At 44.2% G+C, this 71343-nt stretch overlaps 5 protein-coding genes, 2 long non-coding RNA genes and 1 pseudogene across 14 annotated transcripts; 4 read left to right on the top strand and 4 right to left on the bottom strand.

Moving 5' to 3' along the window:
* Positions 1-25954: 25954 nt before the first annotated feature.
* Positions 25955-26500, top strand: LOC147971078 (protein FAR-RED IMPAIRED RESPONSE 1-like). The gene has a single exon (XM_087523811.1). It carries the CDS (start codon positions 25955-25957, stop codon positions 26498-26500), a length of 546 nt encoding a protein of 181 aa, XP_087379937.1.
* A 36-nt stretch (positions 26501-26536) lies between these two features.
* LOC147971077 (protein FAR1-RELATED SEQUENCE 5-like) lies at positions 26537-28614 on the top strand. Its single transcript, XM_087523810.1, has 2 exons — positions 26537-27237; positions 27885-28614. The coding sequence occupies exons 1-2, from the start codon at positions 26537-26539 to the stop codon at positions 28612-28614; spliced, it is 1431 nt and encodes a 476-aa protein (XP_087379936.1).
* Positions 28615-29379: 765 nt separating this feature from the next.
* Positions 29380-30188, bottom strand: LOC147971076 (uncharacterized). The gene is made up of 2 exons (XM_087522733.1): positions 29917-30188; positions 29380-29779 (listed from the first exon to the last, which is right to left on the bottom strand). The coding sequence occupies exons 1-2, from the start codon at positions 30186-30188 to the stop codon at positions 29578-29580; spliced, it is 474 nt and encodes a 157-aa protein (XP_087378859.1). The 3' UTR covers positions 29380-29577.
* Positions 30189-34193: 4005 nt separating this feature from the next.
* LOC125506927 (uncharacterized) lies at positions 34194-35634 on the bottom strand (the record flags this gene model as incomplete). The annotated part of the gene is made up of 5 exons (XM_048671634.2): positions 35403-35634; positions 35143-35253; positions 34638-34799; positions 34444-34542; positions 34194-34337 (listed from the first exon to the last, which is right to left on the bottom strand). Coding segments are annotated over exons 1-5 (666 nt in total), but the record flags the coding sequence as incomplete, so codon positions are not given.
* A 2215-nt stretch (positions 35635-37849) lies between these two features.
* Positions 37850-41682, top strand: LOC125508444 (uncharacterized). Of its 6 annotated transcripts, none has more exons than XR_007283479.2 (6): positions 37856-38222; positions 38818-39331; positions 39504-39598; positions 39677-39760; positions 39870-41282; positions 41372-41682. It is a non-coding gene; the product is annotated as an uncharacterized LOC125508444 (long non-coding RNA). The 6 variants fall into 6 exon arrangements; XR_007283477.2 differs by having other exon boundaries at positions 37866-38222; positions 41110-41282; XR_007283480.2 differs by having other exon boundaries at positions 37866-38222; positions 41060-41282.
* Positions 41683-55386: 13704 nt separating this feature from the next.
* On the top strand, positions 55387-62753 carry LOC125508443 (uncharacterized). 3 transcript variants are annotated; one of them, XR_007283473.2, is made up of 3 exons: positions 55387-55643; positions 61527-61605; positions 61991-62753. It is a non-coding gene; the product is annotated as an uncharacterized LOC125508443 (long non-coding RNA). The 3 variants fall into 3 exon arrangements; XR_015604509.1 differs by adding an exon at positions 58803-58888 and having other exon boundaries at positions 61527-62753; XR_015604508.1 differs by having other exon boundaries at positions 61527-62753.
* On the bottom strand, positions 57780-58677 carry LOC147971075 (uncharacterized; annotated as a pseudogene).
* On the bottom strand, positions 59579-60530 carry LOC125508442 (CEN-like protein 2). Its single transcript, XM_048673156.2, has 4 exons — positions 60286-60530; positions 60124-60185; positions 59917-59957; positions 59579-59834 (listed from the first exon to the last, which is right to left on the bottom strand). The coding sequence occupies exons 1-4, from the start codon at positions 60484-60486 to the stop codon at positions 59617-59619; spliced, it is 522 nt and encodes a 173-aa protein (XP_048529113.1). The 5' UTR covers positions 60487-60530; the 3' UTR covers positions 59579-59616.
* Positions 62754-71343: the final 8590 nt, after the last annotated feature.

Raw genomic sequence — 71343 nt, 5'->3', positions numbered from 1 at the left:
TCCAATTGGTGTGCGGCAAAACGCACCTTCTCAACATCTGTGCAACCTGCGGTGGTCAACTCCCTTCCAATCCTGTGCAGCCAATCATCAGCAACTATTGGCTCAGTGCTACTAGAAAACACCGGCCGCTGCAGCCTCAGAAAACGAGCTAAGCTGTCAAGTGGTGGTGGTGGTGGTGGTGGGTTGTTCTTGTTGTTGTTATTGTTGCCTTGGTTCTGAACTAACAACTGCATCAAGGCATTCTGCTACTGGATCAACTGAGTGAGCTCCGGTGGTAAAGCAAATCCGGGGTCACGTCTCGGAGGCATCTGATGGGTTTTAGAGGGAAGAGTTTAGAATAGCATGAGGTCTAATGAGAAAGCATTACCCATATGCACATGAGACAAATGCAATCATATCATATCACTCAATCAATCAAGCAAGGGCATACAATCGGTCTAACTATCATTACAGTGCTCAGACTACTAATATTTACATAGGGGTACTACTAATAGTATTGGTGGTCTACTAGAAATTTTGATCGGTGGAAGACTCCATGATATCCGCTCCAGCTTTGTCTTCATAGTCATCATCACTACTATCCGGGTCGGAGTCGGTGTCGTCGATGATGATGTAGTCTTCGGAACGAATCTCCTTAGGTTCGTCGTCTTCTCCTCCTGGCACGGGGTCTCCCATAAAAACTCCTATCTTCCTTGTTAGGTCGTCATTCTTCTCCACTAGTAGGATGATTTCCTCCTTGTAATCGTCGCGGGTAGCCATGAGTTCCTCTTCTAGCTCCGTGATCCTGGTCATTTCCTTCTTCAGATCCATCATGCTTGCGCACATCTGGTTCTCTTGGCGTCGAATGTGCTCGTTTAGCTCCTGGATAAATGCTATAATGGATCTATCCCTCCTGGTGCTGATCATCTCCCATTGCTCGTCTCGGCGCCCCCATATCTGGTATATAGTGTCCTTCAGCTCCTGTTTGTAGACTTCTCCAATACGTCCCATAGTAATGTGGGCTGCCATGCTCTTGCCTACACTCCAGGTGGGTGCATCAAAGGAAAACTCTATGGGTTTAGTGACTGGTGTGAACGTCCTTCCTGGAACTTGGACTCGAATCAACCAGTGCACCTCTTCTGGTAAAGTGAAGTTGTAGGTCCCGGTGAAGCTTGGTATTCCAATGTTCACGTACCTAGTGACTTCCTTCAAGTGTTGTCCAAAACATGTGTCTTCATCCGGCTGTGCAAACTTGTTCCTCGAGTCCGCCATCCTAAAGAGTAGAAAATGGAGAGGAGTCAGAAATGAGTAGAGAAGAGTGACATATGGCTTTTCTTAGTGGTTGTGTCCTACATTCAGCGTGTGCTCTGATACCATCTTGTAGCGACCCGACCTCAGACGGTCAAGTCTCTGTGCTTCAGTGTCATCCCTGGATCGGTAATGCTGACACACACATTACTCGAAGGATTTATAGCAGAGTAGAAATCACACACTTATTACATCGAATGTCTCAAAAGATAACTTATTACAATAAATACGGCTTAAGGCCATCTAAAAAAAGATAACAGTGGAAGACTTGGAAAATAAAGTGAGTCCATCAACTCCAACGGCATAGCTGAGTGCATGACAATGGCCTAGCGAACCTTACTCCTCGTCTGAAAAGTTTGCAACATAATACATTGCAGCCCAAAAAACAGGTCAGCACATGGAATATGCTGGCAATGTAACACAGGAGAGTAATGAACAAATAAATGCTATCACTACATGCATATATGGCTGGTGGAGGCTGTATGGTTAATATGTTTTGCGAAAAGCCAATTTTTTCCTACAACAAAGGAATAATTTTTTATTTAATTATCATGGTAGTTGAAACATCATTGAGAAGGTACCTCCAACTCAATCCCAATTAAAAGTAATTATCAACCCAACAAATTAAATTAGAGTGATGAGATACAGTAGGATAATCCAAGTACTAGATGCTCAAGATGTCCATAACCGGGGACACGGCTAACCATGATTAGTTTGTACACTCTCCAGAGGTTTGCGCACTTTTCCCCACAAGACTCGATCTCCTCCGTTGGATTTCTCGCACCACATGGTGTTTGAGAAACGAATGACCGAGACATAGTCTTTTAGAAGCATTAACTCTTTACTCTGGGTGGACAGTTACACCTACTTTCCCTCTACATCTGCTAGCCCACCACTGAAAGAGGTCACACAACATACTCAACTATGCCAGAGCCCATAATGGCTTGTGGCTGCACACGGAAATTTCTAGTATGAATAATCTTATGATCCCTTTGAGCCTAGGTGGCAGACTGTAGGAGGATCACACGGTATATCCCCGAGATCTCCTAGGACAACACTGGTATATCCCCAGGTGCCCAAAACAAGCAATCCACCCAGATGTGTATTAAAGTTGCTACCTTAAGTTAAACCATTAATTAACAATTTCACATCTGTCATGGATACACTCAAACCCAATCCATGTCTACGAGCATAGCATGGCATATAAGCATAACGTAGAAGTAACTCCCAGGGGTTTGATAATAAAACAGGTAATAGGTTCTACCTCATCATCTACTTCCCAAACCCACATGTTAATAGATCCTACTCATACAATGTGTGAAGGTTGAAAGTAATGCATAAAAACTGGGTGACAAAGGGGTATGATCAAAGTGTTACTTGCCTTGCTGATGATCCGCAAAACCTAGAGACTCGTAGTAGCACGCTTCGCACTTCAGGTGTTCTAACGCAAACAAACAATAACATACATAAGAAATCAAGAAAATATGCACGGGTAAATCTCAAATAATAAGATCTAACCAGAAAGTTCAACTTAAGGACTCTGGTTTGCACAAAGAATCAAATCAAACGGAGCAACGAAACTCAAACTGGGAAAGAAACAAGATCCAATTACTAATCTGGACTAAAGTCAAATTTACAGTACCAAAATCTTGTTCAAGTTGGTTAAACAGAAAGAGGGCTTCAACACAAAGATCTAGGCATTTGAATCGCCTGATTCCGATAAACGAGCGAAAAGATAAACTAAAACGAAAATTGGGTCAGAAATCACTATCGAAAATAATCGTGAAAAACCCTGGAAAAAGAAAAACTGACGAACAGACTAACGAACGAATGTTCGCTGTCTGTGACTAACGGGTGAACGGCGTTCGTTAAAACGAACGTACGAACGGGCGTTCGCTAAATAACCAAACCAAAAAAACCGAACGAACCGATCTAAAAAAATAGATCTAGGGTTCGAAATAAACCGAACGGTTTTTAAAGAAAACCGGCGGCTACCTCGGCAAACACGTCGTCGGCGGCGGGAACTCCGGCGTGGCGGCTCGGCGGCGTGGCGGCAAGGCGGCGGGCTCCGGCGGCGGTGCTCGCGGGCGGCGGCAGCGGCGCAAGGCGCGGCGGCGGCGCGAGGCTAGCGGCGGTGGCGCGAGGGTGGGGCTAGGGTTGGCGCGGCTCAGGCTGGCGGGCTGGGGGGCGTGGGGGCGTGGCTTATAAGGGTCGGCCGGGAAGGAGTCCAGGCCGTTTACGGCCCGGAGTCGGTTGACCTTTTAAAAAAATCCGCACAGAAAAACAAAGAAAAGAAATACTAAATGGACTCCAAAAATCCTGAAATAAATTTTCCCCATAATCTAAAAATATGTCGGACAAGGTGAACATTTATTTGGGCCTGTGATGCAATTTTGAAAAAACGCGCATTTTTCCTAATTCGAATAAAATTGCAATAAAAATCCAAATAAATTTTTTATTTGATTTTAACATTTTTCCTCCAATATTTCATTTATTTTGGAGAAGTCATATTATCTCCTCTCATATATTTTGATTCGAAATATTTTCAGAGAGAAAAATCATTAAAACCAAAATGATCCTTGTTTCAATATTTGATAAAAATTCAAATATGAAAAACGTGAAATCCCCAACTGTCTCCGAGAGTCCTTGAGTTGCTTAGAATTTCGAGGATCGCAAAACGGAAATGCAATAAAATATGATATGCACGGATGACCTATGTATAACATTCCAAATTGAAAATTTGGGATGTTACAGGGACGTCCCGGAAGTAGCAGCTCTAGGATTCAGAATTTCATTCAGTCAAATAAACATGAAGGTCCGCAATAGCAATGAAGAAAGAAAAGAAGAAACACTCACGTTGAAGCAATAGGCACGGTGACCTTTATCCTGGGCAGGGCCTTCCGAGGCTTGGGTGGAACAATCTTGGCTTGCTTGGCAGTCTTTTTGGTCGGGTAAGGAGTTGGTGTCCGAGTGCGCTTCTGGATCTTGGCACTCGACATCGCAACCTTTCTCTAGCTAGCTACCGAATCTTGGATCTGCTTGGAATGGTGCTCAGAACATGGAGGTGACTTGACTTCTTCGCTATCTTCAGAGTCGTCACTATCGTCTTCACTGTTGTCAGTGTAGTCGAGGTCAGCACTCCCGCCCTCGCTTTCCGCTCCTCCAACGAATTGTTCCCCGTTCGGCATGGGCGAGTACATCTTTGTGAACACCTGCAAGATACAGATTTCAGGATCAGTCGGGCTCTAGTCCAGTTGCATATTGAAAACAGAAATGATTCACTAGACAATTTATGACTCACCTCTCCTAGGGGGTGTTCAGCATCGAAAGGTAGGATTCGCTTGGCCCCGCGTGGGTTGTCACGGGCTCCGGTGATGCTCCTGAGCCACTGGGCCACGGTATCCTCGACGACCTCTTATAAATGTGCTCTGGCGGTGTCGCCTAGACCCGAATACAACCACATGGGGTGGTCACGCGCTTGCAAAGGCTGGATGCGTCGACTGAGGAACACCTCCAGCAGATCCAGGCCCGTCACTCCACCCCGGATCAGCTCGACGACTGCTTCGACCAAGATCGCCACCTCACCCTTCTCCTCCTCTTCAACAGTCAACGAACGAGGAGCGCGGAGTCTCTCCAGAGAGAAAGGGGGAAGACCAGTCAACGCACCAGGAGTCAGAATGTCCTAACAGTAAAACCAGGTCGACTGCCACCCTCTAACTGACTGGGGAAAAGTCGTGGACGGGAAAGCATTCCTACCCCTCATTTGGATGCCTAAACCCCCACACATCTGGATAACGTGGGTTTTCTCATCGGTCGGATTGGCTTTCTTGACCGACTGGGATCGACAAGTGAAGATATGCTTGAACAGGCCCCAATGAGGATGGCACCCGAGGAAGTTTTCACACATCGAAACAAATGCAGCAAGGTCTGATATGGTGTTTGGAGGAAAGTGGTGGATTTGTGCGCCAAAAAATTTTAGGAAACCGCGGAAGAATGGATCCGAAGGTAGAGAGAAACATCTTTCCACGTGAGTCAGGAGGAGAACCCGCTCACCATCACGCGGCACGGGCTTGAACTCCCCATCCGGCAGCCACCAAGATCTAGGCGCTATCAGGCCGTCAGCGACGAGCCCCTCCAGATCCTCCTCCGAGACCGACGAGGGGATCCAATCCCCTTGGATCCAGCCCGGCGGCAGAGCGGATCGCGAGGTCGACCCCTTCTTTCCCTTGGCCATCTTCTTGGCTTGCTCCAGTGCCTTCATCTTGTCCTTCGCCATCTCTGTGATGGTCGACAGGAACGACGGAGCAGCGCTGCACTGGGGTGGGCAAGGTAGTGATAGGAAGGAGAAAGGGGAAAAATGGTGGACACGGTTGCACGCATCGGCCGCATCGACCTTTATACCCGCGTGTCCGAGTGGCTGACCCGTGGGCCCGTGCAATCTCAGCGCATCCCACGTCCGACGCCAGCCTGATACGTGGTGCAAAAGGTGGAGCGAAGATCGAGGAGTCCCTCCCCATTTGCCCCGCTTATCGCGCTGCGACCGGCCCGTGGGCTTCTCCAAATTTTGAATCTCGCAGAATCTGGGCCCAACGAATCAGTCAATCGCATCAGAGATATCCAAATCCAATCTGCTCAGTGCTATGCTACTTATTTCACTCGGATATTCAAGAAGATGGAGTCTATCAAGGCAACTGATGAAGGATTAAACTGCTAGCATACTTTCAGACCCCCAAGAAAGCGTCTACGAGACATTGAGTTGGGTCGAAATTAACTTCAATCCTTCTTCACCGGGTCCTCGATCCATTTGGGGGCTAATGACGATGACATGTACCTAGTGTAGGGTCTTGGGCCTGACCTAGGTGCCCAACCCAAGGACACTACACTAGAGGCCAAGGCCTACAAAGATCGAAAGAGTATACCGACTGAAATCATCAAATAGTGCAATTCACTCGACAGAAGATCCACTCGAATACCCCAATTCCACTCGACCGTCGTCATTCACTCGGAGTATAAGAATCCACTCGGAGGACAGAAGGCCTAGGCTCGCCTCAGGATGGCAACGGTCGGTCGTTCACTCCGTCACCTTAAAGATCATTAAACATAGGCGTTACTAGTAACGTTTGTGACATTATTCCCTCATTGAACCCTTGCGTAACTAAGGACTGCGAGGGGCCGACGCACTCTATATAAGCCACCCTCCCCTCTGGCACAAGGGTTCACACCCCCTATAACTCAACACTCCAATCAACAAAGCCTCTGCGGCACCGAGATGTAGGGTTGTTACCTCCTCCGAGAGGGGCCTGAACTCGTAAAACCGAGTGTACAACCTCACTATAGCTAGGCTATGCCCTCTCCTACGTACCCCCCATCTCTACTGTCAGATCCGTTCCCACGACAATCAACGGTTCGAGGGACTCCAAGTACGATCTACACCAACCCGTTCTCCTTCCGTTGTAACTCGGTGACGCTAATGATCATGATCCCAACCCGTAATGCATCTTCATATTGATCTTGGGTGATCGTAGGTGCGATTATTTTTGTTTTCTACTACGTTTACCAGAACTCACTCCTTTCGGTAAGTAACAGTGTCAAACCCAATGAGGAGCAGAACAAATCAATAAGCGTTTTTTATAAGGTATTCCCTGCAAGTGTTGTTGAAAGTGCAACTATCCCTGGGTGGTTTTGGTAATTCCTAACAACATATAACTCATTGAGCTAATGCTACTTAAAGATAAACATTTCAGGAAAGCTCAATGATTGGCATGGGATGGATGAGAAAAGTGGATCCCTCAAAATTCTAAGGACAAAGAATTGGCTCAAGCTCAAAGCTCAGGACTCTACATCTTTTCATTTTAAGTGATCCAAGATCACATTGAGTACATAGGAAAAGCCAATACTATTAAGAGGGGATGAGGTGTTGCCTAATGGCTTTCTTGCTCAAAGTGCTTAGTGATATGCTCCAAAGTCCTCAACTACTTTCTCACATCCACATATGTCCCAAACCAAAAGTCAAACTCGGACCCACCGAATCCTTCTATCCGGCGCCACCGAGTTCAGTTGACATAACCACTGCCAAAAACCCTAGTCTTTTTGGTCTCATCGATAGGGATCTCGGTCTCACCGAGATGGGATTGTAATCTCTCGGTTTCCCTTCGTAACGTTTCGATCAAACCGAGATGAGCGATCGGTCCCACCGAGATTGCAATGCAAGCTCTCTTTTTCCCTTTCGTAACGTTTCGGTCCAACCGAGATGAGCGAATCGGTCCCACCGAGTTTGCCTGACCAACTCTTTGTTAGTCCATTACCAAAATCGGTTTCATCAAGTTTGTGTAATTAGTCAAACCGAGATGAGGCTTTACCCTAACCCTAGCACATTGGTCCCACCGAGTCGATTATATCGGTCCCACCGAAAATCCTAACATTCACATTTTGAACTAAATCGGTCTGACTGAGTTTCATGATTCGGTCCCACCGAGTTTGGTGATTTGTGTGTAACGGTTAGATTTTGTGTGGAGGCTATTTATACCCCTCCACCCACTCTTCATTCGTGAAGAGATCCATCAGAACATGCCTACACTTCCAACATACATTTTCTGAGAGAGAACCACCTACACTTGTGTTGAGGTCAAGATATTCCATTCCAACCACATAAATCTTGATCTCTAGCCTTCCCCAAGTTGCTTTCCACTCAAATCATCTTTCCGCCAAATCCAAATCCTGTGAGAGAGAGAGTTGAGTGTTGGGGAGACTATCATTTGAAGCACAAGAGCAAGGAGTTCATCATCAACACACCATCTATTACCTCTTGGAGAGTGGTGTCTCCTAGATTGGCTAGGTGTCACTTGGGAGCCTCCGTGAAGATTTTGGAGTTGAAGCAAGGAGTTTGTAAGGGCAAGGAGATCGCCTACTTCATGAAGATCTACCTGCGTGAGGCAAGTCCTTCGTGGGCGACGTCCATGGTGGGATAGACAAGGTTGCTTCTTCGTGGACCCTTCGTGGGTGGAGCCCTACGTGGACTCGTGCAACCGTTACCCTTCGTGGGTTGAAGTCTCCATCAATGTGGATGTACGATAGCACCACCTATCGGAACCACGCCAAAAATCTCCGTGTCTCCAATTGCGTTTGCACACTCCAAACTCCTCCCTTTACCTTTACCTTCATATGAAATTGTTTTACTTTCCACTGCTATCCTCCTAGAATTGCATGTGTAGGTTGATTGCTTGACTTGTGCTAAGTTGCTAAAATCTGCCTAGAACTAAAATTGGGAAAAGGCTAGATTTTATTTGGTCAAGTAGTCTAATCACCCCCCCTCTAGACATACTTTCGATCCTAAAAGTGGTATCAGAGCTTTGGTCTCCATTTGCTTTGATTTCCATAGCTTTTGGTGGTCATAGCCTTGGTTTCACAACCTAGGAGAGTATGGCGTCTAGCAAGGGAAATTACCACCGTAGAGGTCCTTACTTTGATGGTACAAATTTTGCTAGTTGGAAGCATAAGATGAAAATGCATATTCTTAGACATAACCCCGCCGTTTGGGCTATTGTGTGTATTGGATTGCAAGGTGAACTCTTTGATGGGAGAGAACCAAACCATGAAGCTACCGCGGAAGAGTTGAAGATGCTACAATACAATGCTCAAGCTTGTGATATTCTCTTCAATAGATTATGCCCCGAAGAATTCAACAAAATCAGCCGTCTTGAGAATGCAAAGGAAATTTGGGATACTTTGATTGATATGCATGAAGGTATCGAATCTGTCAAGGAATCCAAATTGGATGTGCTTCAAAGTCAGCTTGACAAGTTCAAAATGAAGGATGGTGAAGGCGTCGCTGAAATGTACTCTAGGCTTGCTCTCGTCACAAATGAGATTGCCGGCTTAGGAAGTGAAGAGATGACGAATAGATTCATCATCAAGAAGATCCTATGAGCCTTGGATGCAAAATATGATACCGTGTGCACATTGATCCAAGTGAAGCCCAATTACAAAGATCTCAAGCCAACGGAAGTTATTGGAAGAATTGTTGCTCATGAGATGTCACTCAAGGATAAGGAAGAGCTTCACAACAAGTCAAGTGGTGCTTACAAAGCCTCGTCTGATGCTCCCACATCACCAAGTGAGAAGCAAACCTTCAATGAAGAATTGAGTCTAATGGTGAAGAACTTCAACAAGTTCTACAAGAGTAGAAGCAAGGAAAGAAGTTCCAAGTCAAGGTCCTACAATGACAAAAGATCTTCTAGTCATGAGCGTAATTTCTACAATTGTGGAAGACCCGGACACTACTCGAATGAATGTATGACCCCCTACAAAAGAAGAGAAGATTCTCCCAAAAGGAGTAGAAGAGAAGAATCACCATCAAGAGGAAGAAGGAGTAGAGATGATCGTTATGAACGAAGACCCTCTCAGAGAAGCAAGGACTCGGAAAGGAAGGACAAGTCATCAAGGAGCTACACAAAAAGAAGACATCAAGCTCATGTTGGTGAATGGGTATCCGGTTGCGACTCCGACAATCACTCTGAAAGAAGTTATCACTCCGATTCCGAATATACTCAAGAAGAAGGTGTTGCCGGACTAGCACTTGTGACATCCAACTCCTACGACATATTCGACTCACCAAATGAAGGAATTGGGAGATGCTTCATGGCTAAAGGTCCAAAGGTAACACATCCCGAGTATGTTGATTTCAATAGTGATGAAGATGATTTGCTAGGAGATGATGATTTACTTGTTGACAACTCTAGTTATGAAAACTATGATGAGCTTGCTATTAATCATGATAATCAAGATAAAACGAATGACAATGATAAGAAGGAGATTGAGCGTCTAACTAAAGAACTAAACACTCTTAAGTTAGCTCATGAAACTACCTTGGAATATCATCGAGAACTTTTAAGGACTCGTGATAAGCTACGCTTTGAAAAACTCAACCTTGAGCAATATCATGAGTTTTTAAAGGCAATCAATGATGATCTTCCCAAGAAAAGTTCCTCTTATATTGCCAAGCATTTACTCTTGTCTACTAACATGCCACAAGTTAAATCTAGTAACAAGAACAAGAAAGAGTCTTCATCTAGTAGTAACAACAATCATGCTAAATCCAATGTTGTTGCTTCTAGTATCTCTCTTGATTCCACTAATGATTCTCTTAGCCAAGTTACACTTGAGCAAGAAAATAGCTTATTGAAGGGAATTGTAGAGAAAGGTGTTTACAAGAGCCTTGCCGAAAGTAAGCAATTTGAGGAAATTGTACGCAAGAAAGGAAGACACCGGAAGAATCAAGGTGTTGGTTTTGAACGAAAGTTCAATGCCAATGGAGTTGAGTGGGAAGAAGATCAATACCCCAAGACGTAGTTTGTTCCTCAACAAGAGAAGTATGATCCTACTTATTTCAAAGGAACACAAGCTCAAGATGATATTCCACCACAAGACCACAAGCAAAAAGGCAAGGACAAGCTTCAAGAGGAGATTGATGCATTCGAGGAAGCACCCAAGGCCTTGGTCAAATGGATTCCCAAGACTACATCAAGTTCTACTTCAAGTACGACTACAACCCCAAGGATTCCCATCAGAATGGTGTGGATCCCAAAGAACAAGAACTAGAGAGTTCTTGAGGGTGACTCCGCCAACCTACTTCACTCTTATCATTTTGGCAAGGACAAGTGCAAACAACTTTCATATCTTGCACTAGTTCAAGGAGTCACAAACCCTCTTGTTGGTAAGACAAGGGACAAGGTAACCTAATGCTTCCATGGACATCATCTTGTGTACACATCACTCTATGTCTATGGATATCCTTGTTTGTTCCCTGTGGGACTAACCCATGTAGGTATTGAAAGTGCAACTCACTCCAAAGGATTGCTCCGAATGATCTACATCAACATTGAGCATCCACATCTTCAACACCTACATGAAGTCATCATCGACAAAACGCAAGGTTAGTTGATCCCTCTTAGGGGGGATATCACATCTAGGGGGAGCTTTACTCTAATCAATTGAGTTAAAGCAACTCTAATGGTGTGAGTACAACAATGCTTTATGTAAAAGTGGTAACCTCACTTGTGCTTAAACGATGAGTATGACCTATGATCAAATGTTCTCATTTGACTCCTAAGTCAATATACTCATATATAGATGACCTAGTCATCGCCAATTGCTTGATAAATGTTAGAGTGTCTGTGCATGCTTCGTCACATATTTCATTTGCCATTTTAATTGTGTGAGCATGTTGAATGCATATTTTTCTCATTCGAGGACATCCATTTGTTGCTTTGATTATTTGATTTTTTTTCTTTTGCCAAATGGATGGACAAGAATGCCTAAGAACTCCCTCTAGCTATCTATGTTTTTCTCGTGTCAAACTCTATTCATGCTACATCACAAAGTTTGACCAAGTCAGATTCGAACCACTCTGTGTGAGGAGCACTCGGAGTTCCTGATTCATCATAGACTTAAACTTCCAAAACGTCTTTGTAAATTTCGGTCCTACCGAGATCACTTAGTTGATCTAGGTTTTCAATCTTAGTGCAACCGATTAGAACCTTTCTGTCACACCCAGTTGCAGTAACTGCCTGCAGTTTTGCATCTCGGTGCCACCGAGTTGTTCCACTCGATCACACCAACAGGGTCAGGTTATATATACCGACGGGCCAAATTTTGGAAATTTTTCCGCAACCCTTCGCCCGCGCATAACCTACTCTGCCTCTTCGGGTCTCCAGATTGTCTTCTCGCCGCCGGCGACCTCCCGCCGCTGGTCTCCACCACCGCCAACGGCAATCTGCTCCGCCGTTGCCGCCGTAGCGAACACTCGTCGCATTAGGGTAAGTGTTCGATCCCTTGTGTTGTCTTTTTCACTCTGATTCCTAGAACAAGGACAATGCCATGTTTCTTGCCACTATTGAGATTCATCCATCCAGCTAAAACTTCTTTAGGTCTAGATTGATTCGAAAATTTTAGGGTTAGCTCTCCACAGAACTCATCTCGGACCGACCGAACTATAGAAATCGGTCTCACCGATTCGGCCTTGGCCATTGCACATGCGCTCTTTGGTCTGACCGAAACACGCAAATCGGTGTGACCGAGTTCAAGATTCTATGAAACCCTAGCAATCTCGGTGCCACCGAACTGTGACTCGGCCCTACCGAGTTCACTAGTTTAGGTTCCAAGTGTTGCTTTGGTATCACTGAGTTTGTCAATTCGGTAGCTCCGAGATCACTTCTATAGAGAACTAAAACTAAACTTTTTGACTCAATTGTTTTGCAAAACTCATGTACTTTGTGATGCTCATCTTCTCTACCTCATCTATAATCTATTCACAGGGTCTGCTGACAGTTTGCCTGCATGATGTCTGACCAAAGTGACAGCCAGAACAAGTCTGAACAGCATGTGCAGATGAGTGAGGGTTCTGATCCCTCTAGCAGCTATGATGAGGGAAGAAGGAGCACACCAAGTAACTTGCCAAAGGTAGCTACCAGGACAAGGAAGAAGAAAACTTCTGATTCAAAGGATGAAGATTATGTGGCTGTTGAGGATGAGGTCACTTCAAGGAAAAAGGTGCTGAAGAAGGAGTATGGCACAGCTGCTACAACAAAGCTAGGAATGAAAACAAAGGCTCCAGCAAGAAGAGTTCCTATGTTTAAGGCCAGAGCATCCACTGCTGAAACCTCCAAGACAACTGAAGAGGCAGTTGGAGAAGGGAAGAAAAGGAAGGAAAGGGTCAACAAGACCACTGCCAGAGTGCTTGGCAGATCATCAATAATGAGAGGTTCAGATGAAGAGGAAGAGTATGCTACACCAGCACCCAAATCACAAAAGCTCATGGGACATGCAATCATATCAGGGGCTACTCCATCTAAGCCCAAAGCTGCTCCCAAGGTTACTGCTCCAACTCAGAAGCCTAAACCCAAGAGAAGCACTATAAACATTCCTGCTGAGGAGAAAAACAAGGCCCCAGTGCCTGAAGCTGCTGAAGAAGAAGATGACTCAGTTGTGTTGAGGAAGCTGAAGCCCAAGATCCCTGACCATAATGATACACATCCTATGGCAAAAAACATGAAAATCAGGAAGGATGCGGGACTGAGGTTATGGAGATAGTCTGATCCATATGCTGTCAGGAGGAGGACTGTTGTGGACTACAGATTTCACACCAAGGAACAACAAGACTTTTATGAGACAATCCTGCTTGACAAGAAGCCCATTGTGTGTGACATGAGATGGGTTGACTAGGAGTACATCAAGGAGAATGAAGATCACTATCCAGGTGTATATGACAGCTTCAAGGCATGTGGAGTTGATACCTTTGTGGCCCAGAAGCTCACCAAGTGGAACAATGAGCTGATCATGCAGTTTTACTCCACTGCCCACTTCTACCCAGATGGAAAGATCATTTGGATGTCCGAAAGTACAAGGTACCAATCTTCTATTGAAGAATGGGCTCAGTTGATCAATGCCCCAGAAGAAAATGAGGATGACTTGGATGTTTATGCTGAGAAGAAGAAAGACCTTAACACAATGGCCAACATGTACAAAGAGATCCCAGATGCTGCTTTGGATACTCACAAGTTTGGATCTGTCCACTTCTTGTTGTCTGGCCTACCTACTATAAATTGGATCCTCAGACACACACTGCTACCCAAGTCAGGTGATCATAAGATGATCAGAGGACATGACATCAACTTGCTACATTTGTTTGATGTGCCTTAAAAATTCAAAGTCATGAGTCTGATTGCGGAGACAATCAAAACGACAGCAACTGATCAGAAGAGGAGTTGTGGGTATGCCCCACAAATTCAGGAGCTCGTCAACTCAAAGATGGGCACAGACAAATATCTTTTGGATAAGGAGCACCTGCCCATCTACCCTGAATTTGAAGACAACACTGTTGTCATGTATGAAAATGAACCATCTTCGGCTCAAGCGCATGAGAAGATAGAAAAGGCAAGGGCAGAGAAAGCTGCAAAGATGCCAAGTGTTGAGGAGACATCTCAGGTTTTCCTGAAGAGCAAGCAAGATCAGCTTGGATATCTGATCCAATCCACCTTGAGGATTGAGAAGGGCTTGGCCACCCTGACTCCAAACCAGGAGAGCTTGGAGAGGATCGTTGAGCAGAAATTCTATGATCTTGATGTCAAAGTAATTGAGATTCAGTCAGCAGTTGAACAACTTCAGGAGGAAGTGGAGGAGAAGAAGGGCAAGTCAACTACAGATGCTTTCAAGCGTGTGCCACGAGGTCCATGGTCTGCTGCAGTGCCAGTCTCAGATGCTAGAGCTTCAGTGTCAGCACCAGCAGCCACAGCTCCAGTGCCACCTCCAGCAGCCACTCCATCAGCTTCAACTACTTCATCAGAAGCCTTCGTCCTTGGAGTTCTCTCTACACCACCTCCCGAAGATCAAGCCTGAGAGTCATTTACACTATGCATTTTTGAACTTTTTGGTAACTTGTTGCCAAAGGGGAAGAAAAATGTATAGATCATAGGCTTCGAGAGAGAGTGTTGTTCTTTTTATCTCTCTTGCTATTTTGGTTGAACTTCTTTATTGTGTGCTTGTGTGAGATACTTTATGTCCTTGTGAGATACTTGTTGATCATGTGTTTTATCATATACTACCCTTAATGCTTGTTGGATGATATCATCTCTTATATCCTTATATGATCATTCACTTGCTTGGTGATGAGTGCATGCTTTTAATCTCTATCATTTTGAGTGCTCCACCAAGATGTATGTGACATGGAAGAGTAACCCATGATCCTAATCGATTGTGCATTTGCATTCAAAAGCAAATTTTAAATAATGCACAAATTTAGGGGGAGCTCTTGCTTATCACATACTTCTCAAAGCGATGATGTTTCTTTTTTGATCTTATTTATCATTTGTCGAAGCTTTGATCTATATGTTGTCATCAATTACCAAAAAGGGGGAGATTGAAAGTGCAACTATCCCTGGGTGGTTTTGGTAATTCCTAACAACATATAACTCATTGAGCTAATGCTGCTTAAAGATAAACATTTCAGGAAAGCTCAATGATTGGAATGGCATGGATGAGAAAAGTGGATCCCTCAAAATTCTAAGGACAAAGAATTTGCTCAAGCTCAAAGCTCAGGACTCTACATCTTTTCATTTTAAGTGATCCAAGATCACATTGAGTCCATAGGAAAAGCCAATACTGTTAAGAGGGGATGAGGTGTTGCCTAATGGCTTTCTTGCTCAAAGTGCTTAGTGATATGCTCCAAAGTCCTCAACTACTTTCTCACATCCACATATGTCCCAAACCAAAAGTCAAACTCGGCCCCACCAAATCCTTCTATTCGGCGCCACCAAGTTCAGTTGACATAGCCACTGCCAAAAACCCTAGTCTTTTCGGTCTCATTGATAGGGATCTCGGTCTCACCGAGATGGGATTGTAATCTCTCTATTTCCCTTCGTAATGTTTCGGTCAAACCGAGATGAGCGATCGGTCCCACCGAGATTGCAATGCAAACTCTCTGTTTCCCTTTCGTAATGTTTTGGTCCAACCGAGATGAGCGAATCAGTCCCACCGAGTTTGCCTGACCAACTCTCTGTTAGTCCATTACCAAAATCGGTCTCACCGAGTTTGTGTAATCGTTCAAACCGAGATGAGGCTTTACCCTAACCCTAGCACATCGGTCCCACCAAGTCGATTATATCGGTCCCACCGAAAATCCTAACGTTCACATTTTTGAACTAAATCGGTCTGACCGAGTTTGATGATTCGGTCCCACCGAGTTTGGTGATTTGTGTGTAACGGTTAGATTTTGTGTGGAGGCTATTTATACCCCTCCACCCACTCTTCATTCATGGAGAGAGCCATCAGAACATGCCTACACTTCCAACATACATTTTCTGAGAGAGAACCACCTACACTTGTGTTGAGGTCAAGATATTCCATTCCAACCACATAAATCTTGATCTCTAGCCTTCCCCAAGTTGCTTTCCACTCAAATCATCTTTCCACCAAATCCAAATCCTGTGAGAGAGAGTTGAGTGTTGGGGAGACTATCATTTGAAGCACAATAGCAAGGAGTTCATCATCAACACACCATCTATTACCTCTTGGAGAGTGGTGTCTCCTAGATTGGCTAGGTGTCACTTGGGAGCCTCCGTGAAGATTGTGGAGTTGAACCAAGGAGTTTGTAAGGGCAAGGAGATCGCCTACATCGTGAAGACCTACCCGAGTGGGGCAAGTCCTTCGTGGGTGATGGCCATGGTGGGATAGACAAGGTTGCTTCTTCGTGGACCCTTCGTGGGTGGAGCCCTTCGTGGAATCGCGCAACCGTTACCCTTCGTGGGTTGAAGTCTCCATCAACATGGATGTACGATAGCACCACCTATCAGAACCACGCCAAAAATCTCCGTGTCTCCAATTGCGTTTGCACACTCCAAACTCCTCCCTTTACCTTCATATGCAATTGTTTTACTTTCCACTGCTATACTCTTAGAATTGCATGTGTAGGTTGATTGCTTGACTTGTTCTAAGTTGCTAAAATTTGCCTAGAACTAAAATTGGGAAAGGCTAGATTTTATTTGGTCAAGTAGTCTAATCACCCCCCCCCTCTAGACATACTTTCGATCCTACAATAGTAGCAGTAGTAGCAGTAGCAGCAGTAGCAGTAGTAGCAGCAGATTAGGATTTGTTAAAGTAGAACTCCCGAATACCAGATGAACACTTTGTGTGCTATCAAATGTCACAATGTAACTGGGTGATTATAAAGATGCTCTACAGGTGTCTCCGAAGGTGTTTGTTGGGTTGGCATAGATCGAGATTAGGATTTATCATTTCAGGTATCGGAGAGGTATCTCTAGGCCCTCTCGGTAATGCACATCATGATAAGCCTTGCAAGCAATGTGATTAATGATTAGTTACGGGATGATGCATTACGGAACGAGTAAAGAGACTTGCCGGTAATGATATTGAACTAGGTATGAAGATACCGCTGATCGAATCTCGGGCAAGTAACATACCGATGACAAAGGGAACGACGTATGTTGTCATTGCGATTTTACCGATAAAGATCTTCGTAGAATATGTAGGAACCAATATGAGCATCCAGGTTCCGTTGTTGGTTATTGACCGGAGATGTGTCTCGATCATATCTACATAGTTCTCGAACATGTAGGGTCCGCACGCTTAACGTTTGATGATGATTTGTATTATGAGTTATGTGTTTTGGTGACCGAAAATTGTTCGGAGTCCCGGATGAGATCACAGACATGATGTGGAGTCCCAAAATGGTCGAGAGGTAAAGATTGATATATTGGACGATGGTATTCGGACATCGGAATGGTTTCAGAGTGGTTTGGGTATTTTTCGGAGTACCGGGAGGTTACCGGAGCCCCCCCCCCCCCCCGGGAAGTAATGGACCAACATGGGCCATAGGGGAGAGAGAGGGAAGCCCACAAGGGGGGGCGCCCCCCATGGGTTGTCTGAATTGGACAAGGGGAAGGGGGCGCGGCCCCCCTTTCCTTCCCCCTCTCCTCTCCTTCCCCTTTCCCCCTCCGAAAGAAAGGAAGGGGGGGCGACTTGGACTAGGAGTCCTAGTCGGTTCCCCCCTATGGCGTGCCCCTTGGCCAGCCTCCTCCCACTCCTCCTTTATATACGGGGGCAGGGGAGCACCCCAAAACATAACAGTTGTTTCTTAGCCATGTGTGGTGCCCCTTCCACAGTTTACTCCTCCGGTCATATTATCGTAGTGCTTAGGCGAAGCCCTGCGCGGATCACATCACCGTAACCACGCCATCGTGCTGACGAAACTCTCCCTTGACACTTTGCTGGATCAAGAGTTCGAGGGACGTCATCGAGCTGAAGGTGTGCTGAACTCGGAGGTGTCGTACGTTCGGTACTTGATCGGTTGGATCGCGAAGACGTTCGACTACATCAACCGCGTTAACCTAATGCTTCCGCTTTTGGTCTACGAGGGTACATGGACACACTCTCCCCCTCTCGTTGCTATGCATTTCCTAGATAGATCTTCCGTGATCGTAGGATTTTTTTTTGAAATTGCATGCTACGTTCCCCAACAGTGGCATCAGAGCCCGGTCTATGCGTAGATGATATGCACGAGTAGAACACAAAGAGTTGTGGGCGATCATAGTCATACTTCTTACCACCAATGTCTTATTTTGATTTAGCGGTATTGTTGGATGAAGCGGCCCGGACCAACCTTACATGACCACGTTCATGAGACCGGTTCCACCGACAGACACGCAACTTGTTTTGCATAAAGGTGGTTGGCGGGTGTCTGTTTCTCCAACTTTAGTTGAATCGAATTTGACTGCGGCCGGTCCTTGTTGAAGGTTGAAACATCACACTTGATGAAAAATCGTTGTGGTTTTGATGCGTAGGTAAGAACTGTTCTTGCTAGAAGCCCATAGCAGCCACGTAAAACTTGCAATAACAAAGTAGAGGACATCTAACTTGTTTTTGCAGGGCATGCTGTGATGTGATATGGTCAAGACATGATGTGATACACGGTATTGTATGAGATGATCATGTTTTGTAGAAGTTATCAGGAACTGGCAGGAGCCTTATGGTTGTCGCTTTATTGTATGAAATGCAATCACCATGTAATTGCTTTACTTTATCATTATGCGTTAGCAATAGTCGTAGAAGCAATAGTTGGCGAGACAACAACGACGCTACGATGGAGATCAAGGTGTCAAGCCGGTGACGATGGAGATCATGACAGTGCTTCGGAGATGGAGATTAAAGGCACAAGATGTTGATGGCCATATTATGTCACATATTTTGATTGCATGTGATGTTTATCTTTTATGCATCTTATTTTGCTTAGTATGGCGGTAGCATTATAAGATGATCCCTCACTAAATTTCAAGGTATAAGTGTTCTCCCTGAGTATGCACCGTTGCGACAGTTCGTCGTGCCGAGACACCACGTGATGATCGGGTGTGATAAGCTCTACGTTCACATACAACGGGTGAGTTTTGCACGTGCATAATACTCGGGTTAAACTTGACGAGCCTAGCGTGTATAGACATGGCCTCGGAACACTGAGACCGAAAGGTCAAACGTGAATCATATAGTAGATATGATCAACATAGAGATGTTCACCATTGAAAATTACTCCATATCACGTGATGGTCGGACATGGTTTAGTTGATATGGATCACGTGATCATTTAGATGACTCGAGGGATGTCTAACTAAGTGGGAGTTCTTTAGTAATATGATTAATTGAACTTTAGTTGATATGGATCACGTGATCGGCAAGCCATAGAGAATAAATGGATCTTCAAGAAGAAGAGTGACGTTGATGGTAATGTTACTATCTACAAAGCTCGACTTGTTGCGAAAGGTTTTCGACAAATTCAAGGAGTTGACTACGATGAGACCTTCTCAACCGTAGCAATGCTTAAGTCTGTCCGAATCATGTTAGCAAGTGCCACATTTTACGATTATGAAATTTAGCAAATGGACGTCAAAACTGCATTCCTTAATGGATTTCTTAAAGAAGAGTTGTATATGATGCAACCAGAAGGTTTTGTCGATCCTAAAGGTGCTAACAAAGTGTGCAAGCTCCAGCGACCTATTTATGAACTAGTGCAAGCCTCTCGAAGTTGGAATATACACTTTGATAGTGTGATCAAAGCATATGGTTTTATACAGACTTTTGGAGAAGCATGTATTTACAAGAAAGTGAGTGGGAGCTTTGTAGCATTTCTAATATTATATGTGGATGACATATTGTTGATTGGAAATAATATAGAATTTCTGGATAGCGTAAAAGGATACTTGAATTAGAATTTTTCAATGAAAGATCTCGGTGAAGCTGCTTATATATTGGGCATCAAGATCTATAGAGATAGATCAAGACGCTTAATTGGACTTTCACAAAGCACATACCTTGATAAAGTTTTGAAGAAGTTCAAAATGGGTCAGTCAAAGAAAGGGTTCTTGCCTGTGTTACAAGGTGTGAAGTTGACTCAGATTCAATGCCTGACTACTGCAGAAGAAGAGAGAAAATGAAAGTCATTCCCTATGCCTCAGCCATAGGTTCTATCATGTATGCAATGTTGTGTACCAGACCTGATGTGTGCCTTGCTATAAGTTTAGCAGGGAGGTACCAAAGTAATCCAGGAGTGGATGACTGGACAGCAGTCAAGAACATCCTGAAATGCCTAAAACGAACTAAGGATACATTTCTCATTTATGGATGTGACAAAGAGCTTGTCATAAATGGTTACGTCAATGGTAGCTTTGACACTGATCCGGATGACTCTAAGTCGCAAACCGGATACGTATTTATATTGAATGGTGGAGCTGTCATTTGGTGCAGTTCCAAGCAGAGCGTCGTGGCGGGATCTACGTGTGAAGCGGAGTACATAGCTGCTTCGGAAGCAGCAAATGAAGGAGTTCATATCCGATCTAGGTGCAATACCTAGTGCATCGGGTCCAATGAAAATCTTTTGTGACAATACTGGAGCAATTGCCTTAGCAAAGGAATCCAGATTTCACAAGAGAACCAAACACATCAAGAGACGCTTCACCTCCATCCGCGATCAAGTCAAGGAGGGAGACATAGAGATTTGCAAAATACATACGGATCTGAATGTTGTAGACCCATTGACTAAGCCTCTTCCACGAGCAAAACATGATCAACACCAAGACTCCATGGGTGTTAGAATCATTACAATGTAATCTAGATTATTGACTCTAGTGCAAGTGGGAGACTGAAGGAAATATGCCCTAGAGGCAATAATAAAGTTGTTATTTATATTTCCTTATATCATGATAAATGTTTATTATTCATGCTAGAATTGTATTAACCGGAAACTTGATACATGTGTGAATACATAGACAAAATAGAGTGTCCCTAGTGTGCCTCTACTTGACTAGCTCGTTAATCAAATATGGTTAAGTTTCCTGACCATGGACATGTGTTGTCATTTGATGAACGGGATCACATCATTAGGAGAATGATGTGATGGACAAGACCCATCCGTTAGCTTAGCATAATGATCGATACGTTTTATTGCTATTGCTTTCTTCATGACTTAGACATATTCCTTTGACTATGAGATTATGCAACTCCCGAATACCGGAGGAACACCTTGTGTGCTATCAAACGTCACAACGTAACTGGGTGATTATAAAGATGCTCTGCAGGTGTCTCCAAAGGTGTTTGTTGGGTTGGCATAGACCGAGATTAGGATTTGTCACTCCGAGTATTGGAGAGGTATCTCTGGGCCCTCTCGGTAATGCACATCACGATAAGCCTTGCAAGCAATGTGACTAATGAGTTAGTTGCGGGATGATGCATTACGGAACAAGTAAAGAGACTTGTCGATAACGAGATTGAACTAGGTATGAAGATACCGACGATAGAATCTCGGGCAAGTAACATACCAATGACAAAGGGAATGACATATGTTGTCATTGCGGTTTGATCGATAAAGATCTTCGTAGAATATGTAGGAACCAATATGAGCATCCAGGTTCCGTTGTTGGTTATTGACCGGAGATGTGTCTCGATCATGTCTACATAGTTCTCGAACCCATAGGGTCTGCACGCTTAACGTTGATGACGATTTGTATTATGAGTTATGTGTTTTGGTGACCGAGGATTGTTCGGAGTCCCGGATAAGATCACGGACATGATGAGGAGTCTCGAAATGGTCGAGAGGTAAAGATTGGTATATTGGACGATGGTATTCGAACACCGGAATGATTTCGGAGTGGTTTAGGTATTTTTCGGAGTACCAGAAGGTTACTGTAACCCTCCCGGGGAAGTAATGGGCCAATATGGACCATAGGGGAGAGAGAGGGAAGCCCACAAGGGGAGGCGCCACCCCCCATGGGCTGTTCGAATTGGACAAGGGTAAGGGGGCACGCCCCCCCTTTCTTTCCCCCTCTCCTCTCCTTCCCCTTTCCCCCTCCTAAAGAAAGGAAAGGGGGCCAACTTGGACTAGCAGTCCTAGTCGGTCCCCCCCTATGGCACGCCCCTTGGCTGGCCTCCTCTCTCTCCTCCTTTATATACGGGGGCAGGGGAGCACCCCAAAACAACAGTTGTTTCTTAGCCGTGTGCGGTGCCCCCTCCACAGTTTACTCCTTCGGTCATATTGTCGTAGTGCTTAGGCGAAGTCCTGCGTGGATCATATCATCATCACCGTCACCATGCCGTCGTGCTGACGAAACTCTCCGTCGACACTTTGCTGGATCAAGAGTTCGAGGGACGTCATCGAGCTGAACGTGTGCTGAACTCGGAGGTGCTATACGTTCGGTACTTGATCGGTTGGATCCGAAGACGTTCGGCTACATCAACCCGTTAACCTAACGCTTCCGCTTTCGGTCTACGAGGGTACGTGGACAAACTCTCCCTCTCTCGTTGCTATGCATCTCCTAGATAGATCTTGCATGATCGTAGGAATTTTTTTGAAATTGCATGCTACGTTTCCCAACAAATTTGTTGACTCATCACTACTTTGATAAGTTGTTATGTGGGTGGACATGTGCTAGGGTGCTATTCTTACTTGAACAAACAACTCACTTATCATTATCTCCTCTCGCAAGCATCCACAACTACAAAAGAAGAATTAAGATATATCTAACTATAGCATGAAACATATGAATCCAAATCGGCCCCTTGAGGAGTAGTGCATAAACTAGGGTTTAAGTTTCTATCACTCTTGCAACCCATCATCTACTTACTAATCCCACAATGCCTTCCCCTCGGCCCAAGCATGGTAATGTGCCATGTAGTCGACATTCATACGACACCACTAGAGGAAGAACAACATAACACATCATCAAAATACTGAATGAAAACCGACTTCACATCTCTCCCTAATAATAAAGCACGGATTGAGTCTCCGGATTCACTGTCACGGCGTTTTTACACAAAGGTCCCTGTGCTTTTTTGAATTAACCCTCAATCCGTTAAATAATATGGAAAAACGTTTCGTATTTCTGGCTCACCCGAGCATGCGTTCGACAGAAAAAAAAGGAAGCCGATAACTGCCATACGTGTGGCGTGGAGGGCAACCCGCCCGCACGCATCGTGTGGCATGGACGGGAACCGCCCCGCACGACCCCGTCCGCGCGCACAAAAGCGCGCCCGCATGTCCGGTGCGTGGCAACCCCGCCCGCACTGCCTCGTCCGGGCCAGACGAGCCGCTGCCCGCACGACCCAGCCGTTCCCGGCCTCCGATCCGTCCCCTCTCTCGTCTGCGCCCTCGCCCCCCGCCTGTCAAACCCCGACCTCCGTTGCCGGCCATCTCTGGTTGCCATGGCAACCAGGGAGGATCTGTAGGGCGCTCCCACCGCAAACCACACCCCTTATCTCCCCCCACCCCATCCCACCCCCCCCCCCAACCCCCACTCCAACAACGCCCTCCAGAGACGACCAGCTAAAAGCAGGTGAATCTCCCGATCTCCCTACTGTTTCTCATCCTCCTTCTGGGCAGAAAATTGCAAAATTACCGACGAAGTTGGCAACTAGATCCATCCTACAGGGTTAAAACACTACATACATTGTGTGACTTCGCAGTTGCCAAGCAGAATACACTAGATTTGCCATGTAGTACGCTAGAGATAACCGTGAGTTCTCAGTAGGTTGATGCTCCTAGTTGGTGAATGAATGGATGTGCAGCAATCCATAAAAAGGGAGAGAGAATTGATAAATTTGGAATAATGGGGGTGTGAAAATTAATTGCCATTGGTGTATAACGTCAGTTGCCACCTGTCATTGTCGTCAACTGCCACCATGTCAACTTATTGCTTGCCATCCTATTGTAGAGCCTGATGCCATCGAATCAAATGGATAGCTAGCACCAAATTTTAGAAAAGGATAGTGGATGTGCATGTCCTACTAGCCATGATATGTTGGTTGCCAACGCATGAAAATGTGATAGCACTGACGTGTTAACTTCTACATGCAAGCAGCACAATGATAAAAAAATTGGATTGTTGATGCCTTCTTGTTCATCCAGTGATTGAGAGCACATCAGAACAGAAGCGAGACACGGAAAAGAATGAATCACGAAGATGGTGCAGATGATTGGGGTTCTCAAAGGCCAGAAACGCCGCCACCTTTCGATGCATCAGAGTACAGTCAGCTCATCTCTGCAGGGCCGTTGCTGCCGCTGCTAGAACAGTATGCAAGCGTAGGTACGATGCGTGCTAAAAAATGAAGAGAAACATTTGCCATCTTCGCGACGATGGACATGACATTCTACTTATGTCGTGCACTGTCATTTGTCTTGCAGGTTCTTATGACCAGAACACTCTTAGGGGGGCCCCGTGGCAAGTGCAGTCACAAGGCGCTAACGCTGACAAATGTACGGGCAGCCAACTCCAACTAGCTAGTATGGCTAATCAAGGTAATGCAAAAACGAAAAAAGAGCACATAATGCTGTGGACATGAAAAATGAACATGAAAAAAAGATGGCAAAAGGACTCACGAGTTATCAGGGTGTAAAATGCAGAGCCTTCGTGCAGCACGTGGAATCGGGCAGCACCCATGTACCTGCCATCGACGTCGTACACAGGTGAGTCCATAAACATAGTGAAGATGCGGATGCTCAGTCAGCACAAGGAGCATAGTTGACAACTACAAAAATTGCCATGACTGGTCTTCTACGGTTGCCATGTATTAAAAACAACATTTGCCATCTCTGCACACCTGCAGTTGCCATGTAGGAAAAGCTGCAGTTGCCATTTCATGACAACTGCAATTGCCATCTAATAACAAACTGCAATTGCCCTACCGATGCAACTTCAGTTTCCATGCAAGCAAAAATGCATTTGCCACATAAGGGCAACTGCAGTTGCCGTGCTAGCACGAAATGTGTTTGCCGCGATTTGACCAACCACTACTATGATTGCAGGTTATTACGCTGGCGGTGACCCGGCAAACGTCTCCTGGCAAGCTTTGCAAATTCCTGGTGGATCACGTCATTATGGTGTAACAGACCACACACGATGGTCAAATACAGCACAACAAGGTAGAGGGAAAATATCTTAACCACAAAAAACAGCGCTACATTTGCTATTTGTAGTTATTTGTAGGCAAAACAATGGTTGCCATGTTTGTTGAACAGTAGGTGCCATGTCTACACACCTACAGCTGCCATAAAAATGACCACCCACAGACTGACGGCTTGCTGTCTGTAAAAGATGTCATGGAAAATCACTCGAAGATGGTGTGATCCGTTGCGATCCACATCTTATCCAACACAAGATTCTTAAGCTCGTACCTATTTTTCCCTGTTACAGAACCTACAACTACAATGCACAGCGGCGCCGGCACATCTACTGCGGGGAGCTCTGAGCGCACGGAAGACGCGTTCCACCAGACAGCAGACAAACATGCCGCAAACAATTTCGAGTCAGAGTCGGGAATGGCAATCATTCCAGCAATGCCGGCAAGCACCCCTTTGAACACAAGCACTGGCAACTCTCAGGTAGATGGGACTGCCGCCCATACTGAAGTGAACGATGAAACTGACGACGACGCGCAAGGGGATGAATATGGTGGGCAATCAGAGATCGTGGTGCCTCATCCACCGTACATTGGGCAGAGATTTGAGTCATTCGAAGCAGCAAAAGAATACTACCAGACATATGCAAAGTTCCATGGGTTTGCGGTCAACACCGAGTACCATAGGAAAATTAAGAAAACTAACGAGTACAGCAGAGGTGAGATGAGGTGCCACAAGGCACGCAGGAACAAGAAGGGGAAAGACGATGCGCCTGTCGTTCCGGAACGAAAGAGAGGTATCATTCAGAAGACTGAGTGCCCTGTCCGGTGTAAGCTAAACATAGATGGAGCACAGTGGGTGGTCAATGAGTATTTTGACGAGCACAACCACCAACTGATAAAGAAGTTCGACCTGGTGAAATTTCTGACCGCCCACAGAGGGTTCACCCCTGTCGAAAGGCAATTCGTAAAGCTGCTACATGATTGTAACGTCAGTCCATCAAGAATGGTGCAGATACTATCTCTCATCCACAGCAAAAAGGGGACTCTGAGTAGCATGCCGTACATACCAGCTGACGTCACAAACCTACGGGCAAGGTACCGTAGAGAGAGCAAGTTGGCAGACATAGAGGCCACAATTGCCTACTTCGATGAGAAAGCCAAAGAAGATGCAGATTTCTTCTACAGGATAAGGTTGGACGATGAGGACCGTGTCAGGAACATGTATTGGGTGGATGGTGCTGCAAGGAGAGCCTACAAACATTTCTGAGATTGCATTTCATTCGACGCGACGTACCTCACCAACATGTACAAGATGCCGTGCGCTCCGTTCATAGGGATAAATAACCACAATCAGTCATTGCAGTTCGGCTGCGGGCTCGTCCGGAACAAAGACACGGATGGGTACGTTTGGCTGTTCAAGACCTTCTTGGAGTGCATGGATGGACTTGCTCCGATGAACATAATAACGGACCAGGATTTCAGCATGCGTGCAGGCATAGAGGAGGTCTTTCCGTTGGCAGTGCACATGCACTGTAGGTGGCACATTATAAAGAAGGCTGAGGAGACGCTAGGACCGTTCTTTGCTGACCGTCCAGAGCTGCAGAAGGCATTCGAACTGTGCGTGGACCACAGCTTGACGGTGGAGGAGTTTGAAAGGAGCTGGATGGCCATGACTGAAACACATCAAGTCCAAGACAACGAGACTCTTGTAAGCCTGTGGGAGAAGCGAATGTACTGGGTGCCGGCCTACTTCATGCAGTGCTTCTTCCCCTTTCTGCAGACTATGCAGCGCAGCGAGGGATTCAATGCTGTTTTGAAGTGGTACGTCAGTCCTGGCAACTCATTGCTACAGTTTGCCAAGCAGTACACGGCTTTGCAACAAAAAATTCTGGGATCTGAGCTGCAGCAAGAAGCGAACACCGCGCTAAAGCAGCCAAAATTGCTAACGTACTTACCGATGGAGAGGCAAATGAGCAAGATATACACCAACAAGATCTTTAACAAGTAAGTCAGTTGCGTTACAGTCTTATTTGCAGAAAAAGCACCAAGTCAGTATGTGCCTTATAGAGTGCGATGCAGTTGCCATGATTTTGCGGTTGCCATGTTTAATAAAGTACTGTTTGCCATGCTTACTCAGATGCAGTTGTCATATTCAATAGAAATTATGTTTGTCATGCTTACCCGGATGCAGTTTCAATGTTCAATGAAATGCAGTTGCCATGTTTAATGTAATGTACTTCCACTGGACATGTTGGTGTGCAAATGCTAGTGTCAAATGGAAAATGTTATGCTGTTGCCATGTCTATTGAAATGCAATTGCCATGTTTACTAAAATGCAACTGCCATGTTTGCTGAAATGCAATTGCCATGTTTAATAAACTCTAGTTGCCATGTTTAACAAAATGCAGTTGCCATGTTTAAATAAGATGCATCTGCCATGTTTGTTGAAAATGCAGTTGCCATGTCTATTGTACTGCATTTGCCATGTATAGCGTACTGCATTTGCCATGTTCAACATACTATATTTTCCATGTTTAATGAATTACGTTTGCCATGTTCAAACAAAATGTATATCTATTTTCCATGACAACATAAGGTGCTACAAGAAAAAAGCCCACAATAGTTTAACAGAAAACACACAAAAAATGCAGATTCCAGGAAGAAATAAAGCGTGCCAGCATGTTCACGGCTTTCCAGGTGGACGAACGTACGTTCAAGGTGTGTTCTATTTTGGGCATGTCAGATTCAGAACCTGAAGACCCGGACAAAGGAAGGAACTACTTCATCACAGCCTCGATAGGTAAAGGCGAGTTCTATTGCCAATGCTGCAAGTTCGAACAGGACGGCATTGTGTGCTGTCACATACTAAAAGTAATGGACGTGAACGCTGTGACACGGATGCCCCGACATTTCATAAGGCGGCGATGGACTTGGGATGCTGACGATGCGTTGGCGCCGCAAACAACACACGCAGTTCTGGCTGTGCATGACGAGAGACCAGAGTCAACCATGGAAGCCGTGAGGCACGTTGTGCTGACAAAGAACTATGCTGAGCTAATTGATGAAGCGTGCAAGAGTGATGACACAGCGAGAGTCGCAGAAAAACACAGGAAAGCACTAAAAAGAGAGCTTGATGAGATCAAGAAGAGGAAAGCCGAGGAAGCCTTACACCGGTTCCCCCGCACATCAAGCGTGCCTTCATCCACGGGGCCGTCGTCTGGAAACTCGGAGATAGGATCTGGAACAGCAAGCACACAGACCCAGGTCAGGAACCCACCCCGTTCCATCACAAAGGGTCGTCCAAGAGAGATAAGGTACAAGTCAGGATTGGAGATCCAAGCAAAACACAAGAAAACGAAGAAAGGGGCAGCCAATCCATGAGCAAAAATTGTGGCGTTGTGGACATTTTGTTTTGTACCCTAGATGTTGAGAATTCTTTTTTAAAACAATTGGGGGAATAACTCTTCAGGGGCATCAGAAGTGCAAGGGAAAATTCATTGAATGGTTAAATGCAGCTGCCATGTTATGGGTACTTAATCTGCCATGATGCATGCATTTAATTTGCCATGTTATGTGTAGTTAGTCTGCCATGATTTTTGATACTAAACATGCCATGCTAATTTATGCTAAATATGCCATGTTGTTTTGTACTGAATATGCCATTCTAGTTGTAGTGGATCTGCCATGTTAATTGTACTGGATCTGCCATCTTACTTGTGCTGTAGTTGCCATGTTAATTATGCTGGAGCTGCCATGTTGTTTGTACTGTATCTGCCATGTTAGATGTACTGGACATATGCCATGGTATTCCTGATGACTCTGCATGGCATGTATTCACATGACAAAAATGACGCGGTTTACGGGCACGTAGTGTGTTGTGTGCAAGTGTATGGGAAACAAGTTGGAAAACAGCGTAACGTGCATAAACCCCAGCAAAAACGTTGTGGCTGCATGATCAACCTACCCCCGTGCAGTTACCGATGAAAATGAAGAAGCAAAACAGCCAAAAATGTAAAACGACAATGACTTCCACTACCCATGTCTGATGAACTACATTTGCCATCATTTTTAAAACATCGTAGACGCGTTCAAAGCATCAAACCGATGCTAGAAACGATGAAACCATTGTAATAATTACGCCTAAAAGTAGGTTCACGTCCACACATATATTACATGAAACTATTCAAATGTCACTCGCACACCACCACTACATAGTAGCCTACGCGGGGTTGTAGCCACAACATAGCACACAAACATAGTTTTCAACGATAAACAACGAGATAATACCTTACATTCCTCGGCAACAGAATGTAAGGTGTGCGTCCGGTCTGTAATGCCACGTGATCACTTGTACTTCTTGGTGACTTTCTTGACAGCTTCCTGCACAAACTCGCGTGCTCCCGACCGCTTGTTGAAATCTTCATTCGTCAACCAGTTCCATGTGTGGATTTTCCGGAGCTCAACGACCATTGCAGCTGTGATAGCGGGGACAATTCTTCCTTCCCACTTCGCAAGGTACTCCAGCGCGTGAAAGCCACAGTCCGTCCTGCACGAGGAAAAGAGTAACGTGACCACGCAAAGAGCTCAGACGTAACAAAAGACGGACTTCAATTTCAGATCTGACAAACAAAACATGAATTGGATTGATGTAAAATGGCAGACGAAAAGGGAGGAAGGAATTACGTGTTCCCTTGCTTTGTAGTCGCCACATACTCAGTCGGGAAATGACTGATCTGGACCTTTGAGTGTTCATAATGATGTTGCCATGTCTCTTTGAGGTTCTTAATGAAGAATTCAGCATGCGTGGTGAGGTCTGCATCATCTTCCGAACGGATTGAATCAAGCACCTCAACACGTTGGTTCTTCAGGTCAAGACAGATCACGTAGTGGTGACCACACTTGTCGTGTGGGTCATGTGGTGAAAGCTCCTGAAATATGGGGAACATGACCTGCATTTAAAAAAGTGAGGAAAATGAGAATCAGCGTTCGCGTAAAGAACAGCAGAGGGACAAAGGAATTAGAATCACGTAGAAAAACTCTGGTTATGGGTGGGGGTAGTTGAAATAAAGTTGCCGTCCATGTGTGAACAAAAGTATGCCATGTATTTTACTGTCAAGTTGCCACATAGTTTGCGCGGCATGCAAAAATCAAATAAGTCAGTGTGCACGGCAGCTGTTGCCACATGAAAACAGCTGCCACGTAAAACACAACTGTAGATGATGGCAACAAAAAGCACACCTTGTGAAAAAAAGTGCAGACATTGAAGGAGTACTCACATATTTCTTCATTGTGAGCTTGAAATCACCGTGTTGGGCAAAGTTCTTCCTCAGGATTTTGTGGTGGAAGTCACTGTCCCATATTTTGCAGGTCACACTGTAATGCATGATTGTCTTGTCGGCGCACACATCGGTGTGGTTGTTGATGTAGTCAATCCCGCATGCAACTACGTTCGTCGACATTTTGCCGTTTGGCCTCACGGACTCAGCAAGATCACCAAGGTCGACGTATGTCGCTCCGCATTGAATGACTTTGGTTCTGTCCAAACATGAGCTGTATGAAAACATATAACATGGAAGGATCATGCCTACTAAGTAAAAAAAATTATGAAAGAACTAAAACAATATAACATAGAAAGTACGAAGGATGTGAATGGTAAAAAGGGAGCAAAGCAAAATGAGATGTTATGGGGTGTGGTCGTTTACGCTTTCAGCTCCTTCATGTGCTTGCCGCTGGACCTCGCATTTCCAAACCGCTTGACGATATCGTACAGCTGGGTTTGTTCTTTAGTGGCCCTGAATTTGGGCTCGTAGTCTTCCGCGGGAGGTGGGTGCACTACCCTCTGCTGCCTCACAGAACCAGGAGTGGCACTCCTAATGGTATCCTCAGATACCGTGTCTGCAGGCACGTTGGAACTTGATTGCCCTTGCCCTCGTGAGGACTTCCTCTGCAATGCTGCCTCCTCAAGCATGCGGTAAGTTTCTTCAAGAGACGGTGAAACCTCCTCGGGTGTGGCTGCAGTGATAAAAAAAAGTGGGTTAGGATACCTAGGAAATCAAAAGCAGATGGATTGTGAGAAAATATGGGGTGCATGATGTGAGTTGTAGGTAGGAAAAAGTGGGGCAGTTGCCATGTGTGGTCCAGCTGTAGTGACCATGTCATAGCAACTACAGTTGCCATGTAGTTGGAATGTAGTTGCCATCTAGTTGGAATGTAGTTGCCATGTCACAGCAACTACAGTTGCCATGTTGTGTCAACTGCACTTGCCATGTGATTGCTTTATGAAAAAATGCAGCATGGAAACAAAAAAATGCAGGTGACATGGTGTTGAATCAATTCCAGTTGCCATGTGTGATGCACTGTGTTTGCCATGTTACGGAGACTACGGTTGCCATATTGAATCAACTTCAGTTGCCACATGGTTGCCCAAATGTAAAATGCAGCATGGCAGAAAAAAAAAGTAGGTGACACGGTGCATCAAATCCAGTTGCCATGTCATCGCATGTCAGTTGCCATCACAAGTGAGAACCCCCCAAAACAAAAAATATGATTGGGACAACAGTGAAACTACACAGACGTGTGCAAGAAAAATCATATGGACATGGCAAGTGTACCTGCCACAATCGGCTCTGCGAACTTGACAGCCTTCCTGCCCTCGACCATTGGCTGCGCCATCATTGCAGGCATGCCTCCTGGGAATGCAAAGGCAACTGGCATAGGATCTTGCACAACTGGTTGATCTTGACTGATGCCAAGGTTGAAACTCGGTGGGGTAAAGGCCATTGGGTGCCTCTCATTCCTGCTGGCCGGACCACGAACGACTTGCGGGGCAGAATCCAAGGGTGAGAGATCAACAAACATATCTGAATCAGCCGCTGCAGAATGATCGTCCTTATTTGCAGGGCGGGGCGTGTTGTCAGTGGTATCAACCGTAGCTTTCATGACAATCTTCTTGTTTGGGCTGTAGGGGACACCGACATTGACTGGGAGCCTGGAAGTGCGCAGATTTATGCTGGGGATTTCCACTGCAGGAAAAGGCGCAGTCTGCTCCAGGTGTTCACCTGTGTCGCTCGTGCCCGGCTTGACACCTGCATCAGTTGTGCTCCGGTCTTCAGGTTTCTCCGTCACATTGCTTTTGGCAGGTGGCGGGAACAGTGTGGACGCAGGAACAAAACCAGACTCGTCTCTCCTGCTCCTGGCTACTGTCGGTGTGTTCGGTATGTCTGTTGGTTGCTTGCGGGGGCTACGACGCCTAGGTGGTAGACCAACACGCGAAACAGTCGCCTTAGCAGTATCTGCACCGCCAGGAGCTGGAGCTGTTGTGCCAGGACTCTCACCTGTAGATGGCATGTCCTTGTGAACTGCCGCCTCGACCGCTTCTGTCGTGGACACAGGAGTGCCACCGCGCACGCGCTTGGAATCAGTGTCAGATGAGCGGGAATCTTCCTTGCCTAGGTTCGTCTCGGGAGCATCCACTTCAACGCTTGCTGATGGGGTGGCATGACTCACAGCAGCATCCTTCATTGCCAGAAGGGTTGGCAGTATTTCAGCTGTCCTGGCAGATACCGACTCGTCACTCCCCGATGTACGGATGCCTATTGTTGTAGGCTGCACATCTGCAGCCGGCGGAGATGGTCTGCCACTTGCATCGGAGTTGGTGGGAGCGGTCAACGGTGCAGCAGCAGTATTGTCGACTGGTGCCTCCTGTACATCTGAGTTACCCCCTGTTGACAACTTTGAATGCATGCGTTCGAGCGGGTCCTTACTGATATGCTTGGACCCACACGTAGTAGTCTTCTTCACCCTGCAAAAAAAATGAAGCGCATGAAAAAGGTATTTAAAAATGAAACAAAATTATGTTTGCCTTGGTAGAAATCTTAAGAAAATGGAAAAACAGGTGGAAAAGCTGGCAGTTGCCATGTAAGGGGAACGTCAGTTGCCATGTTAGCAACCTTGAAAGAATGATAAAAATGTCTGATCTGCCATGAATGCAATTTCAAACCTAGGCGTGGGATGAGCTCACAAGACAACGGTAAAAAGATGGCAGTTGTCATAAGGTACATTAAAGTTACCATTTGGCCTACATTCCACTTGCCATGTGAAAAACAAAAATAGAAGTTGCCACACGTTTAGAAAGTAAATAAAATATCATTTGGTAAAACAGCGGTTGCCACGTGGGGGGCGATGACAGAAGACAATGTGACAAGCTAAACGAATGCATTGGAAAATCAAAAAATATAGCGCTATGTCAATGAAAGCGGATGAAGAAACCTACTTCCTGACTGCCTTCCTCAGGTCTGGCAACATGACAGGATCCCCGGTGTTGGTTGTCGTCATGCGAGGAGATGTCCTGGTGGAAGTGGTATCACCGGCAATGGGGGCACCTTTGTTCAACCGAGCAGAAACACGGGTTGGTGTTGGCGCCTGTTTCTTCGTAATTGCTCGTCCACCAGCTGTCGGCTCGCTGCACGTATGAGATGGAGGTCAAAAAAAGAGGTGGCAATTGTCAGTCAGCAATCTCGTTGCCGCGTTTGACAGAACACAAGTGCAAAAAAGAGGATGAGTCTGTTCGAAGAAAATAGACAAAGCAAAAAGCTAAGATGAAAGTCGAACCTCTTCCTGGCAGCTACAGGGTCGGTCCTAGACCTCTTGCCAGCAGAAACTTGCCCAGCACCCTCTGGAGCCATCCCCCTCTTTGATGGCAAAACCCCTTCGCCTCTCACAGCCGTGTGTTGTTTGACTTTATCCGGTTGGGGGACATCTGTTGCATCCTTGCCCTTGTTACCACCTGCGCGAACTTCAGCGTGTTCATCATCATCGGTGTCCTCTTGCACATTATCCATGACATCATCGTCATCCTTGCTGAGACCAGCGTCTCCACCTAGTTCATCTTGTGTGTCAGCGGGCTCCTGGGAACTGTTGTAATCATACCGGCCACGGCAACCAGTTGGCCGGTGTGTACGTTCTGGGACGAATGAAGTGAATTGCCTCGCAACCGCGTCGTCGTCAGAGCCACTGAGGGACGTCCACCCCTCAACCAACTTCCCGAGCAAGCCAGTCATTCCAGATGCAAACTGCCCTATTAGCTGCTCAACAGGTGCCCTCGCCTGTACACAAAACAAAGAGGCATCAATGACAACCCCGTATTGCAATCACTTGCACGACATCGAAAAATACTCCACGGCAAACCATATATGTAGATCTTTTGATTACCTCTGAAGGACAAGACGGAGCTGAGTGCACGTCCATCCACTTTTCAAATTTTTGAGGCCCCCCAAACACGCTGTAGTCTATAGAATGCTTGGCCATCAGCTGGGGAGAAAGAAAAAAAAGTAGCAATGATATAAGAGAGAGAATGATGAACACTGACTAGCAGTTCATGTGTTGCAAAAAAAAGAAGAACTAACCTGCAGTTTACCATATTTGCTATCAGTTACCCTGTCTGCAGCAAGCACGGCCTTGACAGCATCAATAGTCCACGCAGAAACAGCAAACTTGTGCGCAGGCGGCAGGCCTCCTGTCCCAGTGAAGTCCACGGTGGACAGATCAAGGCAGTCGACGTACATGAGCTGATGTACAACAATTTTAAAAAGAAAGAAAAATCAGTTGCGGTCATGGTATTTTGCGACAAATAACAGGATAAAATATATGGTATTTTACAAAGAATATGCCATCTGCATGTGCTAGTTGCCATCATAGAGTGATGGCAGTTGCCATCATAGTATGATGGCAGTTGCCATGTTGTCATGTTGGCAGTTGCCATCACAGTATGATGGCAGTTGTCATATAGTCATGATGGCAGTTGCCACATAATCAACATGGCAGTTTCCATCTTGTTATGATCATGTTGACATGCATGAATAAAGATGTGTTAAAAAATAGTGTTCACATAAAGGACCGGTAAAAAAATACCATTAAATGCAGTCGACAACCCTTCTGGTACACCTTGCTTGCAAATGCATCATGCAGGAAGTCGGCAATGAACTTACACCAGTTCATGTTCTTCACATCTTTCAGTTTCGCCTGCACCGCATAAAATTCAGGACAAGGAGTTGCCGCGTCAGAATTCCAATGGAAAAAACAACAAAAAAACTGTCAGTGACTAGCTTGCACATGACATCGGAGCAAAAAAAATTGAAGGAAAAATAATGTAGTAAAGATAGATCATTCACCAGGATGGGGAAGCATTTGTTGCTTGGGCGAAGAGAAGTGGTCGGCGCGAAAACGGCTGAGATGAGGTACATGAGTAGCTTCATCTTGAAAACATCTCCGTGCGTCGTCATGGCCTCCAACGAATCTGCCACTGCAGTCGTGTTCGGCATGGATTCCAACCCAGGAAACAAACGGGGGAACAGCGCTTCCTCGATCTCGTTGTTGACCTCGTACGGGACTTTGATATGTCCACGGGGCACACCCAACATGCAGAACATGGATTCCTCATTCAGCGGTAGTCTTCCGCGTCCCGGAATCACGAATTCTCTGGAGGCGGGGTCGTAGATCTCACCAAGCCAATCGCATACAGGGTTGACAAGGTTCGTGCACCGGACAGCCATCATAGACTGCATACCCATCTCAGCAGCAGCCCCCTTCTGATCGTCGCTGAATTTGTCAGTCAACGCAGTCAGTCGTTCTTGGGAGGCTCTGTTGCGAATACGTTTCTTCTTCTGCAAAAAAACAGACATAAAGTGATCAGTTGTTGCCATGTTTTTACAAACAAAAACAGGATATCAGTTGTTGCCGCATTTTGCAATGTAATGAAATTTTAGTTCGTGCCAGACGATTGCGGGCTCAAAGGTGTCAACCATTAACATACATCAGGAAGAAGGGGTGTGTGTGTGAACATTTACCTCATCACCCTCTTTTCTCCGCCCAGTTGCCCGATTACGCTGTGGTGGATTCATGAAATCATCATCATGTTTTGACGATTGCCACGAGCCATTCTGCTGAGATGGGAACATACCAAATTGTCATGGTGGAAAATGTAAATGCAAGGGGGTCAGCAAAAACACTTGCCGCATGCAACGCATACGTATGGCATCTGAAACATTTGATATGCAAATTCGGTTGCCACATTGTGCAGACATTTTGCCACACTGTCTTATATGCAGAAATGGCAGCAGGCAATCTGTTCACACTCTATTTGCCACACTGTCTTATATGCAGAATGGCAACAGGCAGTGTGTTCATACTCTATTTGCCATATCATATACTACCTAGATGGCAACAAGCACACTTTAAGTGCGCAGTGGTTGCCATCCAGTGCACTTGGCTCTTGAATGCCCACTGACTACCGATTGTGGCAACTGTCACACCGTGGTTGCTGTCACGTAACATTCAGAAAACACACTGGCTGCAATGGCACTTGGCTCTTGAATGCCCACTGACTACCAATTGTGGCAACTATCACACCGTGGTTGCTGTCACATAACATTCAGAAAACACACTAGCCGCAATGAAAATAGAATGGTTGTGGCACCTAACACAGGAATTCAGCAATCTTAGTTGCCACACGGAAAAAAGAGCGTGTGTTTGGTAAATATCACATTAGTTTAGCAGAATTAGTTGCCACATGGAAGAGCGTGTGTGTGGCAAGTATCGCATTACTTCAGCAAAATTAGTTGCCATGTGCGAAAGCTAACATGTGGCAACTAACACAGTCGTTTTCAGTAATTTGTTGCCGCAAGGGGAAACACGTTTGTGGCAACTATCAAATATGTTCAGGGAGTAAGTGGTCGCGCAATCATGATAGTTAATGTAACTATCAAGTTCGCCTCATTCTGCATTTTCAAAAACCAAACCAACTAGATCTAGGGTTCAATGGCAATTACTTCGACTTCAAATTCACCCTCGAAATTCTCCCACGAACTCACTGCAAAACACAAAATCAAACCAACGCGCATCAAAAACTACCCGGAAGACACCTGCTCAATCCATATGCAAAAACTAGTGCGTGCCTCCGAACAAGCAGAACCACGCCGACGATGCCGCCGCCGTGGCCGCGACGAAACTGGCCAATGCAACCAAAAACGTCTAGCAGACGACTTCGACGCCGGCGGGAACGCCGATGCATCGACGAATCGCCTGAATCTCTACAAATCTCGATCGAGGAATCGAACAGGGAGGGAAGGGGAGGAAATGCAGGAAGGGATTGCGAGGGGTGCATCGAGCAGTACCTTCAACCCGCAGGCGCTCCGGCGAGCCGCTCCGTTCCGGCGAGCACCACCGACGGTCCCGAGCACCGTCGATTCTTCCGCCTTCACCGTCGCCTTCTCCCCTCTCCTTCTCCTTCGATAGTTGGAAATGCGAGTGGGTTCTGCCAGTAACTGCGGTGCAGAAGAGTAAATGGGAGCGTGAGGGGGAGGGGGCAGAGGCGTGCGACGTCAACCACAGTCGAAGCGTGGCGTGCGGGCGCATTGCAGTTCCACCGCACGACTCAGATGGCAACCGCTGACCGCGGGGTGGCAACCAACGTGCGGGCGAACCTACTCGCACACCGCACACGCGCCTCATCCTACGTGGCACAAAAAAATCACCTGGTTTGTTTCAAGATTCATGCACACACCTGCCAACGATGATGCTTGCGTGTGGTCGGGATGGTGAACGCCCACACGTGTGGGCGTTAACATTTTCGAAAAAAAATATCCATCCCCAATTCGTGCGGGCACGCCATCCTCCGCCGTGCCGTCCTCCCCGCACCCTGGCCTGTCTCCTCTCCGCCGCGCCCTCCTCCCCGCGTCATCCGAGTCCTCCGGACGCGGTTCGCCGAAGGCGAGGCCCAGGCCGCCGCGCTCCTGGCCCGCGCCGGCCGGTTCGAGCGCACGCCGCCGACCGCGAACAGCTGCTCATCACGCTCCTCTCCGCCGCGGGAAACGGCCGGGAGGAGGAGGACGCGCGGGAGGCGGGGCAGCGTCCGATCCGGCCGAGGCTTACGGCGACACGGATGCGGAGGCTCTGGCCGCGGTCGCTACGCTCCCTCCGTTCACTACCTTCCCGTGAGCTTACTTCCACCCTAGCCTCTCCCCCTTTCCTCTTTGTTTTTTAACTGATTCCCAACTGCTTGATCAATCCCGCTCCTCTGCTCCTGCAGGATGGCTTTATCTGTTCAATTGCTTAATTTGGTTGTCTTGTCTTACCTGAACTGCAAGGGAACCAACATACATGGCATGATGGATGGAGATCAGTAGATGTTTTTTTGTTCTGTTCACATGCTTTCTAATAGTTTCCATAGGATTATAGGCATGAGCTTTGAGCAATAGGCATAAATCTGTTGTAATCAATCAAAGGCAGTGAGAACGTTTACTGAAATCTTTAGAAGTTGCGATCCTCTGAATTGCTTTGATTGAACGTCCAACGAGGATCTCATCTTATAGTAACTCTGAAACATTGTATTGGTAGTTTTTATCTTTACACTTTTGCCTTCTGTACATACTGGATTGCATTGTTTAGGACATGACACAGCGCTGCAAGCAGCTCATGAGAGTAGTTAGCAAACGCAAATCATTGTATATGTCACTTATGCTTCTCTTAATAGAAAATAGTACTATTTTGGAGAAGGGCATCTGGCTGACTTTCAATAAAACTCTTCAGGTTTTGTTTGGTGAGATTCTCTTCAGAAAACAAGATTTGTATTGGTGGTAGATCGACAGCAACTGACAGCATCTTCGTCATCCGCGGTGGCAGTGCCGTCCGCGCAGAATGCCTTCTGCGTCCGCGCCTCCGCCACCGACACCGCCACGCAGCCAATGATGTCAGCATGTGGTGAAAAAAGGGCCCAAGTGAAAGGTCGACCAAGCTGTAAAAATTCAGTGAGAGGAATTTTTGTGCTCACAGCTCACACCATGGCGTCCGTTGCCTCTGTTCTTACTTTATTATTTTGTTTTTCCCTTCGTCGTTTTTTCACGTCGCCTGACAAGAACAAGAATTGCAAAGAAGAAGTGAAAAGAAAACACAGAACAAAGGATGAACGCCAGAGAGCACTACTATATATTTTTCCCCCAAAATATGATGGGCAGTGGTGTGCTTGTTTGCATTGATCGCATGGTGGCCAGCACTTCACCACACATCTGACGGCGACTGTTTTATCCATGAGGTGGAGGATAAGGTATTCACCTCTAAAATCACACTTCCGTTTTCCTGTTTCCATCTGAAATATGGATTACCAATATACTACTCTCACTTGGATTTGCACATGAAAGCAGTATAAATACTTTCACCGAACTGTACAATTTGTTGAGCCAAGTGTCGAGTCTGATATGGCATCTTTGTGCTTTCAGAGAAGCGCATCTCTGAAATTCACAGTTTTGAACCTAAAGAGACACATCTAGAAAATGATTGCACGAGTGGTTCCAGTGTCATGTACGTCAACATGGTAAGCATGTCTTCTTTTCTGATTCTAAGTTGTAAAAGTATTCCATGCTACTATTTGTTGACCAGAATTGGCTACCAGGTTGGAGATTTGGGATCGGATGCTGCGCCAAGAGCGAGGGACAGAGGTGCTGAACTAACAGCAGGGGGGAGGGTGATTCTTCAGGTACCAACATGGCTGTCGACTAGAGAATTTAGTTAACCGTTTGCTTTACTTGAAGCTCCAAATTGTAGTTATTTTATTTGTTCACTAATTTGGTATAATCCTAATCTAGGAGGACTATGATTGTATGATATGAGATCCTGACATTTAGCAATAATAAAAGTCTGACACTGAATGGTTCTTTTCGGAAGTACAGTTGTAAGATCTATGATTCTAGCTTCGACCTTTAACTGGACAGTACTAATTGGACATATAATTGATTATTTATGCACAACAAGATATTCTGTTTGTTTTGGTTTTTCAATCAGATTCATCTAGCCCTTTGTTGACTTTCTAATTGTTCCACCCTCTACCTCTGAAACTCAGAAATCAGAGAAAGGTCATTGGCATATCCCTATCTCTGACGAAAATTTGCTAGCGAGGAAGAGGACCAGAATGTTTTTTCTATTGTTGGGGATATACATAATACATATAGATAAATTTGGACCATTTATAACAGAGATTTCTTGCCAAAAATATTAACTCTGTCCAGCAGTGGGCACTGTCAAGGTAATAACAGGAATTTGCTGAACCTAATTGAAAGAAAGAGGGATGGTAATCCGATCGAGAACATTCTCTAACTAAAATAGACTTACGAACAATCAACAATATCAAATAGTTTCAAATTAACAAATGTTGTTTGATTAAAATACTGATTTAAGAATTTGGCGAATCTATAATTCTCTACATAGAGCCTGTTCGGAAATGGTCTGGCTCCTCAGAATCCTCGACTCCGGCTCCTGCTCCCGAAATGCTGCTCCTCGTAAAAAATAGCGCTGAAAAAAAACTGTTCGACAGACAGCTCCGCTCCTTGATTCACTCGTGGCGGGTGGAGGAAACAGAAACGAGCGAGTCGTGTGGCCACTCTGAACCGTTTCCCACTTGGCGGTGGCAGTTCCTTTGTAAATTTTATCAACTCCATGATATTGAAGATCTGAGATCTGAGAATTAGCCGCTCCACAAAATTGCTCAGCAGCCCGCTTCACTCCACGTTTTCAGCTCCGTGGAGCTCAAGCGTTCGGCGCCGCTCCACCAACTCCGGGAGTGGAGTTGAGGAGCAGAGAGAAACCGAACACACCCATAATCACTTGGTGCATTGTTAGACCACTTGGGGACAATATCATCAATTTCTTGCATGCTGCAATAATGCAAGTTTAAAAAGCCAGTTTCTTGTGTTTCTTATTATCTCTGTGTTCAGCTAACTGCCAAGAATCATATAAGGATGCATCTAATGAGGTAGATTTTGTTTATGCATTTTTTAAGTGTAGGGATGCTGTATCTGATTAACAAAACATTGTTCAACCTTCTATGAGTCCACCTCTTCCAGAACAGGCATCCAAGCATTTTGGTCTGCTACCAGTAAGCTGCCAGAGCAAGATAGCTGGGAGTCTGGGATGTCGAGTCGTTGAGCCGTCCAATGCTAAGTTCGCCGGCGGAAGGAGAACATCCGTCAAGCCGTCCGTCGCCTGAGGCGGCTACGCCAGAGGTATGTCTCCTCTTGAAAGTTAATCGCCTGAGCTGTCCATCGCCTGAGCCCCTGTTTCAGTTTATTTTTTCCGCCTCGCTGCTCAACAGGTCCGTGGGTTACTACTCCTTTGCTCTTGCTGGCGACTGGCCTCCAGAGTAGCACTTGCTTGAGATCTGATCTAGAACTGAATTGTGCCCTGCTTTGCTGTGGTCGTATGCTCTGTGTCCACCGATGAGTTTCAGATACAGATTAGGACCAAAATTGGAGTAGGTTCAGTCGCGCAAATGTTGTATCACTTTGTCATGGGTATTGTGCTGTTGAATTGCTTGTTGGACTGTTCAAACTAAAGTCGTCCAGTCAGTTTGCTACAATGTTCATTTGTTTACTTTGGAAGTTCTGTAGAATTTGGGCCTGATCACTTTCGAATTTGTCTGTGGTTTGAGATTAATCTTTCTGAGATGTTAGAGAGTGGGTCCAAGGATGGATCTGCCCATCAGTGTGCAGAGGATCTTCTAATTCCTGCAGCTAATCTTGATTCATGGATATTGTGTTTGCTCTGTGGCGCATTATGTTTCAGTTTATTTTTTCTGAAAAATTGGCGCTACTTCTGATTGCTCACAATTTAAGTTTTGCTGATATACACTGGAGGCATTATACCAACAACTTTCTCTGTTTTTTTTATGTGTGCTACTACAAATACAAGCACACAGCTTACAAACACACGGCTTCCGCTGGCTTGGCTAGCTTTGTACGTCCACTTTGCGCTACAAGTCGCCTTTCTACGCTGTCTTACAATCTCGTAGTACAGACCATGCTCCACCTGAGGTGCGCCCGATCTCATGCCAAGCTAACTACGGTTCTGTCGTTTTGAAAAAGGCATGAACTTTCCTTTGTGCCTGCAACCATAGGTTCCATCATCATTACCTTGCGTGTATATGGACAGCTTGCACTCTTTAGGACTGATAGATGTGAAATTATTAGATCTTTGCATCAATTACAGGAACAGCACAATGTAAGATATGCAAGTTTATCGAGAGGAATGAAAAGAAAAAAAAAGCACATGTATGGTTTATTTGGCATCACCAGCTTTTGTGTTTTCAGTGTACATCTTAGCCTATGTAAACTGCAAGTTGAATAAAGTGTGCTCTCTTTCTCTAGAATACTTTCTTTAATAAATGTAGAACATAAAAGCCTGATCTTAATAAGCGAGACCTCAAGTTGTTCTTTCAAGATAGATTCAGATCAAACCTTTTCAAAGTAAAGATCCCTCGGCCAGAGACTTAAGTTACTCCCGTGAGTACATACTAAGCTTTAGTAGAAAAACTTGTTGATTGACTGGAATCAACGAAATTTCGATGCAACCAACTGCAACAAGTGGCAGCATGAACTAGCTATGAGCAATATTTATAGGGTACTACTAGCAACCGCCAAGGAATCCGTCACAAAAACATGTCAGGCAGCTAGGCATGTGAGTGAGATGTGTGTCGGTAACATTGGATGTTTGTGTGTAAATGTAAATCAAGAAAAATGATTCTTGGTATCTAGAGAAGAAATACACACACACACACACACGAGAGAGTAATTCATAGTGGATATAAAAATACCTATTAATGTTGTGCGTGAGTTGACTCGACATGCTGCAAGATCTTCTGATTTGTTCTCTGAAGGTGACCTCAGAGTATAGCGTTGCATATTCTTGAGGCAATTGTGATTCTCTGTTTTGTTAGGACTAAGATGCTTGAACATGTAAGCAGTACACTATCAAGCAATAGAGATCTTTCTCGTACTGACTACATGCTGCCATTTGGGCCATACACATTGTTTAGTAACTAATCAAAAAGTGTCAAAGGCTAGCTACCAAAGCAAATCTGAATCTGCTAACTATACCACTACTGCCACAACTAACCAAGGTTGGAGCATAAGAAAGAAAGGAGGGGTCGCCAATTTGAATGCTAAGGACAAGCTTCCATACAGCGGCTGCACGTCCACCAACCGCCATGGTTGGAGCCTGCGGGAGGAGGGGTGGGAGGGAACAGGGAGGAAGCAGGAGCCACCCAAGGTCCTGTTCATACGACGACGCAAGCGGAAGACATAACGTTGCGGCCACCGGAAGCGTTATTCTTTCTGCCCTTGTCTTCCAAGAACGAGGGGGGCAAGGGAGGCGGCGGCGGCAGTGGGGAAGAAGAATGGGGAACGGGAAGAAAGATTGAGTTTGTGCGTGTTGTGTGTGTGTGGGTGTGGGTGTGTGTGTGGGTGTGTGTGTGCGCGCGTGCGTGCGCGTGTGCGTGCGCGTGCGCGTGTGTGTGTGCGTGCGTGCGTGTGCGTGTGCGTGCGGGTGTGCGTGTGGGTGTGTGTGTGTGAATAAAAGTATTTCAATGGGTTAAGCTCAAAAATCAGTTCAAAATAAATTACAAATGAAATACAATATTTCAAAAAACGTTCGTCACCATAAAAATGAGAATTAACTCCAATTTCTTAAAAAACACCTTCTCAAAATTAAAAAATATTCATGTTTTTCTGTACAACAATAAATAAAATTGATTGAAAGACTGCCATACACAATTACTGTCTCATCGGAGAGCTGAAATAGGCCATGTCGAACATTGTTAGGATACGTCCAAATTTCATGGTGCAAAAAGAAATTCTCAATGCATCCTTATTTCTGATGTTTGCAAAAATTGGATTTAAAAAGTGTTGCATAATGGCATGTGGAGCAAGTTATATTTAATATTCCACCCGGTGCAACGCACGGGCATTTGTACTAGTGATTACTTATAACAAGGATTCTCCCATGTCCTTAAGAACAAACAGAACTACTTACAAATCATATTCATGTTAATGATCAGAGGAGAATTATATATGACTAACAATCTGAACATATGATGTTCCACCAAATAAACCAACTAGCATCCACTTCAAAACATAATCAACACTACTAGCAAGCCACAAGTACCAATCTGAGATTTGAGACAAAGATCGAATACAAGAGATGAACTAGAGTTTGGAGATGAGATGGTGCTAGTGAAGATATTGATGAAGATGAGTCCTCCCACGATGAGAGGAGCATTGGTGATGACGATGGCTTCGATTTTCCCCTCCTGGAGAGAAGTATCCCCGATGGAATCACTCCACGAGAGAGCAAAAATGCTCCTGCCCATGTTCCGCCTCGAGACGGCGCCTTGTCCCGAAAGTCTTATTTTTATTATTTTTCTAGGGCAAAGGGCTTCATACATGAGAAGATGGGCCACAGAGGCCTGTCGCGCGCCCCTGAGCTTGTGGCACAAGTGGGTTCCCTAGTAGCTTTTTCTTCCAGCATTTCTTATATATTTAAAAATATATCTCCATAAATTTTTAGGTCACTTGAAGCTCCGGAGAATAGCTATCTCTGATGTAGCTCTTTTAGGTCAGAATTCCAGCTGCCAACAATCTCTCCCTTGTGATGAAACTTACAATTTAAGAGAGAAAGGGCATTACAATTGCATCTAAAAATGAAATATGACTTTAAAACAATATAAATAACAGTAGAAAAACATGATGCAAAATAGACATATCATCGCTTCGCTCGGTCACATAGAGCATGCCTAGCACCAATTCGAGCTCGATCTTCAGCTCCAACCCTACGCGCACCACACACCCGAGCGTAGCATCCACCACGCCTCGTCGCCGACGCCATTTCCATCGTCGTCCGAATGTGTATGTTTCACGGTTGGATGTGGCTCACTCTGCTCTTTCTTTTGCACCACACACATGACCTTTTAGTTGACGGGGACGCCGATCCGGCACACCTCCGACTTTGCTTTGGCTCACCATCGGCGCGCAACTTCACCAATGTGAGTGTCGCCTCCGGTTGAACCCCCACTGTCGGATCTGCTTGTGGCCTAGTTTAAACTCAATTTGGATCGTGCCTCATATGAGTCAGTTTCGTTCGTAGCCTGAGTGGCTATCCCTTTCAATTCGATTCCACATGACGTCGATTCGAGTCCCATTCTACGCAGGTTAGGTGCCCTTTTCTGCGTTTAGTGAGACACTGATCAGTGGGCCCTCGAGCCATTGCTGACAATGCACATGTGGCATGATTGCCCCACCCTTGAGAAGCTATAGCTACTTTCATTTTTCTTTGCTTTAATATTTCTCTCTCTCTCTCTCTTTTTATAGATTGAAAAAATAAAAATAAAATATCCAAAAAATGGCAAGAATTTCAACATTTTGTTCAAATTTTAAAAAACTCTTCGTGTTTTATTTTTTTGGAATTTCAAAAAAGTTTATTTTTCCCAAAAAACAGAATTAAAAAATTTCAAATATGTTCATGTTTTCCAAATTTGATTATTTTTATAAAATGTTCAGAAGTTGTTCATAATATTCAAGAAGTGTTCGAAAATTTTAGAAAAACTGAAATTTAAAAAATCTTCACAATTTTTTAGAAAATTGTCTGTTTTTTTCAGAAATTCTTTGTATTTTTCAAAATATGTTCAGAAACTTGCATTTTTCATGTTTTTGTAAAAAAATATGTTGTTTTCAAAAAATTGCCCACAATATTTCTAAAACGCCGCTATAGTAAACATGCATAATACATTAACCCAGTTGAACTGCCCCTATGTGCATCGTGCCCCTATTGGACGCTTGTTGGAGGCAACGAGCGGTAAATCCTATTCGCCGCATTTTACGGTAGATCGTTGATGTTTTGCACAGAGCAAACTACCTGATCCAACTGCGTTGGCCGGTCCATGGGTAGATAAGCCTTGTTTGTGTAACCTTCTAGAAGGTTCCTAAATTGGTTTTAATATTTTTATCAGTTGTTTTCTTTTACTAGTTTTTCTAGTTTTCTTTTGGGTTATTCCTTTTTTTTTGAAATTTTCAAAAATTGTTTGTGACTTTTAAAAATTTAAAATTATCAGAAATTGCTCTTAAAACCGAAAAAAATTGCATTTTAATTTGTTTTCACAAAATCAAACAATGTTTGTGTTTCATTTTTTGGCAATTTCAATGATGGTCCGTGTTTTCAAAAATTGTTCTTAATTTCAAAGAATGTTTTTGTTTCCAATATTTGTTCACAAATCCAAAAAATTTCATGCTTTAAAAAATCAAGCAGATTTCAACAAATGTTTACATTTACAAAATATTCAAAATTTGTTCACAAATTCAAAAGATATTTCCATTTTCAGAAACAAATCAGGAAATTTTAAAAATTTGTTGGCGTTTTCCAGAATAATAATTTTTTAATGTTTGAAATTAAAAAGAAAGAAAAACAGTTTGCTACGGTATTATTGCTCGCTTCTGTGAACCGGTGGTACAGTGCATGCCTGCGTGCGTCATCGGCTTCAATGAGCCGACTAATAGGGTTGTGCTCCTCTGGGAAGCATACGTTTTGGACGCATCGCACTTGAGAGTTATATCTGGCTTATAGCGAGATGGAAGGAGCTCCTGTGAAGGATTTTCCTCTCCCTCGTTTCTGGGCTGGCCCTTTTTTTGGTGTATTTTTACGGTCACTGGCTTCTTGCCGCTTGATCGTGTGTTGTTCGTTGGTTTAGATCCATTTTTCTTCTTTCTATTTTCTTTTTTATGGTTTTCTTCAATTTTTCACTGGTTTTCTTCATTCTTTATCGGTTTTTACTTGGTTTCCCCCCTTCGTTTTACTTCATTTGTTTCTCCATTTTTCTGTTTTTTCTTTTCTTTCCCATTTTCTTTCAGTTTCTTTGTTTCTTTCTCAGTTTTCATTCATTTCTCTTTGTTTCTTTATTGGTTTTTACTGTTCCCATTCTTTTTTCACTTTTTTCTTTGTCTTTTGTTTCTTTGTCAAATTTCATTGATTTGTTTCTTTCTATTTTCATTGGAATAGGAACAAATGTTATATAGTACATGTTTAACATTTATTCTGTAGCTGTTGAACATTTTCTGAAATACATGATTACAATTTTTTAAATATGTATTTTGATGTCAACTTTTTGTCATACACATTCTACTTTTTTTGTATACATTAGTAAAAATAATTATATACATGTTTAACATTTTTCAAATACATGATTAATATATATGAAAGCATATTTTTTTATGTCTACCTTTTTCCATACGCATTGTATATCTTTTGTATACATCAGAAATATTTTTTAAATATAGGTTTAATATTTTTCAAATACATGACTAACATTTTGAAACATATTTTTTTATATATACCTTTTCCAAACACATCATACATTTTTTGCATACATCGGGAACATTTTTTATACACATGTTTAACATTTTTCGAATACATGGTTAATGTTTTTTCATATATATGTTTTGATGTCTATTTTTTCATACATAATGTATAATTTTTATGTACATGAGATATATTTTTCTATACTTGTTTAACAATTTTCAAATCTCAGATTAACTTTTTTCATTTTTGAGTATAAATTGATTTTTATGATAGATATATTAGAATTTTCAAAATATAAGCTAAAGGAAAAATATGGCAAAAAAATGAATGCATCTATATTTATACCAATATAAAAAGACCCAAAGGGGTAGATCCAATTAATCTCGGCCATCAAATCATGTCAATCCAACGACCTAGACTACTTCAATGTCGAGCACTCAACATGTTTAGTGTGCAGTTAATTTCATGTCAAATATAGTATCAATCACATAACAACACACAAATAATATCCTACTTAATATCTACATGCACTTAATACACTTCCAAATTAATGTGCATTGCACGTACACACTGACTAGTAGATATGAAAAAACAATCTCCATCTCTTACTTATACTACCTAAAAGAAATGTAAGGTTCCCTCTCCCGTCTTAAGTCGTCTCACCTTTGGTCAAGCCCTCCTCATACGACCCCCCCCCCCTTCGCCGATTTTCCTTCCTCCCTCCACTGGTTTTTCGCTGGTTTTCTCATCTGGCTAGACAAACCCAACCTTTATTTGGGTAGAGCCGGACAAACCCAACCTTTATTTGGTAACACAATCAATTCACGTATGTCGATTGATTTCTACTTCTTTTTTAAACTTGATTGATTTCATCTTTGGTAACCTAGCTTAACTAACAAACAATAATCAATCTTCAAATACCAAAACCAAACGATACAAGGCAACACAAATTAATTCACGTATCGCAATCAGATTCTTCTTTGGTAGCCCAGCTTAGCTCGCGGACGACAATCAATCTCCAAACACATGAAACAATTAACCTCTACATCACCGTCATTTACCTCTCACCAATGACAAAATTCATACCAGGCACATCACATACCTGATGTGGTGTTGGTCCAGATCATATGACTTGATGTTGGGATCATGTCACAACACCACGCTGTCCCGAGCCCCGATTTTGTCCATCCCACGATCGATCAATCCAATTGCCGATCCACTCGACGCAATCAATCGCCGAACAAACCGGACCCCATCTTGTGTATTTTCCAGTGGCAGCATGACGGCTCGAGCGGCGCTGGGGCGGCAACGGCGACGTGCTTATGGTGCATCAGAGGTCGGATGTGAGGTAACCATTCATCCTCTCTTCCTAAGCCTACGTCATCTCTCTCCTCTCGGCCATCTCTCTTGGAATGGCGTGCGGTGACGACGATGCAAGAACGCAGAGCGGCTCATCGAGGAGCACGGGGAGGCAGATTGAGGTGCATAGGGCTCGCACGACGCGTGCGAGCTGCTGATTCATAACTGTATGCGCTTGATGCTTGAGGGAAAAATTAGCACAACGGATGTGTATGCATCTAGGAAAAATCAACATGTAATAACTTTGACAAATATGTTAATTGTCGGGTTTTTGGGCCGTCCTCCCAGCACCGTCCTCCAGTTGTTGTTCGTGCCGCAGAGGTGCAGACTGAACGCCGCCATCACGGGCGTGGTCCGAAACTCTGAATTGTTCACCCACTTGACGATATTCCTCTCCCTCTAAGTCTTTGCTTCCTTGTTTTGTGCTTGTTAGGTTCTTGATGAAATTCCTATACATACTTCCATGTAGGAGATCAAACAAAAAAAATGAAGATTATTTGATTAAGATTCATTTGAACAGATGTGTCTTCCTATAGTAGACCAGTTGCAGAGTGTAGTATATATGTTTGTTCTGACGAAAGGTCATGCAAGTTGATCCCAAGGAGCAAGAAGACTTTGACCGAGAGTAGAAAGACCTTCTACAAGAGAGTTTGGAGTCACGTAAATCAGATATGCGTTTTAGTTCCAGTTTGGACATGAAGATACCAATGAATGTCCTTGAAGGTTCCAATGATGGAAGGGTTATGGAGTCAGAGTGGATAAGAAACTATAGATGAAGAGGGTGCTAATGCTGGTGGTGGCAGCGATAAGGTGCGCGTTAAGGTAACTAAAGCTTTCAATATTACATACGAGTGTAAGGTCGTTTAAGTTTATTAACTCCTTTACAAGACATTTTTATTGTGTTAAGCATTTCCTTTATTATTTTGATTGTACGCTAGATTGGAAGAACTGGAACCTTTCCGAGTGCATTTTTAATGATGCAATGGTCAGAAACTTTTGATTTACTTGGATCTATTTCCTCAGATTAATTGATGCTTCATGCTCAAGAGTAATGGTCTAAACTTTATCGTGTAACAAGCTCCAGCTGCGCGCATATGTAAGTGGTTACGATATCTTTTCATATTGCTGCGGATTTTATTTGTTATATTTGCCGCCAGTTTAATTGCTACTATCTACTGTACGTGCTCATTGTTTGGCGCATGAAGTCATCCAAGAGATATTTGCTCTCTGTGTTCCAATTAATTTCAAAGAGGATGATAAAATCTAATTTTGCTCCTTGATCTACCTAGTTTATCCTTAATTCATAGAAAGTTTCCAATAGCATTAGCTTTGTCGTACAAACTCATTTGTATTTTCCGTGTTATTTGCAGGGTATCTTCAAAGTTCATGCTCCAAATATAAATAAGATTGACCCAGATAGCAAATAGGTAGCAAAGAACGCAGAGAAATTGGCCTCTGTTGCTTATCTTCAAGTAAGCAGTATTATTCAGGCCCTAATATGTGTGACACGGTCGAAAGGTTTTGGTTCTCCATCATGTCAAGCATGTATACTAATGGTGCATGCCTTATTGATTGAAATGGAGTTGATGTAGGTTGATAAGAAGTGATGCCTTCTCATAGTTGAGGAAGATGATGTTCAACCAGTGGAAAATATTAGTAGGGGAATTCCAATGATTCCATGGATTAGTCTCTCTAGTTTTTGGAGGCTTATAAAGCTGAGGTATCATGACTTATTTTACAATATTATGTTCCACTATGATGTTAACGATGATAGATTAGTAACATGTATTCTTATAAGTATAGTTTCCTCCTGAGTCTGCGTTTGTAGGTCGTATGGGTACGAGAAGGGCGGGCATCTCACTGAGCTGGTGCGGCAGCGACCGTACAACGTGGTCCTCCTGGATGAGGTGGAGAAGGCCAACGCCGCCGTGCTCAGCGTCTTCCTCTAGATCCTCGATGACGGTTGTGTCATCGACGGGCATGGCCGCGCCGTCGACTTCACCAACACCATCATCATCATGACCTCCAACCTCGGGGCGCACCACCTCCTCGCCCACGCAGCCAGCAAGGACATGGAACCCACCAGCAAGCGTGCTAATATTTGGTGCATGGAGTCATTCAAGAGATATTTGCTCTCTGGTTCCAATTAATTTCAAAGCGGATGATAAAATCTGATTTGCTCCTTGATTTACCTAGCTCATCCTTAATTCATAGAAAGTTTCCAAAAGGATTAGCTTTATCGTACAAACTCACTTGTAGTTTCCATGTTATTTGCAGGGTATCTTCAAAGTTAGTGCTCCAAATATGAATAAGATTGGCCAAGATAGCAAATAGGTAGCAAAGAATGTAGAGAAATTGGCCTCTGTTGCTTATCTTCAAGCAAGCAGTATTAGTCAGGCCCTGATATGTGTGACACAGTCGAAAGGTTTTGGTCCTCCATCATGTCAAGCAGAGTAAATTGCATAAAACCACCACTTTGAGGGTTAGGTTTGCAAAAAACACTAGGATACAGTTTCTCTGCAGAAAACACCACATCTTGCGTAATTGTTTTGCAAAAACCACTGATCGGCGGATTTGGCTCGGTTAAGTGCGTTTATGACAGATGGGGCCCCTTTTTCGCTAGAGGCCCCCTCCCCCGATTTGGCCTGCTGCACGAGGAGGCGCCCGACGCTGGCTGCGTTGACCGCCCAACCGGTTGCGAGGATGCAAGTGTGCTGATTGCTTTTTTCTTTTTTGATTTAGGGGTGTCTCTATAAAATCTATGGACTAGTTTGTAAAATTATATTAAAATTGATCTGGCACGAAATGTTACGCCACGTAGGCAAAAAAGGGCCCCATTTGTCATAAACGCGGTTAACCGAGCCAAATCCGCCGTTCAGTGGTTTTTGCAAAACAATTACACAAGATGTGGTGTTTTCTGTAGAGAAACTGTATCCTAGTGTTTTTCGCAAACCTAACCCTCAAAGTGGTGGTTTTATGCAATTTACTCTAGCAAACACGAATATTAATGATGCATGCCTTATTAATTGAAATGGAGTTGATGTAGGTTGATAAGAAGCGAGGCCTTCTCATAGTTGAGAAAGATGATGTTTTTTTTGAGAATCAGAAAGAAGATGTTCAACCAGTGGAAAAGATTAGTAGGGGAATTCTAGTGATTCCATGGATTAGTCTATAGTTTTTGGTGGCTTATAAAGCAGAGGTATGATGACTTATTTTTACGATATTAGGTTCCACTATGATGTTGACAATGATAAGTATATTAGTAAAACATGTATTCTTTTTTGAGGGAAATGCCATCATGGCGGTTTATATTTCATGTGAGAATAAAGATACATCGTTTGTTAAAACATCCACTAAGAAACTCGGGGGCTTCGATTTCCAAACAATTGTTCGAGACACCTCCGAGTTCTTAGCTAGCAGATCCGCCGCCATATTGGCTTCCCGAGGGCAATGGCTAAAAACTATAGAGATAAAATTGCTAGATAAGAAAGTACATTCTTCATATATTGCCGCTGCTGGTCCTAATGAATTCCCGCCACTCAGCATGATCTCGATTACCTCCAGACAGTCCGCTTCGACATAGATTTTGTTGCAACCAACTTCATTCGCTAGTAGGAGGCCATCTCGTAGTCCTCTAGCCTCTGCCGTCGCTGTGTCTTCCACAATGCGACTATATCTCCCACGTGTCGAAGCATGACTTAGAGGCATAACCGCATTGAAAGCAATGTCGCAAGTGAGGTAATCTTCACACAACCCATGTAATAAATAAGGGAAAGAGATACATAGTTGGCTTACAATCGCCACTTCACACAATACATGAATAAAGCATTACATCATCCAGATACAATCAAGGTCCGACGACGGAACCAAAATAAAAGAAGACTACCCCAAATGCTACACAGATCCCCAATCGTCCCAACTGGGCTCCACTACTGATCAACTAAAAAACGGAACAACATAACGGACACGGTCTTCATCGAGCTCCTCCTTGAGTTCGGTTGCGTCACCTGCACGGTATCATCGGCACCTGCAAACTGGTTTTTGAAGTATCTGTGAGTCACGGGGACTCAGCAATCTCACACCCTCGCGATCAAGACTATTTAAGCTTAAGGTAGGGTAAAAGGTATGAGGTGGAGCTGCAGCAAGCGACTAGCATATTTGGTGGCTAACATACGCAAATGAGAGCGAGAAGAGAAGGCAAAAGCACGGTCGAGAAACTATGATCAAGAAGTGATCCTAGAACAACCTACGTCAAGCATAACTCCAACACCGTGTTCACTTCCCGGACTCCGCCGAGAAGAGACCATCACGGTTACACACGCGGTTGATGTATTTTAATTAAGGTCAACTTCAGGTTTTCTACAATCGGACATTAACAAATTTCCATCTGCCCATAACCGCGGGCACGGCTTTCGAAAGATCATATCCCTGCAGGGGTGTCCCAACTTAGCCCATCACAAGCTCTCACGGTCAACGAAGGATATTCCTTCTAGCGGGAAGACCCGATCAGGCTCGGAATCCCGGTTACAAGACATTTCGACAGGTAAAACAAGACCAGCAAAGCCACCCAGATGTGCCGACAAATCCCGATAGGAGCTGCACATATCTCGTTCTCAGGGCACACCGGATGAGCAAGACGTCGGGTAAGCCAGCCCAGAGTTGCCCCTGGTAGTCTCGGACATCGCTCAGTTGGACCAACACTTAGAGAAGCACTGGCCCGGGGGGGGGGGGTTAAATAAAGATGAACCTTGAGCCGGCCGACTCAAGGGAAAGAAAAGGCTAGGTGGCAAATGGTAAAACCAATGTTGGGCCTTGCTTGAGGAGTTTTATTCAAGGCGAACTGTCAAGGGGTTCCCATTATAACCCAACCGTGTAAGGAACGCAAAATCTGGGAACATAACACCGATATGACGGAAACTAGGGCGGCAAGAGTGGAACAAAACACTAGGCATAAGGCCGAGCCTTCCACCCTTTACCAAGTGTAAGAGATATTGTGATATCCCAACAAATATCCATGTTCCAACAAGGAACAAACTCCAATCTTCACCTGCAACTAACAACGCTATAAGAGGGGCTGAGCAAAGCGGTAACATAGCCAAACAACAGTTTGCTAGGACAAGGTGGGTTAGAGGTTTGACATGGCAATATGGGAGGCATGATAAGCAAGGTGGTAGGTATCGTAGCATAGGCAATAGCAAAAGAGTGAGTATTTAGCAAGCAAAGATAGAAGTGATTTCGAGGGTATGGTCATCTTGCCTGAGATCCCGCAAGGAAGAAGAACGAGTCCATAAAGAAGACAAACGGATGTAGTCGAACGGATCCTCACAAACGCGAGGTTATCGGAACTAACCCGAAGAAGCAACACCGGAAAGAAAGCAAACAACATGGTAAACAACCATCACATAAGCATGGCATGATGCACAACCAAGTATGATGCATGTCCGGTTTAAATATGCATGTCATGGCAAAGTGCAACAACCAAAACTACAAATTAAGTGGAGCTCAATATGCAACGGGTTGCATATTGACGGAACACCACATCAATTATTTAGTTCACTCCCGGTTAAGTACTCAACAATATTAAATGTTGGTTAACATGACAATTTGGTGAAGCATAACAAAACTATACTATCTAAACAATTTAAATGGGGCCGGATATAACAAATAACGAATCCGGTAAATCCCCATATGCCTTAGTAATGTATTGCAACAACAATCTAAACATTTTAATTATTGTTATCATGATGCGGATGACATGAACAAGTTTATGCAATTTTTATTAAAAGTTGACAAGAGCATTATGAAGCATTTGTCATCGTGGCAGAAACGGAAGGGGTGCCACGGCAACGAATCCAAAAATGATGCCACGGCAACATATCGGTTCCGGTAACTCGATAGAGATGTCGGTGAAAAGAACAAGTGTGCGGATGTGTGGAACGAGTTAGAGATGATGGGGTGATCCCGGTTACCGGGTGTCCCATAAGACGACGATATGGCAACGGTGAACATGCAAGACACATGTCGGGCACGGTGCAAACGCGAGCATTACATACAACACAAGCAATCATTCTCGGACGGTCGTCTCGGGGTTATACCTTCCCAAAGGAGCATTCTCAGAGTGGTTCGAGTTCGATGCGGTGTAGGGGAAGTAGACGTTCTCGGGACGTTCGTAGTGGAAGTAGTCGTTCTCGCGTGCTCTAGGATCGACGGTAGAGGTTCTCGCGATCTCGACGACGGTAGTGGTACATGTTTATCGTAGCACGAGTTTTCGTAGATGTTCATGTCATCGGTGTCGTGGTATTTGGGGTCTTCGGACTTGCCGGTCTCGACGAAATGAAGGGGTACTTGGAGATCGACGGATGTCGTGGTTCTTGTCGATCCGAGTCTTGAGACATACTAGGCATCGGTGACTTCGAAGAACTCGGCATGTCCAAAATATAGTAGAACAAGGCCCCGGTTGCGGTCGTGTGGACGTTCAGTGAAGACGAACTTGCCGGTTTTGTTAAAACATGTATTCTTATAAGTATAGTTTCTTCCTGAGATTTATGTTCTTTAATAATAGATGCCACCATTCGTTCGACATCTAGCGTCCAAGAGAAGAGCTCTCGGTACTGGGCTTAAGGGGCAGGGAAAACGGGCCTCAGAACGTCGTGGAAGGTGGGAAAACGGGCCACCGGAGGGCAGCAGGCTCGGGGCCTGGGCCCGTATCCTCAGGGGTCGACGACGGCCACCGCGTCGACCTCGTTCCCGGCGGCAGGATGCCAGCCGAAGCCTCCAACCTGCGGGGCCGACTTGGGATCGCACCTTCGCCGTGTGATCGCTCGCGGGTTCTCCTTGCCCCGCGATCGCTTCTGCCGACAAGTGCAGCGGTAGTGGGTGACATGGTGAGGATTCGCTCGGCACTCCCCTCTCATCAGATTCAAGTCGTAGGATTCTCCATTGCCGCACTTGTATCCTCTAGCTCCCCTTGCCGGCGTGGTGGCTGCGCGCCACTTTTAATGTGGCTATCATCTTATTCCAGCAACAATAGCAAAATTTGTTCCATAAAATGTTCTGTTCAATGTCGGTAGCAACTTTTTTTCGAATATGTCGGTAGCAACTTGCCTGCTGCTGATTTGCTCAACAAGGTGCACGTGTGATGCCCCTGTGCTTTCCGGTGGCTGCTCTAGAGAAATTTGGAATATTACAAGTTTACGCTGTAGTAGATGTTTCTCACGGAATTATGCATAGTCTAGATAGATAGAAAAGTGTAATCGTGAAGAATGTTGGCTGAACTGTGGATCTGGCATACGAAAGGAATGTATACCTGTAGGTGTCGTGTGGACTGTATGCTAGGGGAAGTGGGGAAATGATTAGTGGGTTTAGTCTAATCCATTTTATGGATTGATAAAAGGTGCGATAAGGATAGGGATATATAGTGTCAGGGATCAGAAAGGAAAAAAACGCCACTATTGTTGAACGAACAGTTATACCCTGTACATATATGCAGCTGTTCGTTATGCTTGCACTAACACCGAAAAGAAATAATAGGACAAAAGACAAAACAGCTAGGATATGGCCGGTGGGATCCAAATCATTATGTTTCCACGCAACCTATTTGTTTAAATCTCCTTGTAGCCTTTCTACATCATGATAGTTCGCAGGCATCGAACAGAACACACCATCATCGGAAAGTGCATAGACTCTGGTTGTTTGTACCTAAAACATTTGGATATCTAGAAATATCAGTATGTGATATTGTCAAGTGCAACATTGTTTGTACCTGCAATTATTTCTGCCATGGATTCAGTGGATAAAACCTGAACGATCTTGCAGGTTAAATCAGAAAACTTAGCTCGCCTTGTTTGATGTTTACTTCAAAAATATTTTGTTTTCGTGCAGAAAATTATGTGTGCTCTTCTTGAACTTTGTAGACGCTGTTGAAGTGTATACGTGGATTGCCTAGCCCTTTCCATCAGTTCACACTTTTGGTTGCGTTGCCTAGTGCATGAAGCTTAACATGGTATCAGGGCGTCAGGTCTTGAGTTCAAGTCCTGGGTTTCGCGGTTTATCCAAAAATTGTTGCTGCCCCCCTCTGTGTCCACGTATAGGCCTCTTGAGCCATACTTCTGAGTCTATTCACGTGTTGACTTCCCGCGTCACACGTGAGAGGGGCTGTTGAAGTGTATATGTGGATTGCCTAGCCCCTTCCATTAGTTCGGACTTTTGATTGCGTTCGCTAGTGCATGAAGCTTAACAGACGCCTCATTTTGAACCAAAATATGAGCTTATCCTTTCCTTCTTATGCAGAAAACATGTAAATGTTTCTTTTTACCCGTAGTATTTTGTGGTGATCAATGAAACAAGTCCTCTTGGATCATGTCTGTTTTGATTTGGGATAAAACACTACACTTGCTAAACTTGTTTTATTAATTGGAAAAAAAATCTTGTGAGATTGTTATGTGCTGGTATACTTTGATTCTTTTCTGAATGTCATGGTCTAAGCTTGATGCTATAACAAATGGTCAACTTAAAGCCAACAGTGTGAAAATGTTCTGCACGATTTGTCGCCGCTTTTAGATACTAACTAGAGATGTCATGTGTCTGCCAACTACCATTGCTGGTAGGGTGAAACTTGTCATGCCAACAAATTATTTTAACACAAACCTTTTGTATATATACCCATGATTCCATTTGACACTCAGGAGGATTATCTTCTTGAAAATAAAATAATACCTAGGATGAACCATGTATATTTTCAAATAAGAATTAAGCACCCAAATCCAAGTCGAAGAGGAACCTAATCCATCCGATGCAGTTTACACCCACGGCTCACACCAACTGAGCTAGGACTGCCTGCAAAGATCATCTTATTGACACACATGATTCGTATTGATGTGATCCTAGGATTAGACTTTCTATTTTTATTTAGTTAAGATAGCTGAGATTGGAAGAGCCTTGTTCACTGTTAAACGTCGAACTTCTTACATGGGTGAATAGAGAAAATGCATACTGCTTGTTTGGTAGTCCCAAATTATAAATATTTAGAAGATAAATTCAGAATTGATCGTGGATCATACTCTATTTTGTTTGATGTGAAGATATTTGCGTCACATACTAGTCACTAGCAGTTCTATTTTTTTTCTCGAGAAAACGCATGAGAGCGTGCATTTCATTGCATTGTAAATAGAGAGTTGTGGTTACATTCCTCCTAGGAGGCTGTTACAGAAACTGAATTAATGGACGTCCCAAGTCTGGGGGGGGGGGGGGGGGGGGTAATGGCTTTGAGCCCTAGCGCGCCCGCGTTTGCCCAAAGGGCAGCCTCTTCCTTGATCTTTGCTAGGAGGGTGTTCACAGATGGGCGCGCTCCGTTGAAGATGCAGTCATTGCGGTGCTTCCATATCATCCAGGGGACGAGGAGGGTCACGGTACCGAGGCCCTTGCGCATGGGCGTTGGGGTGGAGTGTCGCGCCGATTGCCACCAGTCCAGAAGCGAGGGCTCGTCGTCTGGTGGGGTGCATGGGATCCGTAGCCAACTTAGCGTCTCGTGCCAGGTCTGCCGGGCTAAGGGGCATGCGAGGATGAGGTGGTGCATGGTTTCAGGCGCCTGGTCGCAGAGGGGGCACCGTGCGGGGTGTTGCAGTCCACGGCGAGCGAGCCGGTCTGCGGTCCAACACCTGTCGAGGTGGGCGAGCCAGTGGAAGAAACGGACGCGCTGCGGCGCCCAGTTTTTCCAGGTGAGCTTCCAGGCGGACTAGCAGTTCTATTGACTTTCATTTAGTTCCCAAAACTCCAAAACTGTTCATTTCTATATTATTTTCCCCTCATTTATTTGCCTGCATGTTTTTCTACATTAATTGTCCAAAATAGGTCGAGTTTACCATCGTGAGCAAATGGTACGTCCTGATCTACCTCCTCCGCTTGAAAGTTGCAAACCATGTCTTATTCATTTGCCAAGGTCTACCTGCCTATTTTTTATCAGTTGGGTTCAGGATGAATTGGCCCAAATAATAATAATGAACTGGTTGGCTGGTTGCTCTAATGGATCCTTGGACATGTGCCAGGTCAGGCTTGATCTGAATTGCCAGGCCGTTAAAATGCCTCCTACCTTGTATGGCTTGGACTCAGCAAAATGTCAAATGTGTACAAGGTACTACAAATAATGAATGTGTACAAGGTACTACCATATTTCTAGAGGATGGGGAAAAGAGGGTCAGTTTACAGCTAAATTTGAGTAAATTATTAATATGCAATGTGTATCAAATGGATATTGTTTTGTCATTGGGTGTAAGGACACGATGAAGGCAAAATAGGGTGGGGGGTGGGGTTCCCACTGCATACTTTTAGCATTTCTAGTGGGTGATCCTCTAGATCGTTGGATATCTCCATGCCTCTCTGAATATAGTGGCAGTCCAATACAGTTAGGAGGGTTTTCATTGTTCTATGAGGTGACACAACAATATCTAACAAAGTTCTGTTACAGGAGATTGCTTGTCAGAAAAGCCGAAAAGGTGCACATAGCATGGAACCAGCATGCGACATACAGTAGATAAAGCCTTTTTGCCAGTTAGGATTGTCTACTTGACCCTGGATTTCGTGATAACTGGCTAATGCACGACTTGGAACCACAAACATGGACCACTTGCTGCACTGGCATTTGTCAACATGATTATCAATCTTACTGCTTACAAAACAATCTAATTCTAATACAATCTGCAAAATGCATTTGATTTATTTGTAGATCCATGAGCAAGTAATGTGGCAAGGAAGCATTGGTTCACGAGCAAGTAATGTAGCAGACGAGTATCCACTTCGAAAAGAAGATTGGAACTCCATAGGCCTTTATTTGTCATAACTGGGAGAACGAGAGCTGGATTTTCAGCGCCTCCTGGCAGCAGTCTCCCTCTGACAGTTGAAGTAGACAGCTGCCACAGGGAGGCCGAGGTCATTCTCCGCAGCAAACTGACGGGTGTTGAAATGATCCCTGAAGGAAGGCACAGTTACAGTCTGCCTTCGCTTCTGCTTGAAGAGCACAAAAATGAACCTGTGGATGCCTATGTTGGGCTTTGGGCTCTCATAGCTTATGACTTCCCGTCCTGCAGTTGGAAAGTTGGATGGTTATTTATCAAAATGCAGAACATGGAATAGACCAATTCAAATCTGTTCGAAAGGACCTACCAAAAGAAGCATCTGTTGTCCCAGGTATATCAGTAACAATCCTGTAAGCGTAACATATATGACAAAATGGCTCCCATTAGAAGTCTTCAGAAAACAGTCTTCTTCATATAAAGGCAATACGGAGATGTGCTGCTATCTAGCAACATATACTAATTTCTAGTTGATCGTGGCCACCCAGCAGAAAGAAATGTGCAGAAGAAAGATTACCAGTGAAGGTGCTCCCTTAGATATGGATCACTTGGCCCTGGCACATCAGGGTCTGTCATAACCTGAAATATATGAATAATTGTGGCCATTAGGAAGAAAAAACAAGTATATAATACTCAAGAGTTGAATATGGAGTTCCCGGATTGAATTAAATGCACTTACCAGTGTGAACAAGGATCGCAAGTCACCCCCTTGGACCTCTACTCGTGGTTTAGATACAACCGCTGATGGGTAGAGCTCATGGCCATTGAAGACAAGCTTGTTGGAGTTATAGGTCGTTACCATCTTCACACATGGGTTAAATGTATCAAGAACTTCTCCAATCACCCGCCCCACAATAAGAGGTTCCACAGACCTAGACATGGTTGCAAGGGGAGGGAGGTATTTTGGTCTTGCACGGTAAATGCTCTGTCTGGTTGTTGCGAAGCTAATATACTTCGATGTGCCTTGAGCTGCTTATTGGGCAATGCTAGAGTATGAGTGTCTATTTATAGTGGCAAGAACGCTGCTTCTTCAAGTGTGAGACATGAGTAGTATGTGTGTTCTTTTTTAGTTGGGTATGCGTGGAAAGAACTGAAAAGGCCACACAGAGGATCTAACCACTTTTTCCAAGACAGCCAACCAAAGGCCTTGTTTCTTCTCGAACAGTTGCACACAGAATCTGTACAAGTAATACTTCATGTGTCTTCTTTTAAGTTCTAGGGATAATAACTATTTTTTACTAGAATCATGAGGTATCAATGATGATAAGTACAAATATGCACACTTGTTTTATCTTCGTTTGTTGGTACATCTCTTCAGTTCTTCTGTTTGGTATTGGTATTAATATACTAGATAAAATAATAATATATTTGTCTTGATTGAAATGAAAAATAATAATTAAAGCTGATGGTTTACCACTGTTGAGTTCTCTGAAAAGGTATTAAATCACTACCTCCATGTTATTTCTTTCGGAAACATTAGACGCCTTCATGCAAGTGGGTCTCTGAAGATTATGTCGCTGACTATCTTATGTTGTACTTAACAGTTTTTTTTTTTGCAAGAGTACAGCAGATTGTGGTGCTTAGTTTTGCACATTGTCATTTTGTCATCTATCATTAGTATTTCCAAAATGTTATCAAAGGAACATTTCGCAAATTTGCAGTCACATTGCACTAAATCTGTTTTTTTGGAGAGCACACCAAAAATACCTTAGTCACAAAAATACATCTAGATGCAATTGTCTGCAGCAAGGGAAGTAGGCCCTTGTGGAGAAAATGGAAAAGGAAGGGAACAAAACACTTTGGAATGATGCTTTTCTAAACTATCAATTCAGTTTTGCATACTTGATTTGATGTTTACAGAAATTTATGGTCCGGCTTTCTGATATTCCGCTCTCTAACTATTATTTTTGAGTTATCTAGTGGAGACAAACATGCGGCAGTGCCCACGTGGAAGCCTCTTCACCCTCAAATGCTCGTCTTTGCTGCGTTGGTTGTTTAGGTAAGCCTCATTTAACTGTTTCTTTTTCTGTTAAGGAAAAGAAAAGTTGTTGTTGAGTTTAATTGCTGCTGGAATTAGAATCTTTCCTAAAACTGGCGATACCAACAGCATTACCATTATTAGCTGTTTATTCTCTTCTTTGGAGTAGTAAGGGAACACACCATGGAAGAGAATAAAGCAATGGAATGCTGTGCAGCCACCACTTCATTGTGTAGGGTGCTCTCTAGTGCCGAGATGTCATCTCAATGATAAAATTGCCAGTCATCTTGATTGAGGCATTAAAATTGTATTTTTCTACATTTCCATAAGTAGTGGAGCCAAGTACAGCTTTATGCGTTACTATGTTCTGGTCTAGTGCCATCATGCCTGCTTGACATTTGTGCAGGGAGTAGTGGAGTCAAGTACAGCGTGTGAAATTTTTCTGCTCCGTTCTGATTCCATGTTGGTTTCTCGACACCTAGGCCTAGGTCAAGTAGTGGAATCGAATAGCTATTCCAACCAGTGGTAATCGTTTTCTCTCCATGAAATAAATCCCAACAGCATATTTTTTTGGTAGATGCATCATGGTCACTGGTTCTGGTTAGTTGTTTCCCCTCTTCTAATTATTTTTCACTGAATTTCACGCTATTCTTCATCGAAAAAGGATTACTTGAAAAATGGGTCAAATCTGCATATGGCTAGCATATACCCATTTGCATGGAAGGAAAAGCAATACTGAGCACCTGCCAAAAGATGTTCATAGAGACCTACGACGTACAAGTTTTGTTTGGTATGCTGACAGACAGGACAGCATGCAGAAGCACTTGGACAAGTTGCGATTGGAGATTGTGGAGTCCAAGTCGATGAAGAGAAGATAGTGCACAGAGAGTCCAAGACTCTAGGGAAAAGGAGGAGAATATTAGGGAAAATAAATTTGGAAATCCCGTTGTTTATTATTCTTGGAGGAAACCCATTGTACTACTACCTCCATCCCAAAATAAGTATCTCAACTTTAGTGCAACTTGTGCTAAAGTTAGAACAAACTTGAGACATTTATTTTGGGACAGAGGGAGTATTAGGTAAGGTCTAACTAAGGAGCCTAATTGTGTTAGGAAAGGTCAAGGGCTTCAGCATCCACTTTTATAAAGATGCGATGCATGTACTCCCTCCGTTTCTTTTTACTTCGCATATAAAATTTGGTCAAAGTCAAACTACACAAAGTTTGACCAAATTTATATAAAAAATATGAACATCTACAATACTAAAACTATATAGTATTTTCAGTTTGACCAAATTTATATAAAAAATATGAACATCTACAATACTAAAACTATATAGTATGAAAATACGTTTCATGGTGCATCTGATAATATTGATTTCATATTGTGAATGTTTATATTTTTTAATATAAAGTTAGTCAAACTCTATAAAGCTTGACTTTGACCAAATCTTATATACGGACTAAAAAAAATGGAGGAAGTATCTTCTACTCCCTCTGTAAAGAAATATAAAAATATTAAATTAGTGAAGAAGAAAGGTCTCCTCCATTTACTATCTTGCAAATCCATGCTAACTAGTCCTAATCTCGCCGACTGTGGATTGTTTTTTCAAAGGAGCCCAAGTTCTATATTAATCATCGTCATCATCATCAACAACAACAACAACAAAATATTTAGTCTCAAACAAGTTGGGGTAAGTTAGAGTTGAAACCCGTAAGATGTCGCGATCAACTAATGATGCTGGCACATGAATAACATGCTCCCATGCACCTCTGTCCATAGCTAGTTCTTTGGTGATACTTCAATCCTTCAGATCTCTCTTTACGAAATCCTATTATGTCAAATTCGGTCTACTCCGACCTCTGTTGACAATATCCACACGCTTTAGCCGTTCGCTATGCACTGGAGTTTCTAGAGGCCTGCGCTGAATATGCCCAAACCATCTCAGACGATGTTGGACAAGCTTCTCTTCAATTGGTGCTACCTCTACTCTATCTTGTATATCATCATTCCAGACTCGATCCTTTCTCATGTGGCCACACATTCACCTCAACGTGCGCATCTCCGCTACACCTAACTGTTGAACATGTCGCCTTTTACTCGGCCAACACTCAGCGCCATACAACACTGCGGGTCGAACCGCCGTCCTGTAGAACTTATTTTTTTATTTTTTTATGGCACTCTCTTGTCACAGAGAATGCCAGAAACTTGGTGCCACTTCATCCATCCGGCTTTGATGTGATGGTTCACATCTTCATCAATACCTTCATCCGTCTGCAACATTGATCTTAAATATCGAAAGGTGTCCTTCCGAGGCACCACCTGCCTATCAAGGCTAATCTCCTCCTCCTCGCGCCTATTAGTACTGAAACCGCACCTCATGTACTCTGTTTTGGTTCTACTAAGCCTAAAACCTTTCAATTCCAAGGTTTGTCTCCATAACTCTAACTTTCTATTGATCCCCGTCTGACGATCGTCAACTAGCACGACATCATTCGCAAAGAGCATACACCATGGGATATCTCCTTGCATATCCCTTGTGACCTCATCCATCACCAAGGCAAAAATATAAGGGCGCAAAGCTGACCCTGATGCAGTCATATCTTAATCGAGAAGTCATCAGTGTTGACATCACTTGCTTGAACACTTGTCACAACATTATCATACATGTCCTTGATAAGGGTAATGTACTTTGCCGGGACTTTGTGTTTCTCCAAGGCCCACCACATGACACTCTGCTGTATCTTATTATAGGCATTCTCCAAGTCAATGAACACCATATGCAAGTCCTTCTTTTGCTCCCTGTACCTCTTCATAAGTTGTTGTACCAAGAAAATGGCTTCCATGGCCGACCTCCTAGGCATGAAACCAAACTGATTTTTGGTCATGCTTGTCGTTCTTCTTAAGAGGTGCTCAATGACTCTCTCTCCCATAGCTTCATTGTATGGCTCATCAGCTTAATTCCACGGTCATTAGTACAACTCTGAACACCCCCCTTGTTCTTCAAGATTGATACTAATATACTGATGGAGAACGTTGCATGAAAAAATAATCCTATGAACACCCAAGATCTAATCTAGGAGATGCATATTAATAAGAGAGGAGTGTGTCTACATACCCTTTTAGACCGAAAGCGGAAGCATACAAAATGCGGTTGGTGTAGTCGTACTCTTCACGATCCGATCACGATCCAAACCGATCTAGCGCCGAACGGACGACACCTCCGAGTTTAGCACAAGTGCGGCTCGATGACGTCTCCCACTCCTTGATCCAGCAAGTGAGGGCAGAGATGTAGATGGGATCACAACCAGCACAACGGCATGGTGGTGGAATTCCAGCAGCGCTTCGCTAAGTGAAAAATCGGGGACGAGGATTATGCCGTGAGGGAGAAAGGGGGCAACAGCCAAGTCCAATCTCTTGGGGGGCTTTGCTGCGCCCCTTTCCCTTTATTTATATGCGTGGGAGGGCTAGGAGTCCAGCCCCTCCACCCCATATGGATGGCGCACCAAGGGGGAAGAGTTGGACTCCTAGTCCTTCTCCCCTTCCATCGTACGGAGCTAGGACTCTTTCCCCCATGGCCGCATGGGTCTTTGGGGCTGATGCACCCATCCCAAAGAGGCCAGAGCACCTCCCCTTAGCCCATGCTAGCCCTCGGGGCATGGTGGACCCACTTGTGGACCCTCCAGAATCCTTCAGAAGTTTCTCGGTACAATACTGAAAAAACCGCCTTTTTCGGAATCCCCAAAAATGACTTTCCATACATAAATCTTTACCCCCAGGCTATTCTGGAGCTCCTCGTGATATCCAGGATCTCATCCGGGACTTCGAACAACTTTCGGTCACCAATAGAGATATCCAAATTCTACTCTAGCATCATCAAACGTTAAGCGTGCGACCCTGCGGGTTTAAGAATCATGTAGACATGACCGAGTGTAGCGACCAGACCTCAAACGGTCTAATCTCTGTGCTCCGGTGTCATCCTTGGATCAGTAATGCTGACACCACACAGTACTTGAAGGATTTATAACAGAGTAGCAATCACACACTTATTACATCGAGTGTCTCAATAGAGAACTTATTACAATAAATATGGCTTAAGACCATCTAATAACGATAACAGCGGAAGGCTTGGAAGATAAGTGAGTCCATCAACTCCAACGGCATCACTGAGTATAGAACCACGACCTAAAACTCCTTAATCGTCGTCTGAAAAGTCTGCAACATTAACGTTGCAGCCTGAAAACGGGTCAGCACATGGAATATGCTGGCAATGTAACACATAGAGAGTAATGGAATGAAACAGCTATACTATATGCATATTTGGCTGGTGGAAAGCTCTATGGTTACAGTTTTGCGTAAAGCCAATTTTTCCCTATTGCAAAGGAATAAATTTTATTTAACTATTATGGTGGTTGTTGAACATTGAGAATGGTTGACAGCATCCTCAATCCCAATTAAGCATCATCATTAAACAAACCCATCAAATTAAATTTTATAGTAACATGTTGAGATTCACATGATAATCCAGGTACTAGATACTCAAGATGTCCATAACCAGGGACACGGCTAACCATGATTAGTTTATACACTCTGCAGAGGTTTGCGCACTTTTCCCCACAAGACTTGATCTCCTCCGTTGGGATTCTTGCACTACATGGTGTTTGAGAAACGGATGACCGAGACATAGTCTTTCAGAAGCGCTAGCACCTTACGATGGGTAGACCGTACCACCTACATCCCCTACATCTGCTAGTCTACCACTGTAAGAGTTCGCATGACTTAGTCAACTATGCTAGAGCCCATAATAGCTTGTGGCTGCACACGGAAGTTTCTAGCATGAAAAATCTCATGATCCCTTTGAGCCTGGGTGGCGGTCCAAAAGAAAACAGGCAATCCTGGAATACCCAGGTACCTCAATCCACCCAGATGTGTATTTAAGTTGCCACCTTAGATAAACCATTGATTTAAAAATCTCACATTTGTCATGGATATCACTCATCCAATCCACGTCTACTAGCATATCACAACAATAATAAGCAAACGTAGAAGTAACTCCCAAAGGTTTGATAATAAACAGGTAATAGGTACTACCTCAACTACTTTCCAAACCCGCAATTTAATTAGATCCTAAAATATGCAAGGTGTGAGGATTGATCTAATGCAATAAAACTGGGTAGTAGAAGGTATGATCAAAGTGTTACTTGCCTTGCTGATGATCCACGAAACTTAGTGATTCAAAGTAACAAGCGGCGCACTCCGGGTACTCTATCGCAAACAAACAAGCATACAATAAGTACTCAACTAATGCACAGGTAAAACTCAAATAAGAGATCTAACCAGAAAGTGCAACTTAAGAACTCCGGTTGGCAAAAAGAATCAAATCGAACGAAGCAACGAAAGACAAACGGCAAAAGAAACAGGCTTCGATTACTATTCTGGATCTAGGGCAATTTTTACAGTGACAAAAACTTGTTTGAGTTGGTTAAACGGAAAGAGGGTTTCGAGACGAAACTCTAGGCGCTTGAATCGCCTGATTCCGATAAACGAGCAAAAAGTTATACTAAAACGAAAATCGGATCAGAAATCGCGATCAGAAAAATCATGGATGTAATCCGAGAAAAGAAAAACGACGAACAGTTTAACGAACGAACGTTCGTTAACTGGATCTAAACGACGAACACGTTCGTTAAAACGAACGAACGAGCGAACGCTCGCTAATTAGCCTAAACCGAAATAAAACCGATCTAATAAAAAAAAGAAACTAAAAAAAATAAACCGCGGTTTTTTTAAAAAACCGGGCGGTTTTTCTAAAGAAAACCGCCGGCGACGGCGGCTACCTCGGCGGCGGGTCCGGCGGGCGGCGGGGCGGCTTCGGCGAGGCGGCGCGGGGTGGCGAGGCGGCGGGGCGGCGAGGCGGCGGCGCGGGGCGGCGGCGAGGCGGCGGGGCGGCGACGGCCTAGGGTTAGGGTTAGGGTGCGGTGCGGGGCTCGAGGCAGGCTGGGGCGCTGGTGGGCTGGCCGGCTCGGGCGGGCACCTTATAAAGGCTGCCCCGGGCGGAGTCCCGCTCGGGTACGGCCCGGAGTCGGTTCGCGCGTTTTTTAAATAATAACGCACAGAAAAATAAATAAAAGAAATACTAAACAGACTCCAAAAATCCCGAAATAAATTTTCCCCGGCTTCTAAAATCAAGCCGCACAGGATGAACATTTATTTGGGGACTAAATGCAATTTTGAAAAACGCGCATTTTTCCTAAATTCAAATAAAATAGCAAATAAAACCAAATAAAATCTTATTTGATTTTTTATTAAATCCTCAATATTTCTTTATTTTGGGAAAGTCATTTTATTCCCTCTCTCATATTTTTGCAATGGAAATTATTGAAGATGAAATAAATAAAATCAAATGATCCTATTTTTTTCAAAATTTGAGACAACTCAAATATGAAAAATAACGAAATCCCCAACTCTCTCCGAGGGTCCTTGAGTTGCGAAAAATTTCTAGGATCAACCAAAATGCAATAAATATGATATGCAATGATGATCTAGTGTATAACATTCCAAATTGAAAATTTGGGATGTTACAAACCTACCCCCCTTAAGATGAATCTCGCCCTCGAGATTCGGGTTGGCTAGAAAATAGGTGAGGGTGGTCCTTCAGCAAATCTTCCTCTTGTTCCCAGGTGGCTTCATTCTCCGTGTGGTGGCTCCACTGAACCTTGCAAAACTTGATAACCTTGCTGCGGGTGACTCGACTGGCATACTCTAGAATCTTAACTGGTTTCTCCTCATAGGTCAAATCACTGTCCAACTGAATTGCTTCCAGTGATACCGTATCTCTCAGCGGTATGTCAGCCATCTCCGCGTGGCACTTCTTCAACTGGGATACATGAAATACGTCGTGAACTCCTGACAATCCTTTGGGCAATTCCAACTTGTAGGCTACTTCTCCCATACGTTCCAACACTTTGTATGGGTCTACGAAACGTGGCGCTAGTTTTCCCTTAACTCCAAAGCACTTAACTCCTCGAAGTGGTGATACTCGAAGATAAACTCGGTCTCCGACTTCGTAAACTGTCTCCTTACGTTTAGAATCTGCATAACTCTTCTGCCTGGATTGAGCTACCTTTATCCTGTCGCGAATTAATTTCACTTTCTGTTCAGATTCCTTTATCAGATCCGGTCCAAAAAACTGGCGATCTCCAACTTCATCCCAGGACAATGGGGTCCTGCACCTCCTTCCGTACAGGGCTTCGAAAGGGGCCATCTTCAAACTGGTTTGGTAGCTGTTGTTGTAAGAGAACTCTGCATATGGCAAATTCTCATCCCAAGTAGATCCGTAATCTAGCGCACAAGCTCTTAGCATATCCTCCCGGATCTGGTTGACTCTCTCGGTCTGTCCATCTGTCCGTGGGTGAAAAGCTATGCTAAACTCCAGTCTGGTTCCCAAAGTCTCATGCAACTGATTCCAGAACTTTGAAGTAAACTGAGTTCCTCTATCTGATACAATGCTCCTTGGAACTCCATGCAGACATACGATCCTGGTCATGTATATCTTTGCCAACTTTGCACTGGTATAGGTAGTCTTCACTGGAATGAAATGAGCTACCTTTGTCAAACGATCGACTACAACCCATATCGAGTCATAGCTTGAACGTGTTCTGGGCAATCCTGTAATAAAATCCATGCCTAGCTTATCCCACTTCCATTCGGGTATCGGCAATGGTTGTAGCAATCCTGCTGGCTTCTGATGCTCTGCCTTCACTCTCTGACATACATCACAAACTGCTACGTACTCCGCAATATCCTTCTTCATCCCGGTCCACCAGAAAATATCCTTCAAATCCAAATACATCTTGGTATTTCCTGGGTGAATCGAATATGGTGAATCATGGGCCTCTTATAGAATTAGCTTCCTAAGCTCTGGATCATTTGGCACATAAACACGGTCTTCAAACCATAAGGTATCGTGCTCATCCTCACGAAATCCCTTAGCTTTTCCTTTGCTAATTTTCTCCTTAATAAAAGCAATCTCCTTGTCAGTCCTTTGGGCTTCTCTGATCTTATCCATCAATGTAGACTGAATCTCCAATGCTGCTACATAGCCTCTCGGGACTATTTCTAAACATAACTCTCGAAGATTTTTGGCTAACTCCCTTGGTAATTCTCCCATCATTAGGGTGTTGACATGGCTCTTACGGCTTAATGCATCAGCTACTACATCAGCCTTTCCGGGGTGATAATGCAATTTCATATCATAATCCTTGATGAGCTCCAACCATCTCCTTTATCTGAGGTTCAACTCCTTCTGTGTGAAAATATACTTCAGACTCTTATGATCCGTGTACACTTCGCAATGGTTTCCAATCAGAAAATGTCTCCAAGTCTTCAGTGCATGCACTACGGCCGCTAACTCCAAATCATGCGTAGCATAATTCAACTCATGAGGCTTAAGCTGTCGTGAGGCATATGAAACAACTCTCCCTTCCTGCATAAGCACTGCTCCAAGTCCTCGACGTGAAGCGTCGCAATACACCTCATAATCCTTGCTCTGGTCTGGCAAAATCAACACTGGTGAAGTAACCAAACGTTTCTTCAACTCCTGAAAACTAGCCTCACATTCCTCCGTCCATATGAACTTGGTATCCTTCTTCAACAACTCCGTCATAGGCTTCGCAATCTTTGAGAAATTCTCAATAAACCTCCGGTAGTATCCTACGAGTCCAAGAAAACTCCGGATCTCTCCCACGGTGGCTGGTGCTTCCCACTTGGTCACGGTATCAACTTTAGTGGGATCTACTGCTATACCTTCTCCGGATATAATGTGTCCGAGAAATCCAACTTCCTTCAACCAAAACTCACATTTGCTAAACTTGGCATATAGTTGATGTTCCCTGAGCTTTCCAAGAACCAAACGCAAATGTTCCTTATGCTCCTCTTCATTCTTTGAGTAAACCAGGATATCGTCAATGAACACTACGACGAACTTATCCAAGAACTCCATAAACACTTTGTTCATCATGTTCATAAAATATGCAGGTGCGTTAGTCAGACCAAATGACATAACGGTATACTCGTACAGCCCATACCTGGTGGTAAAAGCCGTCTTGGGTATATCCTGTTCCCGAATCTTCAACTGGTGGTATCCTGATCGCAGATCGATCTTGGAAAATACCTTAGCTCCTTGCAATCGATCAAACAGATCATTGATCATCGGTAGTGGGTACTTGTTCTTGATGGTTACTTCATTCAATCCTCGATAATCGACAACCATCCTTAACGATCCATCCTTCTTCTCCACTAGAAGTACTGGCGATCCCCAAGGTGAAGAACTTGGGCGAATATAACCTTTATCCAGTAACTCCTTAATTTGCTTCTTAATTTCCACCAAATCCTTTGCAGGCATCCTATATGGTCTCTTTGATATTGGCCCTGTGCCTGGCAAAAGCTCAATCAAAATTCAATATCTCTATCCGGTGGCATGCCCGACAACTCTTCTGGAAATACTTCGGGGAAATCCTTCACTACCGGTACTTCCTCCTGCACAACTCCTGTTAAGCAATTTACTTGAGTCCTCTTTGGCACATGTCGGGATACATACTTGATCCTTCTCCCTTCTGGGGTGGTAAGCAAAATTGACTTACTAGCACATTCAATATTCCCTTCATACTTTGATAACCAATCCATGCCTAATATCACATCCAATCCTTGAGATTCCAATACTATTAGGTCTGAGGGAAAAACATAGTTACCAATCCTTAAT

The sequence above is a fragment of the Triticum urartu genome, chromosome 5A (assembly GCF_056163025.1).
Source record: "Triticum urartu cultivar PI428250 chromosome 5A, HENAU_Tu73, whole genome shotgun sequence".
Taxonomy (NCBI): domain Eukaryota; kingdom Viridiplantae; phylum Streptophyta; class Magnoliopsida; order Poales; family Poaceae; genus Triticum; species Triticum urartu.
The sequence above is the reverse complement of the archived record's forward strand: the minus strand, read 5'-3'. Positions and strand labels throughout refer to the sequence as shown.

Coding starts and splice junctions, on each gene's coding strand:
- LOC147971078 (XM_087523811.1), top strand. CDS start 25,955: ATGAGGTGCCACAAGGCACGCAGGAACAAGAAGGGGAAAGACGATGCG.
- LOC147971077 (XM_087523810.1), top strand. CDS start 26,537: ATGTACAAGATGCCGTGCGCTCCGTTCATAGGGATAAATAACCACAAT. Junction 27,238..27,884: donor ACCAACAAGATCTTTAACAA/GTAAGTCAGTTG, acceptor CAAAAAATGCAG/ATTCCAGGAAGAAATAAAGC.
- LOC125508442 (XM_048673156.2), bottom strand. CDS start 60,486: ATGTCTAGGTCTGTGGAACCTCTTATTGTGGGGCGGGTGATTGGAGAA. Junction 60,186..60,285: donor TGCGATCCTTGTTCACACTG/GTAAGTGCATTT, acceptor CATATATTTCAG/GTTATGACAGACCCTGATGT. Junction 59,835..59,916: donor GACAACAGATGCTTCTTTTG/GTAGGTCCTTTC, acceptor TTCCAACTGCAG/GACGGGAAGTCATAAGCTAT.
- LOC147971076 (XM_087522733.1), bottom strand. CDS start 30,188: ATGCAGGTCATGTTCCCCATATTTCAGGAGCTTTCACCACATGACCCA. Junction 29,780..29,916: donor ACTACAAAGCAAGGGAACAC/GTAATTCCTTCC, acceptor TTCCTCGTGCAG/GACGGACTGTGGCTTTCACG.